Genomic DNA, 72,089 nt, shown 5'->3' with positions numbered 1-72,089 from the left:
ATATGTGATAACAAGAAAGTGGTACCCTTCAAAAAAAAATTACAAGCAGGTGCTGCTTTCAGCATCTTAACAGCATGACTAGTACAGCTGAACAATGCAATCTATAGTTTTATTGTCAACAAATGTAGTGAAATATGTTGGTATGAATCTTCCACTTCTATTCCTCATGTCAGCCAATGCCCCAATTAGATAGGAAATGCTAAGATCGTCTTACAGATCACTGTTTCTGATATTCGTTTCTGTTCCTTTTTGGCTGATGATAGTGTCACACGTCAATTATATGCAATAAAAGGCCATAGTTTCTTGCAAAACTACCAGTAAGGACTAAGGACACCACTTAACAACTACACAATCAGACAATGACATTTCCCCACTAGCAAGCGTTGCTACTGGCTACTGCAACAATAGGCAGAGCAAGTTGAGTAGCTGACAGCCTGACAACCTACCTAAGTTTGTGACAAGTCACTGAGGAAGTTTTGGAGCCGCCAGTAACTAAGAATTCTAACTAACCGAACCAAAACTGATCCAAAGTGAAACCATTCAATATTCACGAATTGGCCTACTCCGAAGGCCAAATAAACCAGAACCAAAGCATTGACTAAGGCAGCCGCTTCAACTTCGGAATCTTAATGGCTCACCTTGTGCTCGTTCTTGTTGACACCGTATCCGCTGCGGTACATCTGGCCGACGAGCACCTGCATGGTGATGTCGCCGGCGCGCGCCTCCTTGAGCGCGTCCTGGAACCACCGCCTCGTGCAGTCCGACACCACCTCCGCGAGAGGCACCCGCTCGTCGGCCTCTAGCCCGCACGCTGCCGCCAAATTCCGCACCTCGGCCCGGCCGGAGCTGGCGGCGGCGGCGGCGGCAGCAGCAGCGGACTTCGTATCCAGCGGGGCTGCCGGCGTCTTGGTTGCCCTCCCGGCGGATGCGGCGGCGGCGGTATCGGATGGGACGCGAAGGCTGCGGGCGTACGAGCGAACCGCGGCGGCGGCGGCGGCAGGTAGGCGCTTGCCCATGCAAAGGTGGGGTTTCTTGGTAGGGGAACGGAGGGGGATTTGACAGGAATGCGGGGGCTTTTGTGCGAAAAGGAGGTGTCCACCTTTGCCAAAGGTGGAAAAGTTGGTGTCGTGGAAGGCAAGAGCTGGAACATGAGTACTGGTGAATTTATACGTTTTATTATTATTATTTTTGCTTTGGATTTCTTGGTTGGAAATGGCGACCGTACGAAGCAATCTGTGTGATCACGACACGTGGGATTTCTGTAATAAAAAAAGCAACCAAAAACTAATATAGTTGAAACAGCATATAATTCTGTGATAGTATATTATTTACCGGCAAAAAAATCTCTATTAGGCCCCCACATAAATAGAATTTGGTTCAAGTAAACAGTGCGTCTTCATGTACAACTAGAGTTGAGCAACAAAGGTCTGTTTGAATGGATTAGGACTAACAATTAGTCATATTAGCTCTTATAAGTGAACTAATAAACTAATAATTAGTCCATAACTAGTGAACTAACAATTAGTCTGCATATTTGGATACTTAAGGACTAAAAATTAGTTAACTAGTTGTTAGTTCTATGAATCCAAATATGACCAAAGTAGACCCTCAAACAAAAGTAGAGAGCTTATTTGAAAATCCTAGAGTTATTCAAACCAAATAAAAGTCACTTGGGTAAGATCATATCAAATCAAATTTATACTTACAATGCTCTTCTCATAACTGTACCATTCCAGCCTGGCCCTATTTAGATGCAAAGTATATTTAGAGTTTTAGAAAATATCATGGTTTTATATTGCTATGAAGTGTCTAGATGCAACAAATTTATGGTTCTAAAAATACTACTATTGCTAAAATTATAGTTCTTTTTTTAGTTTTATAAACTTTGCAGTAGTCAGTAGACCTCTTTTTTTCTAGACTATAGTTTTGCTTGTACGTGGGTTTTAAAACTATAGTTTCTTAATACTACAATATCTTAATACCACAACATCTAAACATGTGTAAGCACCAAAATTGTTCTACCTATAGCAGAAGGGAAACATTTCGTATGTGGAGCCTAGTTGGCTGGATTTCTTGTGGTGAAACAAGCCTGTCTGGTTCAAGTATATGACTTGACACGTGTTTTTCTAGATTTTTTTAACGATTTAATAAAGTGGTAGGCGATGTTATCATTGACAGTGAAATGCCTATGCTGATTTGGTAAATCTTAAGCTCTCAATCTTTCAAGGTACTGATAGGGATAGGAACATACATAATATGTTTAAATGCCTGTGTCTATATTATAATAAACAAGTTCTTTTACCGCTGAGAGCATAACAAAACAAAACAAAAATCTAACCAAACAGTAAAAACAAATAAAAAAATACGAGGACTCAACTATCTATTCTTTTGCATCATTTTAATTACTCAACGCATGAAATTAGCTCCTTAAATCAAAGCTAATTTCAGCTCAAAATTGGTACTTGCAGTTGTAGAGTCAAGTGCACGTGATTTTCATGGTGTCTTCTTATGCAGTAATAACCAGTCTTCCGTTATTAAAAAGAAAAAGAAAAAAAGTCTTGCAATTGCAAGGTACTCGCGATCCCTTTATTTCATTGAAAACGGGAAGATTCTTTTGAAAAGGCAATTTGGAAAGGAACATACAATTCCGATAACAGGAACAGAGCAGTCCACTAGGCTATTATGATCAAGAGGATACTGGATAAACAGCTTCAATTATCCAATGGCTTGACCATGCATCTTTTTAACTACTAAAGCAACGAATGCAAAGTAAAAACAGTTTCGACTCAACAATTTGCTAGACAGATTCAATGTATATATGCACTATAACTACATGAATCAGTTTTTTTTTTCAAACGAAAATAAACAAACCTGTCACGAACCAGGACATAGTAAATTCATGCTTACATCTTTGTGTATAACTCCATCTAAGTTTGCACTATTGTATGTTTGTTCCAAAACTGTAACGTATTATCAATTCCTTCATTTAGTTGAGTAATTCAGTTGTAACCCCGAATTTGTATGCTCAAAAACTGGAGTGAACATCTCCAGAAAGAGAGTTGCTAATGTTATTTTGTAGACCACAGAGATGATGATAATAATTAATACTCCATACGTTCTAAATTATAAAATGTTTTAGCTTTTCTAAATATATTGTTTTTACTATAGGTGTATATATAGACATAATGTATATCTAAGTGCATAGCAAAAATTATATATAGAAAAGTCAAAACACCTTATAATTTGAAATTGAGGGAGTATATTGCAGCATTTGCATCAAGGGCATATACGACATGCTAAGGAAATACGTTTCATTACAAAATCTGGATGTGTATACGTAAAGGAAGTTTCAAAACAAAGAACAGAGTTGACAGGTCCAGCCTGTAGAGCCCATAGTGGACCAAAATGATCCAGGGAGGCCATCATATAGGAGTAATAATGAGTTGTCCAATGAGCACAGATGCTATACGTGGACAAAATTGCTGAATTTGAATTGCTACTCTTTCACAGTGCAATGCAAAAGTACAGGAAACTAAAATACCTTTTCTTTTTCCTCTTAAGTTCTATTTACCCCTAGGTAATACGTGGACAAAATTGCTGAACTTAAATGCTGCAAAGGGAGTCGAGATAATAAAACCGAGAAGAAAGCGTTTCCTCTCCATTCTGTTACCAAACTACAACCTTCAAAATATCTCCTCAGAAAAGACAGAAAATTTCCCTACCAACGAATAGAGCTGCCCAACCTTTTCCTTTTTTCTTTCAAGAATAGACCTGCCCAGCTTTTTTTTTTCAAGAAACCTGCCCAATTTCTCCAATCCAGCACGGTGTAAAACAACAATACGTGCAGGCAGGTGAGGGGTGTAAAACAACAATACATGGAGGCAGGTGAGGGGGATTTAAAATCGGTCGTCCCTATCTGATGACCCGATAAATAGGCTAGTTGAGGCTTCTATGGGCAGTTGGCTCAATCAAATCAAAATATCGCCACGAAAAAAAAAATCACAAGCATGACAACGACTGCATCACAAGCATCCTCCGTTGTGCAGATGACTATACCGTAGCCTTACATGCTCAGGGACAACAATGCATTGCAATAAGAAAATGCTGAAGGACCGGAAACGGCGACCAGAGGGGGGTGAATGGGAGCCTCAAATTTCTTTCGAAATCTTCGATCACTGTCCCAACATCAATCCCCAAAAAGCATACACGAAAGACTTGGTGACCACGACCCTAGAGAAGGGTGGATGCTCCCTCAGAACACAGCGGGTCACCACAGAGCAAACGGAACATAGATCGAAGCACAAACGAGCAAACTCCCAAAAGAAAACAGCACTGCTCCTGCAAATATCGGACATGTCCGGTATTATATCGGACACGTCCGGTATTTTCGGACACGTCCGGTATGATCTCGGACACGTTCGGTATTTTCAGCAGCAAGCTGACCAAGAGAGAAAAATCCAAAGCCCCGTCAAATGGTGTCAAAAAATCATGAAATTTTGACCATAGCTCTTTAGACATCAAGGGAAGGTCTCCACTAAATTTCAGCTCAAAACTCCAAAGTGAGAAATATCGGACACGTCCTAGATCATATCGGACGCGTCCGGTATGAACGAGCAGTTTCTCGGGAAAAAATCAAATCAAGCCATAACTTGATCAAATCAACTCCAAATGATTTGAAACTTTGCACAAGGGTTCACAAGCGAGTAGAAAGGCAACCTCTAAAGGATCATGGCCCGAAACAAACTCTAACTCCGTGAATCGAAGGAATTGAAGAATCCCCCCCCAAAAAATAGGTCAAGAACTTAAATTGCTCGGATCTGCGATCTCGTGAGGAATTAATGGATTTCCTTCAGTGGAAAGCTTCTACTCATGTCATTGATCGATCCAAGGCAACAAGAACGAACCAAAACCATCCCAAAACGAAGAAACGAGAGGGGAAACAAGAAAGGACAAAAAGAGCTCGTGAAGAAAACCAAAATCACATCAAGAACACAACTAAATCATGAATCCCGGAGGGCATACGGTGGTTACGGCCACCGATTCCTTTAAAACCAAGTCACAATTTGAGTTATGGACCTCTCTCATACATGGAAGCAAACTAGAGGAAGAAACCCTAAAGGAGAAAATGAAAACTGGAGGAGGTGAGGGAGATGGGGGCTCCCTCATCCTATTTAACAGGGCTATTACGTATTCCCAGTTTTGCCCTTGGATACAAATGAGTTGAATCGCTAAGCCCAAGGGCGTTGTTGTCCAACCCAGTGTAATCTTGATCCGACGGCCACCGCGCCTTCTCACCGGTAGCTTCGTCTCGACGTGAACTCCCCGATGCCGCCACGTGCCGTCCGTCCCTCCTCAGAACCTCCGCCCGGGTTTTGAGGCCCAAACCCGTAAACCGTCCATCCGATGGTTTTGAGGTCCAAACCATCAAACCGTCCGCGAGTAGCGTACTCCATACGCGTCCCCCGTCATCCGACGCGTGTCACCGCCATCCTCGATCGACTGGCCCGCCAAGTCCTCCTGAGCCTCGCTCGACTCACGCGTCCACCGTCTTGACCCGGTCAACACCGTCACTCTATGTCTTCTTGCACTTGTCGATGTCCCAAGTGTCAGCCACCGCGGCTAGTCACCCGGCCTCTGGGTCCCTCGGTCCAAGCCTCACGTCCATCATTCACCGCTTCTGGTCTGTCGGCACGGCATGTCCTCCTTGACCTTCACCTCGCCGTCGACCACCGCATCCGAGCTCCACACCTGCACAACACAAGCCAAAAGACATGTTGCACACATAGCTTTCGCCATGGTAGGTTAGTCACCACTCAACCCACTTCGTGGATTACATTGACAATCACTCATCACAAAACGAACACACAAGGGTACTTATCAACCTTGTGTTTGTAATCTCCCCCTTGATGAGTGCATTGTCAACACCAATACACGAACAGCTTGAGCAAAAGAAAAAGAAGAAGAAGAGAAAAGAAAGAACTCACCCAAATGACCAAAAGCCAAAGAAAAGCCAAGAACCGGGTCATTTGAAAATGAGCAAAACTTGGTCCCCAAAGACATGGGCAACGGCTCGACGCAACCAAGTAAAACAAAGCTAGCCCTCAAGAAGAGGCAACGGGCTCAACACCACTAGCAAAGCTCGAAAAACCGAAAAACTGCTAGACCCTCCAGAAGAGGCAAAGGCTCAACACATCTAGCAAAACACCTCAAATGCCAAACTGCTAGACCCTCCAGAAGAGGCAAAGGCTCAACACATCTAGCAAAACACCTCAAATGCAACTTCCCCTGAACAAGTGCAATCTCTCTCAAATGAATGCATATCGCTCAACTTTAGGTGACATTGTGAGTGTGGAAACTTCTTCCCCTTGTTGACATATGCACTTATCAAGCTAGAGCCCAAGAATTGCAACTCCCCCTCAACACAAGCTAGGAATGCAGAAATGCGCGAATGCAGAAGCTTCAAGATTATAGCAAGTAGATTGAAAGAATGCTCTAGTGGATGCTGTCATGTATATATAGCAACACATACAAGTGCTAGCAAATGCTCAAGGTGACCAAATGAAACGAAATATAGCATTTAAGCAAGTTTGATCAAGTTTGAGCAATTTTAAAAGAGGGTTCACCACCAAAGGAGCACATAGCAAAAATAGACAGGAGATCGACCTTGTGTTACACATGTATGCAAAGTGAACTACCCCAAACAAAGTTCACACATCATGTCATGAGACAAACTTGTGGTTTGATCAAATTTTAGACACCAATTGAAATTTATCGGAGTTTATGCAGCTTATTACCAAAGTTTGTCAGACAAGTGTGTGCGGGAGGTTATCTGTGCCATCAAAACCTGACTTAGCGACCATGTCAAGCCTATGCCAAAGGCAATCATAAGCTTAAGACAATGATCTCGGTATCCATTACAGAGCTCAAGTTCACCAATGAGTGCAATTTGGAGCTGTCTCGATACTCTGACATAGGATAGTACAGACCCATCCCGATCTTTTCAAATCACTTAGTTTGATTTTCAAGTTTTCGCACAAATTCAAGTTTCTCAAGCAAGTGTGTAACTCAAAGTATGAGCCGTAGCAACTAAGCATATACATGAAGCAAGAAAAAGATCTCGACACATTCTACACATGCTAGTGCCACAAGTAGTGGTGAACACATTTCATGTTTCAACAAGTTTTATTCAAGTTCACAGTTTGGAAAACAAGCTTAGCTCATAACATGTATCAATTGATCAAAAGGAGCCTAAGCCAAAAGCACATCATTGTATATCCATAACATCCCCAACAAGAGCATAGTGTCAATCTAGCTACTATAAGGATGAAGCTCAGGATGCAATATGATACATGATGATATGATATGCAAGAATGATATAAAAACAAAAACAAAGGCTAAACTATAAAGAAAAACGAAACTAGAATACAACAACCAAAATTCCCCTCCTCTAAAAAGGGAAATAAACTCCAAGCTCCCCTCGCAAGCGAGCAAACTAGGCTTGGTCAAGTGGTTTGGTGAAGATATCTGCGAGCTAGTTTTGGGTATCAATGTGGTGCAGATTGATATCACCTTTCTCATAGTGGTCACGCAAGAAGTGAAAGCAAACTTCTATGTGCTTTGTCTTTGAGTGAAGGACTGGGTTTTTGGCTATACTTATGGCACTGGTGCTGTCACAAAACAAAGGCACTCGCCTAAACTCTAACCCAAAGTCTCTTAGAGTAGCTATCATCCAAAGCAACTAGGAACAACAAGCAACAGCAGCAACATACTCAGCTTCTGTGGTGGATTGGGCGACGCTAGACTGCTTGTGAGAAGACCAAGACATAAGAGAAGATCCAAGAAACTGACAAGTCCCTGAAGTGGACTTCCTCTCAACATGACAACCAGCATAATCTGCATCAGAATACCCACAAAGAGAAAGAGAGGAGGAGGCTGAAAACCAAAGACCAAACTCGGGTGTGAAACGAAGGTACCTGAGGATCCGCTTGATGGCTTGACGATGAGACGTGCGCGGCAAAGACTGAAAGCGCGTGCACAAGCAGACTGCGAACTGGATGTCTGGTCTTGTCGCCGTTAGGTACAGCAGGGACCCGATCATGCTTTGGTATTCCTTCTGGTCCACGCCTCCTCCCTCCTTGTCCTCATCCAGGGCCGTCGTGGTTGACATAGGCGTCGAAAGAGGCTTGGCCTCACCCATATCAAATTTCTTGAGTACGTCCTTGGTGTACTTGCCTTGGTGCACGAATGTCCCCTCACGAGTTTGCTTGATTTGCAGCCCAAGGAAGAAAGTCAATTCGCCCATCATGCTCATCTCAAATTCCCTGCTCATAGTATCTGAAAACTTGGCAACAAGAGCATGAGAAGAGCCACCAAAGATTATATCATCCACGTATATCTGAACCAAAAGGATGTCTATGCCTTGCTTGAGGAGGAACAAAGTCTTATCTACGGAACCCATCCTAAAACCCTTATCAAGCAAGAAAGCTTTTAAACGCTCATACCAGGCTCTCGGGGCTTGTTTCAAACCATACAAGGCTTTGTGGAGTTTAAAAACATGGTTAGGATACTTTGGATTTTCAAAGCCAGGGGGTTGCCTCACATAAACCTCTTCCTCTATGTACCCATTCAAGAAGGCACTCTTTACATCCATCTGATACAGCTTGAACCCTTTCGAAGCTGTAAATGCTAAAAGAATCCTAATGGCTTCTAGACGGGCAACAGGAGCAAAGGTTTCTTCATAGTCTATTCCCTCTTTTTGGCAAAAACCCTGAGCCACTAATCTTGCCTTGTTTCTCACCACCACCCCATCCTCACTCTGCTTGTTCTTGTAAACCCACTTTGTACCTATGGGGTGGCACTCTGGTGGAGGTGGAACTAAAACCCACACTTGGTTCCGCTCAAAGTTCTCTAACTCCTCGTGCATAGCATTAACCCAATCGGCATTAGATAGTGCGTGTCCAATATCTCGAGGCTCAAAAGAAGCTATGAAAGCAGAATGAGCGAAATGGGAAATATGATAAGACTTGGAACGCGTTACCCTTTCATCGATGTCGCCGATCATGGTCTGAGGAGGATGGCGTCACTAGATATGTCGAGGTGCACCCAAAGATGAAGTCGCCTCCCCCTCATCCACAGCTGGGGCCTCCTCAGTCGATTGAGGAAGTGGCTCGCACGGACCCCATGAAGTAGAGGTAGAGGGCTCGGGGCCATGAGCCGAAGTGGTCGAAGCTGGCTCGATCAGGGCAGCTAGTTGAGATGGCTTGGGATCATCCCAATCGATGTCATCGTCATCCTCAACGAAAATGCTGTCACCCATCTCTTCATCACCTGCACGTTCAAAGACAGAAATAGAAGAGGGCATGGTTTCATCGAAGGTGACTTCACAAGTCTCCACAACACGGTTAGTCTCAAGATTAAGCGCACGGTACGCATGTGAATGAGAAGCGTAACCGAGGAATATACCGTCCAAAGATCTAGATTCAAACTTGTCAAGATTACCTTGCTTAAGAATGAAGCACCTGCAATCGAAGACTCAAAAATGACTCACCTTGGGTGGACGCCCAAACCACAACTCGTAGGATGTCTTCTTTAAGAAAGCACGAAGAAAAATGCGGTTTGAAACATGGCAGGCGGTGTTGATGGCTTCGGCCCAGTAACGCCTAGGAGTCCTATGCTCATCGAGCATCGTCCTGGCCATTTCAACCAAAGTTCGATTTTTGCGCTCAACAACACCATTCTGCTGAGGGACATAGGGCGAAGAAAACTGATGTTCAAGACCCAAGGAAGCACAGAAGGTGTCAAACTAAGAGTTTTTGAACTCAGTGCCATTATCACTGCGGATAGCTCGTATGGCATTCTTTGGTAACTCAGTTTGCAACCTCAAGATCAAGTCACAAGCATGAGAAAACGCTTCGTCCTTGCCCTTCATGAAAAACACCCAAGAATAACGAGAAAAATCATCCACGATCACAAGAACGTACCACTTCCCTCCCTCTGACCAAACCCGAGCTGGACCAACAGTGTCCATATGGAGTAGCTCACCGGGTCTCGTGGTCATGACCTGAGTCACTGGAGAATGGGAAGCAGCCACCATCTTTCCATGGCGACAGGGATGGCATACCAGATCCTTCTCAAACTTAAGTTTAGGCAATCCTTAGATCATGTCAAGAGAACTCAACCTCACTAGGAGATCGAAGCTCAAGTGACCAAGTCTCCTATGCCACTTCCACAAATCAGAAGAAGATCCGGCAACCAAACAGCGAGAAGAACCGAAAGACTGAGAGAAATCAGCTCTAAAAGCTCGGCCAAAAGGAACGATCTGACAAACTAGATGTCCCTGAGAATCGAGCACATGAGAAAGTCCAGTCTTAAAGCGCACCTCAAACCCATCTTGAAGGAATTGCGAAACGAAGAGCAAATTGAAATGCAGGCTTGAAACCAAAGCAACGTCCTTCAAGATAAAAGACTCATTGACCTAAATGGTCCCATGAGATAGCACCTTACCTTTGCTATTATCCCTAAATGTGATGTACTCCTTGTATTGCATGGGGTCGAGGCTAGAGAACCATTTGGAACTTCCGGTCATGTGGCGTGAACAGCCGAAATCAACAAGCCACATGTTCTCCAGGCCTCCGCTCTACATCAATAGAAAGATAGGGGGTGAGCAAATAGCACAACACTGGGGTTAGTGAAATGAGAAGAATACCAGTGTTGAGTCATTTGCCCTAGAAAAGTGTTAGGAAAAACACCATACATGCCATGTCCCATTGGAGAGAAGCAATCACCACGTAAGGGAAAACGTGGTCCGCTAGGAGTGTGGGACTGAAAGCCACCATCGCGAGGTCCAGAGTCATATAGATCATGACTTGGGCCACGTCGGGCACGACCACCACATGTTCTCACCACCTAAGGCCTAGCACCTTGAGGCATTGCACCTCTAGGCCTAACACTATGCCTCTGAACAGGCGGTACATGTACGCCATGGGGAGGACGGTACATGTTCCGGTTGTTCAACTCGTACTCGCGCCGCTCATCTCTCTTCCTCCTAAAACAAAACTCAGCCAAATGACCATCTCTATGGCAATAGTCACAGTGGTACCTAACCTCTCTCTTGGATGGTGGTTGACTTACTCTCTTGTGGATGTGGTTCACTCTCTAAGGCTTTTTGGCTTTAGGAAGGGGTGCACTAGAGATGTTGGGTAGAGTATCGAGTGAGTTCCGAAAGTGGTTCGGTTTGGGAACCCAAACTTGCTTGGATGGTGGTGCTTTTGGTGGTTCTTCAAACACACCATCTTTGATCATAGGCTTGGTAGACTCTGGTGGAGGGATCTTGATCAATTTGGGAGTGTTGGTGGGTTTCTCACTTGGGTTCAAACCACTATGTTCACCAACCTTGCCATAGACATGCTCACCCTTCCCACCTATAGCAAAGCCTACTCCCGATGAGTCAGTTCCCCATCTGAACTGGCTCACCATCATGCCCAACTGAGGCTCACTGCACGACAGCCAGCTCAAGATGGACCAAAGTTGTGTGTTTTCTTCCTCGGTTCCCATCTTGTCGTGCCTGCAGGACTCAAGCTCCAACACCAAAGCTTCACATCGAACACATGTAGTGGTGGTGCTATCTGAGTTGGCCTTCTCAAACTCAGCAAGTTTGGCAACCTTCTCTGCCAACTCAGATTGCAAGCCTGAGCAGGACTTGCATGCACCGAGCAACCTAGAACGAGACTTCAGCTCATCACATTCATCAAGCAAAACAGCATACTTGGATTGCAAGTCAGAGAGGTTAGACATGTGTATAGCGCACTCATCGCACTCCTCCTCCTCTGACACCACTACACCACTCTTAGCAAGCTCCAACTCCTTCAAAGCAACCTCTAGCTGGTCCTTAAACTCTTTTCTCTCGCAGGCAGCACGCTTAAGCAACTTATCTTGACTCATCAATGTATCATTCATAGTATCAAGCTCAAGCATAAGTGAGTCAAGTGTGGGTGGTACCTCATTTTCGTTGTCGTCGACGTCGACGTCCTTTTTGAGCTTTGCTCCACCGTCAACCGCCATAGTGCAAAACCCACCACGGTTTGCACCGGCAACAAAGCAGAGACCGTTGAGCTTGTCCTCGCGCTTCTTCTCGGACTCATCGTCGGTTGAGGGAGAAGAAGAGTGATCATCATCAGAGTCGTCGTCGAGGTCGCTGAGGGAGGCGAGGAAGGCACGTTCTTGAGCTTTGGCCTTCCTGCGGTACGCCTTCTTGATCGCCTCCTTGTCGAAGCCGCCCTTGGCCTTGTGCTTGCTGGAGGTGTAGTCGTGCTTATCCTTGCTCTTGCCGGAGTCATACTTGTTGGTGAAGGGCTTCTTCTTAGGGCAGTGCATGACAAAGTGGTCTAGATCTCTACATCCATAGCATCCCTCCTTCGGGCCACCACTGCGTCGGTGGTTCAAACGGTTGTTGTGAAACTGAGAGAACCGACTGATGACGAGTGCCAACTCATCATCCCCAAGAGACTCCAGCTGCTCCTCTATGACTGATATCAAGCACGACAAAGAGAAAGAAGCTTGTGAAGGGTTAGTCAATGAACTTGAACCACTACCTGAGACCAAAGCCATGGTTGGTGCAGAAGGATTCTTGAGCTTGGCTTGGGTTTGGTAGTCGATCTCTGTGGACTTGAGCTTGCTAAAAAGCTCGTCGACGGTGAGGGTGTCGTAGTTGGCCGACTCGATGATCACCGACACCTTCACATCCCATACCTTTCGATCAAGGGCATAGAGAAGCTTGAGCGCCCTCTCATGATCACTATAAGGTAGGTTGGCCTTGTTCGCTTTCATTTTGTTGACGATAGTCTGAAAGCGGGAAAACATGGCATCGATGGACTCGCCATCAAACTGAGAGAAATTCTTGTACTCGCGCTTGTACGTCTCGTAGAGTCTGGTCTTGACCTATGCGGTCCCCTCGTGATAGCTCTGAAGCCTCACCCAGATCTCTCGAGCTGTAGTACAATCGGAGACACGCTCGAACTCAGAAAGCGAAAGACTCGAGAAAAGCACACTGCGAGCTTTGCTATTTGCATTGTGCCGATCCTTGTGATCCTAGGTGGTACGGGCCGCAACAGGGAGCACAACGTAAGTAGCATCCTCGCAAATTTCCTAGACGAGCCAATCAATCTCCTGGAGATGCGTAGACATGTGGATCTTCCAATAAGGATAGTTGGACCCATCAAAGTGCGGTGGTTTGCCGGAACCACGCTCTATGTCGCCTTCGTGGATCACGGACCGATTAAGGTGGAATGATCCTTAACCGGCTCCGATACCAATTGAAGGACCGGAAACGGCGACCAGAGGGGGGGGGGTGAATGGGAGCCTCAAATTTCTTTCGAAATCTTCGACCACTGTCCCAACATCAATCCCCAAAAAGCATACATGAAAGACTTGATGACCACGACCCTAGAGAAGGGTGGATGCTCCCTCAGAACACAGCGGGTCATCACAGAGTAAACGGAACATAGATCAAAGCCCAAATGAGCAAACACCCAAAAGAAAACAGCACTGCTCCTACAAATATCGGACACGTCCGGTATTATATCGGACACGTCCGGTATTTTCGGACACGTCCGGTATGATCTCGGACACGTCCGGTATTTTCAGCAGCAAGCTGACCAAAAGAAAAAAAATCCAAAACCCCGTCAAATGGTGTCCAAAAATCATGAAATTTTGACCATAGCTCTTTAGACACCAAGGGAAGGTCTCCACCAAATTTCAGCTCAAAACTCCAAAGTGAGAAATATCGGACACGTCCTAGATCATATCGGACGCGTCCGGTATGAACGAGCAGTTTCTCGGGAAAAAATCAAATCAAGCCATAACTTGATCAAATCAACTCCAAATGACTTGAAACTTTGCACAAGGGTTCACAAGCGAGTAGAAAGGCAACCTCTAAAGGATCATGGCCCGAAACAAACTCTAACTCCGTGAATCGAAGGAATTGAAGAATCCCCCCCAAAAAATAGGTCAAGAACTTAAATTGCTCGGATCTACGATCTCGTGAGGAACTAGTGGATTTCCTTCGGTGGAAAGCTTCTACTCATGTCATTGATCGATCCAAGGCAACAAGAACGAACCAAAATCATCCCAAAACAAAGAAATGAGAGGGGAAACAAGAAGGGACAAAAGGAGCTCGTGAAGAACACCAAAATCACATCAAAAACACAACTAAATCATGAATCCCGGAGGGCATACGGTGGTTACGGCCACCGATTCCTTCAAAACCAAGTCACAATTTGAGTTGTGGACCTCTCTCATACATGGAAGCAAACTAGAGGAAGAAACCCTAAAGGAGAAAATGAAAACTGGAGGAGGTGAGGGAGATGGGGGCTCCCTCATCCTATTTAATAGGGCTATTACACATTCTCAGTTTTGCCCCTGGATACAAATGAGTTGAACCGCTAAGCCAAAGGGCGTTGTTGTCCAACCCAGTGTAATCTTGATCCGACGGCCACCGCGCCTTCTCACCGGTAGCTTCGCCTCGACGCGAACTCTCCGATGCCGCCACGTGCCGTCCGTCCCTCCTCGGAACCTCCGCCCGGGTTTTGAGGCCCAAACCCGTAAACCATCCATCCGATGGTTTTGAGGTCCAAACCATCAAACCGTCCGCGAGTAGCATACTCCATACGCATCCCCCGCCATCCGGCGCGTGTCACCGCCGTCCTCGACCGGCCGGCCCGCCAAGTCCTCCTGAGCCTCGCTCGACTCACGCGTTCGCCGTCTTGACCCGGTCAACACCGTCACTCCATGTCTTCTTGCACTTGTCGATGTCCCAAGTGTCAGCCACCGCGGCTAGTCACCCGACCTCTGGGTCCCTCGGTCCAAGCCTCACGTCCGTCCTTCACCGCTCCCGGTCTGTCGGCACGGCACGTCCTCCTTGACCTTCACCTCGCCGTCGACTACCGCATCCGAGCTCCACACCTGCACAACACAAGCCAAAAGATATGTTGCACACATAGCTTTCGCCATGGTAGGTTAGTCACCACTCAACCCACTTCGTGGATCACATTGACAATCACTCATCACAAAACGAACACACAAGGGTACTTGTCAACCTTATGTTCGCAAATGCAAAATCTCAAAAGGTTATAAAAGCACAACCCAAGCGAATACTAATATAATTGCAATCCATAGGACCATAATAAACCGTGACATCCAACAGACACCAAACTGACGACACCACACGCAGCCAACCACATAGGGTATGCTGCACCACACGACAATTAACAGTTTTACACATCGTGCAAAGAGCTCCTGCTTTGTGCGGGGTCTGGGGAAGGGTGTCAATGACAAGCCTTACCCTCGCTTGTGCAATGCAAGGAGATCACGACTCGAACCTGGGACCTTCCGGTCACATGCGGTAAGACTCTACCGCTTGCACCAGGCCCGCCCTTAATTGAAATATAATATTAAGTGCAGCATGAGCAGCAGTAAAGCGGCGTTGTATCTTCACTCGTCGTCCTCTTCCTCAGACTCGGCGCTCTGGAGCCACTCAACGAAGGGCTTGGCGTTCTTGACGGCCTGGGAGTCCTTTCCAGCTGCAACAGCAGCATTGTACCAGTCCATGATGGTTTCTTCCTCCAGGATATCTCCATCGTACAGGGCTTTCAGGACAACTGGGACCTCCTTCAGTGCCTCAGGGTTGCACTTGCCACCAAAAGCCTCAATGGCCTGAACCAGCAGGGTCTGGGCACCCTCATCTGGCACAGCAGCTGCAAGGTACTTCTTGTTCTTCACAACCTCCTTCGCGAATCCCTTGCCCACACCATCGAAGAGAGCCTCGAGGAGAGCATTCATCACATCCTGGGGAGGAAGGGTTGAGGAGGCCAGCACAGCCTTGAGCTGGGTAGGGGTAGGACCACTTCCCAGGCTAGCCTTGATGTCTCCAACCAGTTTTTCATAGGGACTAGGCTTAGTGACAGCAGGTTTCTCAACAGGTATTTCTTTTGCTGAACCATTAGCAGTGCCATCTTTGTGGGTTGCCTGTTTCTTCTTCTTCTCAGTCTCCTCAGTGGACAGCATCACCATTTCAGCATCACCATTTCAGCAGTTGCTGCACTCAGCTGCTCCTGCATGCGCTGCTTCGCAGCCTCGATAGAAGTGCCAGTCTGCCACTGGACATCATCATCATCCTCTTCCTCATCTGCAGCTGCATGGTCACCATCACGGCTGCGAGTTGGAGAGGTTGAGTGGTCCTCATCAGAGCCAGCTGCAGTAGCCTTCTTCGACAAACCCTTGGCAGTGGACTCCTTGGAAGATGCACCATCCTTCTTCTTCGCATCCTTCTTCAGTTTCTTCTGCTCCTCATCAGCAGCCTCACCTTCCTTCAGGCGTTCCTTCTCAGCTCTCCTCATGGCCTTCTTGTCTTTTCCTCCCTTCTTCTGTTCTGGTGGGTTTTTCAGGATGAAGGTTGTGAGCTTGTCCCTCATGTCAACATCTGAGACAAACCCACAGGCTGCACATTTCAGTGATATCATCTGTGTCTTTGAGATGAGAATCTCAGTCTCAGGATTCCCACATCCATAACACTGGACATACTTCTTGATGAATACCTCAAGGAGACCAGCCAGCTTTGCAGTATCATGAGCCCCATTAACCAAGGAAATCCCCGTCTTCTCATCAAATTTGGACTGTGCACCAAGCTCACAGCCAAAGTACTTGGTAGTGTAGGAAGTTGGCCTGGCAAGTGCTTTTGCTATGTCAACCATGTTCACAATATTTGTCTTGATACCATTACCACGACCTTCTATCTTGGTGATCATTCTGGGCATCTTGTACCTGTAGAAGGCATCATCCCTGTTTGAAGCACCAATGTTTTGCAGCGCCATCTTGGAAAAAGATCTATGAAAACGGTGCTATCAGATGTGACAAAGTCCAGAATCAAGAGTAGCTGCTGATCCTTCGAGAAAACCAAGCCGACTCTGAGCACCAGCAAACGACACCTCAGAACAAGGAAACCAGATGGGCTCTTGATGCATGCAGTGGAACGGAACCTTGTGCCTTTTCCTCGTGGCGCGAGAGTACTCTCCCAGCAATCCCAAATAGAGCAAAGATTGTTCAGACATAAAAGAAGCAGCAACTCCTAAGCCCGCCACTTTGTCAGACTGCAGCAGAACAGTTGCTGCTACCTGGTACAGCATAAACAGAGGATTGAATGTCAGAAAGAGATCATACAGCACCAATGTGTATGGGAACATCCAAGCTGAAAGTTCCATTGTAGGAAGGACAGCATATTACATTGTATGACAGAATAGCTAGTATTATGAACTGAGAGCAATTCAACCACGTATACTCTGATGGGCAACTAAACAAGATTATTACACGATCACCCAGAACAAAACTTTCATGCACCTACCCAAGTAACTTACAAACAAAGAGAATATGATTTGGTTCAAAAGTATACATGGAGATCCCATCATTCATCATATTATTGTGTCAATTAAGAAAATTGTATCTCCTGGATGAATGCAGTTTTAGTTTGATAGCTCACTAGCAAAGGAAACAATGAACTAAAAACAGCTGGGAAATAGTTCCTAACCAAGAATCCAAGTCATTGCATCCCATGTGCAGAAGGAGATGGTGAGTACAGAAAACCACACCAGCATATGAAAGAACAAGTACATAGGTGATCATCATCCTCAACACTACAATTGTCTGGCAAAAGATACATCATCATTGCCAAATATAAAATAAGACAAGCTAAACCCAAACAATAATAAACAACCAAATACCTATCGAAACAAAGCTATAATGCACATATGCCTACCAACATAAACCACAACATAATCAGCTGCATGCAAATCCAAGTGCATAAATATTTTAGGATCCCAAATATTGTCACATATCCAAACAGAGCTAGAACACGTATACACAACAAATCTTACACCCACAGTTGAAAAATTCATTAATCTGGCTTAAACTGAAATCGAACACAACATAGCATATTACATGAACTTAACTTTCAGGATCCCAATTAATACCTATCCAAACAGACCCCCAACGCGAATATACAACAAATCTGCTGTACACGCACAGTAGAAAAATTCATTAATCCAGCCTAAACCAAAATCTGACCACAACCTAATCCGGGTGGTGTGTGTTACCAAGCAAACCCCAATTAAATCCTAGTTATATTTCTCACGGAAACTCAAACCCTAGGTGGTGTTCCGTGTTACCAAACGAACGAATGACCTGTTGTAGATGGAAGCGGTGGAGGTCGCCGGCGAGATGCGCAGCTGATTGGATGGGCTGACGGGGAGCGGGAAGTGGAAGCAGAACAGGGAGGACGGCGGGGTGGGAGAGGGGCTGGCGGCGGCGGCGGCGGCAGCGGCGGTGCGCGGAGCGGGAGCCGAGTTGGTCGAGCGGTGGAGCCAGGGGTTGGGGAGCGTTTTTTCCATTTTTTTTGAATTCCCTGTGTGTCATAAAAAAAAATCACGACGCCATGTGTGCCCCTGAAAAAGTTCAGCGGTCTTCAACGCCACTGCTCCAACTTTTTTGTGCTCTCCATGCCACTACCGTCAGTTTAGGCTCTAACGCCGTTAAACTGCAGGTATGAAAAGTCGAAAATACCCTTAAGTCTAAATATGTCATTAATTTTTTTAGCATCTTAACGACTTCAAATGAAAAAACTCAAAACTAGAAGGTTGTAGATCTCGTCGAGATCTATAATTTTCATATAAAAATTATCTTCATTTAATTCCGCAAAAAAATATGATTTGATATGATTAATATATCTTAGAAAATCATATCTTTTTTATGGAATTAAATGAAAACACCTCCTTCATGGTGTCGTGGAATTAAAAATCATATCTGTTGACTCAGGGAACCAATTAAGTCGGTACCAGCTATCAAGAAGCAGCACCAGCTGGTAATGATGATGTCCAGGCAGTTCAGAGTTTATCTGAGCAAGCTCAAGGTGCTACTATGAATCAGATATAGTATAATCCTAGATCATTAGTGCAACACGTGCAATAGCCGACGGGGCAAGGTCAAAACCAGATAATTAATTTTGGCACATCAGGCCACATATCATCGTCGGCTCAAAAAAAAAGCACCATCAATTTAAAGGATCCGTAGAGATATAGATCCTAATGTCTATAACCAGATACTTCAAGCAACAAACCAGCAGAGGACCCATCAGATAGAGATTCCGTAAGGGTATCATTATGGCACAGATTACAATACACTTCACATGATTCCGAATCTAGGGTACCAAGGTACCTAGAATTTTAATCCATAAACGGGTCAGCAGGTGCAGAGAAATCCAAATTCAAATGTTGAGTTGTTGCTGAGAGTGACCGAGATGATAAAGAATCAGTTTGGTCTAAAGGGTTGACCTTCTCGTACAAACACCCATATCCAGAATGGTACGATTTGGTCGCTCTTTCTACAAATTACAGGCTCCCAGAGTTTGCCAAATTCACTGGCCAAGACAACACAAGCAAAATAAAACATGTCGATCGGTATCTTATACAATTGGATGAGGCATCCATTGAAGAGGCCCATCGATTTTGTTTCTTCTCCCTATCACTGTCAGGGTCAGCCTTCACTTGGTTTTTTATCACTGTCAGTCAACTCCATTGCCAATTGGGCTGACCTAGAGAAGAAATTTCATACATATTTTTATACTAGGACTAGAGAAAAGAAGATTACTGATTTGACAACTATAAGGCAGAGAACTAATGAATCGGGCATCGAGTTTCTTCAGAGGTTCTAAGAGACTATAAATTTGTGCTTCTCGTTAAACTTGGCTGATGATCAGCTAGCTACTTTAGCCGTTCAAAGAATATTGCCAACGTGAAAAGAGAAGCTATTGGGACAAGAGTTTGATAACTTGGGTCAATTGGTTCAACGAGTGACAGCGCTCAATAGCCAATTTTAGAGTATGCGCAGAGATATCCGATTCTAGAAAAGTACCACAATGGCCAAAGCTTATAATCCATATTCAGTCGATGATAGCTATGAAGACGATGAAGAAGAAGAAGAGGTTGCCGCAGCTGAATAAAATTGGGGCAAAAAGACAATAATGGTGTCAAATCCTTGGAGAAGAGGAGTCGAGGAGAGTTATGACTTTGACGTCACAAAATCAGACAAGCTCTTCGATTTCTTGCTTGAGAAGGGACCGATCAAGTTGCCTGATAATCATGTTATGTTGCCCCCTGATCAATTGAAAAATAAGAAGTTCTATAAGTTTCACAATGCTACATCTTATTCTACTAATGAATGCAGAGTTTTCCGGCAGCATATACAGAGGGTTATTCAGTAAGGGAGGCTCAAATTTGATACGTCTCGGAAGATGAAAGTTGATGATAATCCTTTCCTAGGAGATCAAAACATGATCGATGCTATGCTGCTCAAAGGAAAGACTAAGGTCCTGACATCAACCAAATCAAGAGAAATTGGAACAGTCGATCCTGAGATGTAAATATCAGCTGACGAATACAGAGAAATTAAAAGATGTCGCGATGAGTAAAAGAGTCAATATGAGCAGAGAGAAACATCAAAAGATGGGACAACAAAGCTGTGGGTTACATGTCGAACTCTGTTGAATAAATGGCAACGACAGAAGAAAAAAGATTATCAACATTAGTTAGAAGAGTAAGAATACCAGCGTCAACAGAAAAAAGAGAGGTGTGAAAGAAAGCAAGCTGAATCACATTGAAATTGTCCTTTCTTCAGACATTGCTGGAACAAAGGTTTGAAATTGTCTACCAGAAATAACTATCCAGAGTGCAGGGAACAATATTGGGAGTTTAGGCAATCTCAAGCCAACCGCCGGTCTATCCTTGCTCAAGATGCGTATCATCATAATAACATAGATCGACGCTTAAAAATGGAAGCGTTCATGATCAGCTTGGAAAACGAGTTGTTGATAAAAACTAGGCTGATTATGAAGAAGAAAGTAATGAAGAAGGATGTGTTTGGCAAGAAGGCTAATGGTGTCCAGGTGGTTTGACAAGAAGCCAAAAGAAAATGGTACAACGCCTAAGGAATAGACAGTTAGAACAGGCTCAGGCATCCAGTAAACCTCAAGTATGGCATGCTAAGCAACACCGCCGATAGGAGGCAACCATCGGCTAATATTCAAATAGCTTTTCTGTTGCCGTCAGAGTTCAAAGCTCTAGTAGATCAAGAAGTTTACTCAGTTTTTGATGAATCAGAGTATGAGGAGATAGTTGCCAAATTGACAGTTATACAACAGGATATATTTGATAAACCAGCCAAACATCGATACTTAAAGGCTTTATATGTAAAATATTTTGTTGATGGAAAGGTGATGAATAAGATGTTGGTGGATGAAGGTGCTTCTATCAATCTTATGCCTTACACCACTTTTTGTAAACTTGGCAAGGGACCACGAGATCTGATTGAGACTGACATGATGCTTAAGGACTTTAGGGGTAATGCATCTATAACCCAGGGGCAATGAACGTCGAACTAACAATCAAGAGTAAGACTCTGCTCACCATGTTTTTTTGTCATCAATGGAAAAGGGTCATACAGTTTACTCCTTGGTCGTGATTGGATTCATACGAACTATTGTGTGCCATCGACCATGCATTAGTGTTTGATTCAATGGCATGGAGATGATGTCAAGCTGGTTCACACTGATGAGTCTATAAGTATCACAACAGCCGATCTAGTCTTTTGGGAGCTAGAAGACTTTGAGTGTTTTTCTGACAAGTTATGGGAAGAAGGCTTCATCAAGATCAGTAATGAAGGCTAATAGCCGGTCCAAGTAATCGGCTCTGAGAGTTTATTTTAGTGGATAGTCATAGCTTCACGTCGGCCATTGGATTGAGGAAGAATAAGTATTGGTACTGGAAATAGGCTTAGGCCTACGTGTGTGAGCGCTAAGTCGAATCATAAGTGCAATTCAGAGTTGATAGATCTATTAAAGGAAGTTTTGTTTCACTTAATAAGATGTTTGGCCTAGATCAATCGATCGTTTAACCTTTAGTCTGAAAAGTTCTAGTGCAACCTATCAATAGCGATCGATAAAAAATATTTGAAGGGATATTATCCTAGCGTTTGATCAACACTTGATAGCCGATTTGTTTAGTCATTGGCTCTAATAACTGATACTAGAAAGGTATCGCCTTTAGTTCAAAATAAACTTGAAGATGTAAGAGCCGATACGATATGTATTGCCTATAGAGCAAAAGCAAAAACGAAGACATTCATAACATATACAAGGGCATTGCACTGAGACAATCATGGAAGAGCAAGAGATTTTGTTCATTAGTTCACCCTAAGTACAAACTAAGCAAAGACCTTGTTCACCACATCTAGAGTAGATGTGATGTCCACAATGGCCTCAGCTGCATCGATGAATTCTTTGATCAAATCTTCATGCTCCTCAGGGCTGTCGCCCATCGGGAAGCCAGTCTCCATGGCGTGAAGCTCAGGGGCCTCTTGGCAAATGTGCCGTCGCCGAACCGTGTGGGCCGGATTGCTAGGCTGTGGCCTACTAGTCGGTTGTGCCATTGATCGAGCGCACCTGTGGGCCGTCCGCCTACCGCCTGGGCTGCGCGTCGCTTGGGGACTGCTGGGCCGCCGTGCTTTACCGCGCTATTGGGTTGGCCGGTGGCCACTGTCCGTGCGCTGGGTCGGCTTGTGCCACTCGTGCTTGGGCCGCTGCCTACGCGCCTAGGCGGCATTAGGGCTGCTGGACTACTTAGCGGTCGTTGGCCCTTTTCGATTTCTAGAGCAAATTCTGATTTAGCTTATAAGGTAAAACTTGTAAAATCAATATAAAATTGTGTAGTTGTCCAAAAATTATGAAACTAGTTTTGTTGAGTTCCTAAAATCATGATCCACCCAATAGTATATTTTGTTCATATAGTTTGATAATGTTCTTGGAAGCTATATAATTAAATTAAGGTACTTAATATTGTAAAAATATAAACTTGTAGGAATTGTTGTGATAAATTGGTAATAGTGTTGGATCTAAAATTTTTACAGTAGGCTCCTAGCAATATTAGGTACTCACTATAATTTTTGTAGCTCCGAAATAATTAGTTGCTAGATAGATAATGATGCCCTATTTTGAATAATGGTTAAATCAATAGAATGAAATAAAGAAATAACTTGGGTTTGTATAACTAAAATATTTGTTGGGAAGTAACGCCTTATTCGACAATGTGGATACATAGCCTAAGTACGATCATCATTAGAACTAGCTCTTTAACTTGAAAGGCGTAAATCGTAATTTATGAGTTACGATTGCAGATGATTAATTGCGTCTTTGCATTGCATCGCATTGCATATCATAATAGGGACGTCGATGGATCGCGGAGTCATCGGGAGTTGCTGGAATGGTGCTTTTGGTGATCGTGTCGCCATGATGGAAAGCTAACTTCTGATAATGTTTTACCCAGGCAAGCCTCGGTGCATAACCTCTACTTTTCTGTAGTTTAAATTATATTTGTGCATTAAGTTTTAAGGAGTTGAATGAAACCCACTTGCATATATATATATATCTTTATCCTATGAGTCTTACTAGTATGATAGGGTCATGTAAATTGTTATGCTACAGGACTCCGGTAGAAGTCGAGTGATTGCTGTCACTCGCGAGATATAGGAAATATATTACTGTATTATTATCACTTGAAAAATATAAATGGTGGAAAGGAAAAATAGTGACCAGGTAGGGATATGGTTTGGGTATTGGTGGGTGTAAGAGGTTGTATCGCCGTGGACGCGGGGCATGGCTTGGTTACACTGCTTTCCCTGTTTGTGTCGGTTAAGGGCCGGTCGTTGCATAAGACTCTAGGCAAGTCACAGACTTATTATCCTGAGCACATACTTGGGTATGGGCGCTTGGAAGACTTGTTGCTCTCTTGTCATGGATTCGGCTCTTTCTGGACCGACTGTCTTGGTGGTTTTTGATTTAGGAGGTCCTTGCACCGCACTGAGTCCGGGACTCAGGGGCAGGGGCTTGGAGTCCTAGTTTGAACAGGAACCTAGACACCTAGGACAGGAGAGTGATGGGTTAGTCCTGCTTGTGCCTTGGGTACAAGCAGGGCATGTGTTTTCGGGGTACCCAGCTGAGGGCATTGATTCATGAATCGTCGGGCGATCCGATACGGCCTGTTTTGGGGCCTAGCACCGTAGTAAGAACTGGAAGATGAAAGATGGAATGGAAAAGAAAATCTGATTGCTTACCACCTGCTTGAAAGTAGCACAGGTGCTTACATAGAATGGTTGGTTAATGAACTAATGCGGCTGTTAATAAAATCGAATATATGGACGCACGCTTAGTAATGCTTCTTGTAGATACAATAACCCATAAGGCAGATAGCCTTGCATATCCTTGGAGTCTTTTCTTTCCTCCTGTCGGGTAAGTCTTGCTGAGTACAATTGAGTACTCAGGGTTTTATTCCCCCTGTTATAGGTGACAGGTGGATGTTAGAGCTGACTCTTGTGTGTGGATTCCTCCTGGGAGGCTCAGAGAGGATTTTCTTTATGTTGCGATCATAGTTTTTATTTATAACTCTCACCAAATGTTTTTATAAATAGAAGTTTTTATAATCTGTTGTCATAGTTCATCTATCAATGTTTCTTCATGAATAGATATTTATTTTTGCCATAATTCTGATCATATGTTTATATTCCGCTGTTCAATTAAATTGTTCATAAACTTTGAAAAGATGATTACATTTTGTTGTTATACAATCACTATTATACTTAGATGTTGTATTAAAAGTGATATAAGAAATGGTTAAAAATGATGTAAGCTTTATTCTCTTATTTGTGATTCTAATGGAAAAATGTGGATTTTTGGGTTCTCCCTTGGGGTGTGCCCGACGGAACCGAGTAATTCAGTTTTCTCCTTTAGGTGCTTAGTGTCTAATGGAAGACAAGCACTCCTAGGAGACATTAGATTAGGTGGTTCTGCCACAGGATGCCTACATCAAACCCTCTGTAAAACATTTTAAAGAGATGACCAATATCGATATCAATTGTTATGGCCGATGTAGCCTCACCATAGCTCATGCATTGGCAGGTTCTTCCTTCTTCACCTTTATATTTCTCATCAAAGTTGAAAGAAGGGAAACTCAGGCTTCTAAAATCAGGCCTTACAATCTTTTGCATATACAGGTTGAGCCACAGTTGTATCAACCACTAAGGGCCACTAATAGTATGCAGTGGTTCATTCTTCAGTAATTGGGCAACTACCTGGTGTATCAGATGGTAAGCAGCTCCTAATAGATACTTCCTAAGGGGGATATCCTTACCCATTGCTAGATGCTCTGCCATAAGTTTGTGATTGTAAGTTAGACCGCAAGATGACCGACAAAAGATGAATCTTTCTAGCCACATACTCAGAAAGGCCACATATTCTCTCTCGCTAACAACTGATTCATCTCCGATGTGGTTCATAATGTAGCTTGCCCATCCTGTGTAGTCTGATATCTTGGCCAATTTCTTAGAACCAGCACTCAAGTACTCATAAGGCTACATTGATCCACTAGTTCTAAGGATGGTCAACATGAAAACATCGGCTAGAGTGATGGTCATTGGACCATGACAAAAAACAAAAACGTTCAGGGCATTGGACCAGAAATAAGATGCGGAAATCAAGAGTGAATCGTTTCTCTCCATCCCGGACAGCGAGAGTGTCAAACATTGATTCAAATCATGAACCTCCCAATCTCCACCCTTTTCTCAGATACTCTACGAAACTAATCTCTCTATCCCTTAGGCATTTTGGGCTAGTTTCTGAAGGGGGTTTTGATATTCTAGGAGGACAAATCTACTACAGATTGTTTGAAGGAGATTTGGTTGGTTTCTTGATGAACGAAATAATCAGATGGGCCAGGGTCACCCATGGGTCCAAAAAAATAGACATTGAAAGCAACAGCTAATGGAATCAGGATTTTGTTCCTCATTTCCTAGAAATCAGATGAAATAAATTTGAGAAGAGAAGAAATACAGGATAATGACCGATACTTGGAGAATGGAAACTTGGAAACATACCTTAGGAACGTGGTTGTTGGTCGCCATTGAAGCCAGAGTAGATTTGAGTCTGACGAAGATCGCTTGAATAACTGCTTGATAGAATAGAGAATTTGCTAAGGTTTGAGGCCTTGGCGATGATGGCGTTGGATGTTAAGATTGGCTCGAGGGAGGAAGGAAAAGCAAACAGGCCAAGTGAGTTGGAAGAGATACTATTGGAATATTATATAAAACTCAGATTGGAAAGTCAGGATTCATGCATATATCTCGAGATAGAACAGTTGCGGCGTGGTAAATGGATAAATAGGAATTTTAGAATAAAATCACTTTTATCCCAAAATTGGGTGGCATGTGTTTACACCAAAATTTAGGAGAAGAATACGGGAACTCAAAGGCTTCTAAGATTGTGTCAATCAAGGAATCGATTGCATAAGGATCGATATTAGTTGATTCAGACGCAACACTGGAATCGGCTCTCTTGAATGACGTCGTCAAATAATGATGATGAGCGACGGTTGGCGTCAGAAAACTACATATCAGACTCTATAAAAAGGGGAAGATGAGGGTCCAAGTTATCTTAAGATAGGAATGTTTTCTTCTATACCAAATATTATAATGAGTCGTACTCGAGTAGGATTCATGTTTAGGCTCCGGGTATAAATATTGGACCCCGGCTATTATAAAAGACACAATCAATCAAATACAAGTTACTTACTTTTTCGGCTGCGGCCACCCCTTAGGAGTAGGAGTAGAGTAGATATCGATGAGTTCTTCAGTGAGTAGGGCTACATCAGTTCGGCCGACCTTCAGCTTATCTGTAAGTACCGTCATGGCTTATACTTCTATTCATACGGCTACATCGATTCGGTCGACCTCCACTGTGACTCTGGTATAAGCTAGTTATCGACTCTTGTCTAGATCAAGTATGGTTGCATCTATCCAGTCGATCTCCATTGCTCGAACTAGATTAAGGTCAAGTTATCAGCTCTATCTAAGGGTGGCATCCTTTGGATAGATTCATTAAGTTTGAAAGGATCAAGATGCCCAAGAGGGGGGGTGAATTGGGCTAATTCTAAATTTTCTTGCAATAATCAAATCCTATGGTTAGCCCAATTAACCCCTTGTGCCTAGAAAAGTGATTCTATTAATCTAACACACAACAGACTTGCAACCTATGTTCAAAACTTACTCTAGCATGGCAATTCTATGAATATAAGAACAAGTATTGAATTGCTCAAAATAAATGCTCAAAGTAAATGCTCAAAGTAAATAGAGAGAGAGGAATGCGACGATGTTTTACTGAGGTATCAGAGAGTCGCCACTCCCCACTAGTCCTCATTGGAGCACCCACACAAGGGTGTAGCTCCCCCTTGATCCGCGCAAGGATCAAGTGCTCTCTACGGGTTCTTCAACACTCTGTCGCGGCGAATCACCCAAAGCCGCTCACAACTTGAGTTGGGTCACCCATAAGCTCCGCCGGGTGATCACCAAGCTCCCAATCACCACCAAGCCATCTAGGTGATGGCGATCACCAAGAGTAACAAGCACGAACTCTCACTTGACCACGCGAAGCCTAATGAGAAGATGGATACACACTTGGCTACTCTTGATTCACTAATGAGGCTACTCTCTTGGATTCTCAAATCTCAATCACCTCACTAGGACCTTGCTCTTCTTGGCACTCACAAACGTGTTTCTCAGCTGTTGGAATGAGCAAAAGTGACTCCACACACGAGTGGAGCTTCTATTTATAAGGCAACCTAAAAAATGAACCGCTATGAGCTTCTACGGGGTGACCGGACGCTCCGGTCGTACTGACCAGACGCTCCAGTCAGTTCAACCCGTGAACTAGTGAAAATGTGTTGATCGAACGCTGGCAGGGTCTGGTCACCACTGACCGGACGCGTCCGGTTGCATTAAACCCTTACTGGAACCTTACTGGACTCGACCGGACGCTGAACCCTCAGGGTCCGGTAAGTACTGACCGGACGTGTCCGGTCATAGATTCCCTTCTCTGGAACCTTACTGGAGTTGACCAGACGCTACCTTTTAGCGTCCGATCACTTGACCTCTCCAGCGTCCGGACACACCAAACATAGTCTGTTGATCAAATGAACTGACTAGACCCTAAGGCCAACGTCCGGTCGCACCGGGGCTAGCATCCGGTCAGCATTTGACCCTCCATTCACTTCCAACTCTCGATCATATATGAATGAAGTTTGCTCCAAAGGATCTTAGGCATTCATAGGAGCTACCTAGAGCTAGTTTTAATAAGTGTGCACCACACCTAACTCACTAGACTCACCTAGGTCAAGCTACCCATCCATACCCCCCTTAATAGTATGGCCAAAGGAAAAACAAAGTCCTAAACTACTCTAAGTGTCACTCCAACTCTAATCGACACTTAGAACTAGTCATCCTTAACCTTGTCATCCATCCATTGAAAACTGAAATGATTTCCATCGTAGGGGCATGACAACCTTGATTGCCTAATTGATCTCCATTACCATGACCTAACTTACTTGTCTCTGCAAAACACACGTTAATCATAGTAATCTTGTATTGTCATTAATCACCGAAACCCAACTAGGGGCCTAGATGCTTTCAATCTCCCCCCTTTTTGGTAATTGATGATAATACCACCTCGAGTATGTGAAAGAGTGAGGTTTTTGACGGGCTTGGTTCATATAAGCTTTTGTCGATAAGAACAAAAGTGTTAGTCAAGCTTATATGACCTAAGCCAACACAATGTACTCAAAGAATATGAATTAAGCAAGAGTACAAGTACCAAAGCTCATTTGCATCGGAGTATAAAAGCGGAAGCAAAGGCAAATGAGCATAACACAAGTGATATGACATATAAATAATGCAAAGTAGAGAGCACATATATCATTTATCACAATCACGTAGATATCACTATCACATAGATATAATAATATGCATGAAAGTAACACACGGATGCATGAAAGTAATAGTGTATCACACAGATAGAACTCCAAATGTATATAATAAGCTAATAATAGATAACTAGCTCCCCCTAAATGTCGCTCGAATGCATGAAAGTAATAGTGTATCACACAGATAGAACTCCAAATGTATATAATAAGCTAATAATAGATAACTAGCTCCCCCTAAATGTCGCTCCCCCTGAGTCTACATACTCGAACCCTCTCCCCCTTTGGCGTCAAACACTAAAACCTAAGGGTGGTCGGCGGGGCTGCAGCAGATGAGCCAGGCGCTGAAGTACGTGGAGCAAGATGAAACTGAGTGCCATCATCATCTGACCCTAAGCTCTGAACTGACTGACCCTCTGTGGCTGGCAATGTCTCTAAAGCGGTCTAGGTCTAAGCTAGGGCAGATGCTGCCTATGATGCTGCTGGGACGTCTATCGTAGGATCTGACGAGGCGATAGATGAGGGGAGCCTCTGAGTAGTCACAGCGACTGGGGCTGCTATAGAAGGACCAACAGTATGCATATGAGGCGGTGTAGGCATGCCGGTCAACTCGCTGAAAGATGCTCCAAGACTCCTGGAGACTGACGTGTTAGGCACAAATAGTGAGGGTGACTACTTCGATGAGAAGCCCGTGTGATATAGAGTGAACTATGGGGCTACCACTGGTGAGGACAACCACTGGGACACCTGAACTGTAGGTGAAGCAAACTAAGTTGGAGGCTGTTCCTGACTCTGAAGCCCACTGGGCTGTACAGCTGGAGTCGTCGAAGTGGTGGTAGGCTAAGCAAGCTGGGGCGAAGACTGTGGTAGTGGGGCCCCAAGTGCTATCACTACATGCTACATAAATCCCATAAGCTATTGCTGCATGAGTAACTGCTACTAGAGGAGCTACTGCTGTCGCTAGAACTCATCCTAACGAGCTTGAAACTGTGCGAAGTTGGCAGCCATCTCATGTGCCTGTCGTGCCTGATCCTGCTGCATCCGCTCAAGAATAGCAATCAAGGCGGGGTCCATCTACAGTGCAGGTGGAGCTGAGTTAGAACTGCCGGCCTCTACATCATGTCTGCGTGGAGGCATCTGAGGAATCGGCTGATAGTCATTATCTGAACTATCACTAGACTCGGTCATCTCCTGTTGTGCCTCAAGCTGCTCCTCCTTAGTAGCGGTTATGCCTCTGATGATCTCATCCTGCTGAGCTGCTGACTTTGGAACATCTGGACGATGACTAGGCCGAGCGGGTGCCTATGGTGTGCTGTGCCGGATCCTCTATGCCATGTTATATGATGGAAACTCAGTAGTGGCACCTCTATACTCGGCAACCATCTCTGGGGTCCGAACCTGCATAGACTGAAGCATCAGGAAAGTGATCCAATGTGCATATGGAAGCTGTCTACGACCCTTGAAGCCCTCAGCTATAGTATCCTCCATCTCTAATAGAAGGAGATCCCAAATGTCGAACACGGTCTACTGCATTAGGGCATTAAGGAGCCAGAGCTATAGGTGAGTCAGACCCTCTCTGTATCCCAACCTAGGAAGTAGTGTCCTCCTAATAATGGCCTCTAGCACACAAGCTGTAGGAGTTAGGTCACTACGGTTCCTCCTTGACCCCTCACCAAAAGGCTCCTTAAAGCAATGGTGCACAAGATCAGTAGGGGGCACCAACCCTCCATGAGGACACCTAGGAGGCTCCTGCTATCCATAACATACCTCATGCAATTTGACAGGCTGATCCTGTAACCTCAGTATCTCCCGGGCCCTGAAACTCATCACCCTATAATCTCTGTCATTGAATGCAAAGTGAATGAAGTTGTGATGTGGGTCAACGTAGAGCAAAGCATAAAACTGCCGAACCCAAGATAGTACATAAACTCCTGTCTGGCTAATCAGATTTTTGAGCCTCAACAAATATGACAAGTAGGGGCGGATATGCTCTCTGGCTGCTGCCATAATAGACTCGATACTGCAGACTCGCTGAGATCTAAACACTGCCCCACTGTTGAGATAAGCATTGTAGAAATCCTCCTAGAGCAGTGTATAGAAACCCTCTGCTGCTCTCTCATCCCTCCTCGGAGGGAACCACACATCAAACTCAACAAACCTCAGCTAGCGAATCTGTTTGGCTATGGCGGCCCTTAAGTCAAGGTGTACCACTAGAGGCGGACCCTATGGTCTAGATGGTGGGTGTGAACCCCTACGCTGTGTAGCTAGCCTTAGTGGAACTGTAGCACTGGTATGACTAGAGTGGCGTAGCTAGGGTGCCAGCTCGGTCTCCTCGGCCTGCTGGCCCTCCTGAGTCTCCTAAGATGGCTAAGGCTCTATTGGTGGGGGCTACTGCTGTGGCTCCTACTAGGACTCTCCCTGACGCTGAGGCTCCTCAATAGCCAGACAACATCCTGCCATCATGATAGTCCTAGGTGGACTACCATGAAGTCGCTCAATCTCCCTTAGTCTGCCCTGAGCATCGGGTGCCAGATGATCTGCTATGACAACTCCACTGTGGGCACCTCCTCTCTCAACACGCTCTGTGGCCTCAGCGACTGCTGCTGCTCTCGCTGTCTCTATGTTGGGGTACTTGCGCTTCTTGGATGTCACCTGCTTCGTTGCCTTGCCTTTTGATCCTGTAGGCTGGCGAGGCGGGGGCCTCCGATCATCATCTCCTGGACCACCACCAATGTTTTTGGTGCGAGCCATCTGATCTGATAAGAAGATGAACTGCTGCTAACGAAGATCAACTGTCAAACTAACACTCTCGAGGCTTGGCCTCAATCCGTACTCGCGAGCTTGGCTTCGAGTTGTCTGACAACTACCACAAGAACCTCAATGGCACCGACTCGCTGCACGATGGAATAGATGGATATACAAATGAATACAATATATCTAATAGATGCGAAAATCCTAGGAAGCAAGCAATGTAGGTACGAAATTGAGATGATGGGCTTTCTACCTGACGAACCGACGATCTGAGAAAAGAAGAGACGTCACGCGAGGAACCTCAGAACCAGCTAGGGTTAGGATAGATCGAAAGCCCTAAATGTGATATGAAATCAGTGCATTGCAATTTGATCTAGGTCACAGGCAAATCAAATTGGGAGCAAAGGTCTGGCCTTACCAACGAACGAGGAGGCAAGAGCTAGGGCTTGGATGGCGCTTGTTGGAACTGCACGCTAACTAGAGGTGCAGGACTCACTGGCTTGACTCCGACGATGCTGACTCACGAGAGGCGCACGGTGGCTTGGGCGCGTGGCTGCGGTGGCATGGAGCAGGGGTGAGCGTAGGCAGGGGAGGCACGGTGGCATGCGAGGCTGGCGCGAAGTGCTCAGTGGCATGGGCAAGGGAGCTGCTGCGGTGAGCTTGTGGTGGCGCTGGCGGCTGCTCGGGCTAGGGCTAGGCAGCAAAAATAGGGTTAGGTCAGGAGTACGCGACGGCTCAGTTAAAAGAGGACCCCAACGCGATAGATAAGGAAATAGAAGAAGAGTCCTGATGTCGCACGAGATCCACTGACCGGACGCTCCGGTGGTAGCGACCGGACGCTACCACCCAGCGTCCAATCGATTCCAGAGAGGTCCAATTCCTCTGGAATCGAGACCAAACGCGTCTGGTGGTCCATGACCGGACACAGGCAGGGTCCGGTCAGTACAGCCTATTTCTTCTTCAAACGACCGGACGCTGGATCCCTTCCTGATCGAACGCACAAACGCAGCGTCCGGTCACTCCTTCAGCAGCAGTTCACCTCCTGTGAACTGACCGGACGCTGGACAGCAGCGTCCGGTGCAGCATCTGGTGGTCCTTTTCCAGCAAATCTTCAAAGTTCCTTCGCGCTGCCTGTTCCCAATCAAGTCCCAACTTGAATAAGATCCAAATAAACACCAATTGGGACTGATGTGAGTGACCTCTCTTAAATCCTCATATTTTTCAAAATATTTTGCCTTAGGCTATAATTCTTTTTAGGAAAATAGGCAATAAGAGAGCAAATAGAACAAAACGACAAGACAACATCCATGCATATGCAATAATTTGTAAGTAAATCTAGTTGCTTGTCAAGTTTGATCCAAGGTTAAGCTTCTTCACATGCTTTTCGGCGGTTATCTTAACCATGTTAGACAAGCCCTATATGCATTGCCAAAAATTAAATATGTTGTAAATTATAATGAATGCAAGGGACAACACAAGCTTAATTTTTAGTGAAGTTACTAAAATCAAGTACATTGAGCTCATTCCGCAATCTACAAAATGTAGCCTCATCTAGTGGTTTAGTGAAGATATCCGCTAATTGATCTTTGGTTCTTACACCTTCTAGTGATATATCATTTTTAGCAACATGATCTCTTAGAAAGTGATGACGGATATCTATGTGCTTGGTGCGAGAGTGTTGAACCAGATTATTAGCAAGTTTTACCGTACTTTCATTGTCGCACAAAAGAGATACCTTTTCTAGAACTACACCATAGTCTAGCAAAGTTTGTTTCATGTATAATATTTGTGCACAACAAGCACCCGCGGCAATGTATTCCGCTTCGGTGGTGGACAAAGCCACACTATTTTGTTTCTTGGAGAGCCAAGACACAAGAAATCTACCAAGCAAATGGCACCCTCTGGATGTGCTCTTTCTATCCACTTTGCATCCGACATAATCTGAATCGGAATAGCCAACTAATTCAAATATAGTTCCTTTGAGATACCAAAGGCCAATGCTTAGTGTATGCTTAAGATACCTAAAGATTCTTTTTATGGCAATTAAATATGTTTCCTTAGGACTAGCTTTAAATCTAGCACACATAAACACACTAAACATGATGTCAGGCCTAGATGCGGTTAAATATAACAAGCTACCAATCATAGAACGGTAGAGAGTTTGATCAACTGGGTTACCTCCCTCATCTAGGTCGAGATGTCCATTGGTAGGCATTGGTGTCTTGATTGGCTTACATTCATCCATCTTGAATCTCTTGAGAAGATCTTTTATGTATTTCTCTTAAGAGATGAAGATGCCTTCTTTCATTTGCTTAACTTGAAAACTAAGAAAGAATGTAAGCTCACCAATCATGGACATCTCAAACTTCTTCGACATCAATTCACCAAATTCTTTGCATGAGTCTTCATTTGATGATCCAAAGATGATATCATCAATATATACTTGACAAATGAAGATATGCCCATCAAGCTTCTTAGTGAATAGTATGGTGTCGACCTTCCCAATGGTGAAGCCCTTCTTAATGAGGAAGTCCCGAAGGCGCTCATATCAAGCTCTTGGGGCTTGCTTAAGCCCATATAGTGCCTTGGATAACCTATAAACATGATTAGGATATCTAGAGTCTTCAAACCCAAAAGGTTGATCAACATAGACTAGTTCATTAATAAAGCCATTTAAAAATGCACTTTTCACATCCATTTGATATAGTTTCATTTCATGATGTGATGCATATACAAGTAGGATATGGATGGCTTCTAATCTTGCAACCGGTGCAAAGGTCTCTCCAAAATCCAAACCTTCAACTTGAGAGAACCCCTTTGCAACTAGTCTTGCCTTGTTCCTCACAACAACACCTTGATCATCTTGCTTGTTACGGAAGACCCACTTTGTTCTAATGACTCTTGCACCTTTTGGTCGCTCTTCTAGAGTCCAAACTTCATTGCGAGTGAAGTTGTTCAACTCTTCATGCATGGTATTGATCCAATCTGGATCTTTGAGAGCTTTTTCTACCTTGGTAGGCTTATAGCAAGAGACAAAAGAGTGATAAGCAATAAATGAAGCAAGTTTTTGAGATCGAGTCATTACACACTTTGATGGACTTCCTATGATGAGATCTTGTGGATGATCTTATAGGAGAGGTGTATTTCTTCTATTGACCACTTGAGGAGGAGGTTGTGGAGCATCAACATCTTATGCTTGTACCACCATTTACTCATGGGAGATATGAGTATCTTCATTTTCTACTCTCCTATCTTTCTCACCATCTTGTGGCACACTTGATGAAGAAGGTTGATCAATGACTTGTACATCATCTTCATCATCTTTTGGCTTGATGTCTCCCACCGATATATTCTTCATAGCCTCCCTCAATAGTTCATCACCTACATCATCAAGATTCTTATGTGCTCCTTGGGAGCTGTTAGATTCATCAAATTCCATATCATATGTTTCTTCAACCAAGCCGGTGGCATGATTAAATACTCTATATGCTTTGGACTTTGATAAGTAACCAACAAGAAAACCAATATCACAACGTCTTTGGAACTTCCCTAGGTGTTGCCGCTTCTTATAGATGTAGCATTTGCAACCAAACACTCTAAAGAAGGAGACGTCCGGCTTCTTCCCATTGAGCAACTCATAAGGTGTCTTGCCAAGGAACTTTTGAAGGAATATGCGATTGGATGCATAGCATACGGTGTTGATTGCTTCTGCCCATAGAGCTTCGGAGGTGTTGTACTCATCTAGCATTATCCTTGCAAGAGTGATCAAGGTCTGGTTCTTCCTCTCAACTACACCATTTTATTGAGGAGTATAAGTTACGGAGACTTTATGCTTGATCCCAACTTTATCACAATAGGCTTCAATGTTTGTGTTGTCAAATTCTTTGTCATTGTCACTTCTTATCTTCTTGAGCTTTACTTCAAATTCATTTTGAGCTCTCTTGGCAAACTTTTTGAAACAAGATGCAACTTCAGATTTGTCATGAAGGAAGAATACCCATGTATACCTTGAATAGTCATCCACAATCATAAGACAATAGAGATTCCCTCCCAAACTCTTGTATATTGTTGGTCCAAATAAATCTATGTGTAGGAGTTCTAGCACTCTTATGGTTGACATGAAAGCTTTGGTTGGATGAGTATTTGCAACTTGTTTGCCGGCTTGACATGCACTACAAAGCTTATCCTTCTCAAACTTCATATCCTTCAACCCTCTCACCAAATCATTCTTCATAAGCTTCTTGAGTGAGCTCATCCCAACATGAGCAAGTCTTCTATGCCATAGCCACCCAAGTGTTGTTTTGGTGAATAGGCAAGTCTTCAAATTTGCATCTTCGGAGGTGAAGTCCACTAGATATAAGTTGTTGTATCTAAATCTATTGAATATCACTTGATTGTCATCTACCTTGGATACAACAACCTCATTCTCGGTGAACAAGCATCGGAAGCCAAGATCACATAATTGTCCAACGGATAGCAAGTTGAAGCTCAATGAAGCAACATAGAGCATATTGGAGATGAAATGATCATTTGATATTGCCACTTTGCCCAATCCTTTAACCTTGCCCTTTGAGTTATCTCCAAATGTTATTTTCTCTTATCCATCTACCTCTTCATCTAGTGAGGTGAACATATGAGGATCACCAGTCATATGTTGAGTGCAACCACTATCAATAACCCAATGACTTCCATTGGTCTTGTAGTTCACCTACACATAAGAGATTCAAGCTTTAGGAATCTAAACTTATTAAGGGCCCTTCACCTTCTCAATAAGTGACTTAGCCACCTAAATCTTCTTAGGCCTATTCTTATTAGGGGAACCTAAGAACATGACTTTCATCTTTCCATTAGAGTCCTTTCTAAGCATGTAATGAGCATTGAAGACAAAGGGTCTAGCATGCTTGGGCAAGGGTTGTGGCGGTGGAGTTTGACACTCATGAGCAAAGTGGCCTTCTTGTCCACATTCAAAACATCTCTTTGGCTTTGGCTTTGGCTTTGATTGTTGTTGTTGAACTTGAGCCTTCTTCTTCTCTATACTTGCCACATATCCAATGCCACTTCTATCCATCTTCATGATGATGTTCATGAGTAGCTCACTTTGGAAGTGCTTGCCTCTAGCAAACTTGCTCAATCCAATCTTGAGATGCTCTTTCTCCAACTTGAGCTTCTTATTTTCTTCCTTAAGAGCATCATATTTTTTCTCTTCCTTGAGCTTTTTGTTTTCTTCTTTGAGCTTCTCATTCTCAAGAATCAACTCTTTGTCATGATCAAGAGTTTCTAGCACAATGGTGTTGTGGCTTTTCATTTCTTTAAGATCTTTCATGAGCTTCTCATTTGTGTTCTTGAGCTTGACATATTCATCATAGTCATTGCACTCAACCACTTGCTTGCTATTGCCACTAGATCCTTGCTCAATGCTTTCATCAATCAAATCATCACATGATGTAGCTATATCAATCTTAACAACATGGTTAGTAGCATCATGTGGCTCATTTGGTAGGAATTCTTGAGCAATGACAAGAGTATCATGATTGATCTTAAGAGTTATATACTCATCTTTTAGCTTGTTGTGACTAGTGATGAGCTCATTGTGCACCCACTCAAGTTTATCATGTTTATCTTTAAGCTCTTTCTTAGAAGATTTGAGCTCCTTGAGTTTAGATGATATAGCATCATTAGTTTCTCTAAGCTCATCATTAGCCTTTTCTAATGTATCGCACTTAGCTAAGAGTGAATCATTTTTAGCATCAAGCTTTTCATTTGTAGCTCTACTCTTTCTAATGATCTTAGTGTATTTTCTTAGTATTTTGACAAGATCATCATATGTAGGTGAATCATCATCATCGCTATCGCTATCATCATCACTAGCATGCTCATCATCACTACTATCATCATTCTTAGTTACCTTGCGTTCACCCTTGGTCATAAGGCATAGGTGTGTAGAGGATGATGGCGATGGTGGCGGTGAAGATGCAAGATCAATAGCAATGGCGGCCACCTTCTCATTGTCACTATCATCATCGGATGATCCACTTGATGAATCAATGTCCATGAGCCAATCACCGACAATGTAAGCCTTTCTACTCTTCTTCTTCTTGTAGAAGTCCCTCTTTTTGCCATCTCTCTTCTTGTATGGCTTGTTCTTCTTCTTCTCATCTTCATCTTCATTACTTGAGTCATCTTTCTTGCCCTTATTTTTGTTCTTGAACTTGTCTTTCTTGGGCTTTGTGCATTGATGAGCTAGATGGCCAAGTTCGCCACAATTGTAGCAATCCATCTCAGAGATTGGCTTTCTTCTTGAGCTAGTGAAGAACTTCTTCTTCTTGCCATTAAACTTGATGTCACTCTTGTTTAGCTTCTTTAGCATCTTGGCGGTCTTCTTCACCATGAGAACAAGACTTTCTTCATCATCCTCATCACTTGAGCTCTCATACTCAAGTCTTGCTTTGCCCTTATCTTGGCTAGCTTTGAATGCTAAGTCCTTCTCTTTCTTCTTTATAGAGGATAAGCCATCTTGTGGTGTGATGTGCATGTACATCTCATGAGCATTGATCTTTCTCAAGATTTGTGTTGGTGTAGCGGTGGAAAGATCACCTTGATGTAGCACGGTCACAATGTGCCCATATTTGTTAATGGGGAGGACACTCAAGATCTTTCTCACAATGTCGGATGGTGACATTTGAGTAAGTCCAAGCCTATTGACTTTCTCTACAAGAACATTTAAATGAGAATACATCTCATTAGCACTTTCTTTGGGAAGCATCTCAAATGAATTTAGCTTTTTAATTACAAGATGATAGCGTTCCTCACGCTCACTCTTGGTTCCCTCATGAAGCGCACAAACGTCCGACCATAGTGCATGGGCGTCTTTGTGGTTCCTTACACGGTTGAATATATCTTTGCAAAGACCTCTAAAGATGGTGTTGCGAGCCTTTGCATTCCATTTTTCATAGTTAACCTCATCGCCTTGTAAGTTAGTAGCATCCCAAGGTTTTGGGAAGCCTCGAGAGGCGGCTCTAAGAATACCGACGTCTAGAGCTTCTAAGTATGCCTCCATGTAGATTTTCTAATATGGAAAGTCATCTCCCTCAAAGATAGAAGGAGGTCCATCCCCGTGAGACATCTTGCTCTAAGCGATTAAGCTTAAAAATATGAGCATGAGGCTCCGATACCAATTGAAAGGATCAAGATGCCCAAGAGGGGAGGATGAATTAGGCTAATTCTAAATTTTCTTGCAATAATCAAATCCTACGGTTAGCCCAATTAACCCCTTGTGCCTAGAAAAGTGATTCTATTAATCTAACGCACAACAGATTTGCAACCTATGTTCAAAACTTACTCTCGCATGGTAATTCTATGAATGTAAGAACAAGTATTGAATTGCTCAAAGTAAATGCTCAAAGTAAATAGAGAGAGAGGAACGCGGCGATGTTTTGCCGAGGTATCAGAGAGTTGCCACTCCCCACTAGTCCTCATTGGAGCACCCACGCAAGGGTGTAGCTCCCCCTTGATTCGTGCAAGGATCAAGTGCTCTCTATGGGTTGATTCTTCGACACTCCGTCGCGATGAATCACCCAAAGCCGCTCACAACTTGAGTTGGGTCACCCACAAGCTCCGCCGGGTGATCACCAAGCTCCTAATCACCACCAAGCCATCTAGGTGATGGCGATCACCAAGAGTAATAAGCACGAACTCTCACTTGACCACGCGAAGCCTAATGAGAAGATGGATGCACACTTGGCTACTCTTGATTCACTAATGAGGCTACTCTCTTGGATTCTCAAATCTCAATCACCTCACTAGGACCTTGCTCTTCTTAGCACTCACAAACGTGTTTCTCAGCTGTTGGAATGAGCAAAAGTGACTCCACACACGAGTGGAGCTTCTATTTATAAGGCAGCCTGAAAAACGAACCGTTATGAGCTTCTGCGGGGTGACCGGACGCTCTGGTCGTACTGACCAGACGCTCCGGTCAGTTCAACCCGCGAACCAGTGAAAATGTGTTGACCGGACGCTGGCAGGGTCCGATCACCACTGACCGGACGCGTCCGGTCGTATTAAACCCTTACTGGAACCTTACTGGACTCGACCGGACGCTGAACCCTCAGGGTCCGGTCAGTACTGACCGGACGCGTCCGGTCGCATATTCCCTTCTCTAGAACCTTACTGGAGTCGACCGGACGCTGCCTTTCAGCGTTCGGTCACTTGACCTCTCCAGCGTTCGGTCGCACCGAACGTAGTCTGTTGATCAAATGAACTGACCGGATCCTAAGGCCAACGTCCGGTCGCACCGGGGCCAGCATCCGGTCAGCATTTGACCCTCCATTCACTTTCAACTCTCAATCATATGTGAATGAAGTTTGCTCCAAAGGATCTTAGGCATTCATAGGAGCTACCTAGAGTTAGTTTTAACAAGTGTGCACCACACCTAACTCACTAGCCTCACCTAGGTCAAACTACCCGTCCATACCCCCCTTAATAGTACGGCCAAAGGAAAAACAAAGTCCTAAACTACTCTAAGTGTCACTCCAACTCCAATCGACGCTTAGAACTAGTCATCCTTAACCTTGTTGTCCATCCTTTGAAAACCGAAACGATTTTCATCATAGGGGCATGACAACCTTGATTGTCCAATTGATCTCCATTACCATGACCTAACTTACTTGTCTCTGCAAAACACACGTTAGTCATAGTAATCTTGTATTGTCATTAATCACCGAAACCCAACTAGGGGCCTAGATGCTTTCAAAGTTACCGATCTTACTGATGTTTTTCATTGTTATTAGTTTACAGCAATATCAATCCACCCGATCGAGATCGAATTAGATCGGCTTTATATTCTTTTAGTCTGTCGTTCGCTTTGTTACAACATGATATTTCTTACTCTGAACGACGGGTTATGCTTCATCGGCTGTTTTTACTTTGATCTTGATCGTGCATAGTACGTGGTTGAGGCACGAATAATCTTGAAGAAGTTTGCTGGCTAGTTGAATCTGGTTTATAGTTCACCATTATGGTTGTAACGATCCGGTCGATCCGCACTGATGGCACTGTAGATTAGGGGATGCTAGTTAGTAGATATGTTCCTAGTTAGACGTGATCTTAGCTGTTTGCTATGCTTGCATCGGCTAAATAGCCGATCGTCTGTGCGTTAACGCCTACGGTGTGCGTCCATGATTCTGTTAAGCGTGAATAGAGTTGTGTGCTTTGAGGGCTTGATTCGTCGTCTTTTTTACGGCTGCATCGATCCGGTCAAACCCCACTGTTAGGGATAGCGGGTTGAGTCTAAGGAGTCTACGGGTTTATTCGTGTGAAATAGTCGATTGTTCACACGTTGTAGTCCTTTTCACCTGAATCGGCTATTTTAGCCGATTCATCCGAGTCTTCACGTATAGCATGTCTTTCGGAAAGCCTGTCGAAGTACGGATGTGTTTGTGGATTCTTCGGTTTTAGTTTGTTGCTATCATCATAGCTGTCATCGATCCGGTCGAACCTCACTGTTGGTGGTAACAGATTAAATTCAGAGCGTTTGTAGATCCGTTCGTATCAGATAATCGATTCGTTCGTGTGATATATCTTTTCCTGATTAGATTCATCGGCTTAATGGTTTACATTAGCAATATCTATCTAGCTGATGATCTTATTTACATATACGTGTATTGTACCTATCAACATGAAATTAATCGCTACTCATAAGTTTTACAGTCCGTAACAGCCGATTTCTGTGCGGATCGGCTATTTAGTCGCCTTTCACGTCTGGCTGCTCCCGAAGCGGCATACTTAGAACTGTCTGAGCACAGACTGGCATGTTCCACCTTAAATTACTGATAAACTTTCTCCCCTTGTCAATTGTAGGGTCAAATTGACTGGCACGTCTCTGGAGGAGTACGCGGGATCGATCATCCCTGCGTTGAAGCCAGGCGGATCTCCAGCTCTATCGAGCGGACCCTTCCGGCTTGTTCGTGTGCCCGACATTAGATGAATTTCCGTGCCGACACCTAGCACCTTCTGTTACCTGAAACTTACCTCAAGCGGCCATTGTCTGATTCAAAGTTAGAGCATACAGTCAAGTTGCATGCTCTAGCAGCTTTAGATTTGTCCAAAACAACTCAACAATCATGCTTCTTTCTGTACACTCACTGTCGATAAAAGATGCTCGGTAGTCCACCGAGGGATACCCACGATGGTAGATTGATCGGCAGAGGTGTGCGTGATTAGGAACTAGATGGTGACACAAGACACAAAGACAGTGATTTAAACATGTTCAGGCCGTCTGATCGATGTAATACCCTACGTCATGTGTCTTTGTTAGATTGTATTGAATATGAGATGATTTCGAGAGGAGTCTCTGCCCGCCTTATATAGTCTTGGGGGAAGGATTACAAGTCGATTAGATCTAGATCTATTCGGCTATATGATAAGTATTTACAAGGAATATGACATCTATCATATCCGAACAGATCTTTCTCTGTCTTCAAGATTCTTCTGGTTGCCTTGCGGTGCACGCCGATCAGAGCCGAGCACCGTAGGTCTTGATCTTATGGGCTGGACCTCCCCTAATGATGCGGTCCATGTCTTGTCTTATGGATACCGGGGGTCATATCCCCCACACTCACGAGTTACAAAAATCAAACTAGTCCTAGGAGGCGTATACAATCTAACAATCCTCACCAAGCACATGAAATTTTCAGGAGGCGTATCGAAAGATATAATAAACATGTGACGCGCTTCGAAACTCGTTACAGATAGTACAGTAGAGACGCACACTATGTTTGCAGTTGCTAACGCTGCTTCTATCCTGCCCATCCATGGACATCACCTGGTCCAAATCAGCTGTCTTGGCATGGGATCCTGCTCCATTCCATATTTTGCTCCATGCAAGAACAGGGACACAAAGGTCTGGATCGACGCAAGCACTAGTGAAACATCAGCAGCCGAAATGAATTGCTCTGAGGAAGAGCCAGCTACTCACTCCAGCTATCCTCGTCATCGTCATCAGCAACAGCCTGTTTTAAAAGAAATAATTATCGTTTAATCATAGATAATACAGCTATAATCGACCGAAATTGTAGCTAGGAAGAAATGGAATGACTTGTAACCTGGCGAATCGCATGGGCTCTCTCTAGAATGGCCACCACTTGTAAGTTCGTTTTTGGACCACCCATTACATTTGGTCTCTTTGCAATAACAGGCTTCAAGTTGAAAGACTGTGAAACAAGTCAAATTGATTTAAGGCACTTTTAGCTTAATTTGACTGTATTTGCTTTCATTAGAAAAAAAAAAAGAAACCGTTGTAATGATGGTGATGTGGCTTAATCCACCCTACAAGGATTACCTTGTTCTTTATCTGTTCCAAAAGTGTGTTGTTCTCATCTGAAAGCTGACTCGAAGGCTGAACCAAAGTTGGAGCCTTTCTTAGCTATATAAAAGGGTAAAAGAGAAATGGTCAGGTGAGGATATTAAAATCATTTAAAACCAAATATGAAAGAGTCCCACATACCATGCTTCTGTCATGAGAAGTAACAAGAAGTAGAGGATATCTAGGTGGTTTTGGGACTGCATGAGTTGGTGATTTTGACGATTCCTCTTCTAATGCAGAGGAAAACTCCCTTGCCTTGTCATCACAATCATGTTCGTCGTTTTTCTGTTGCGCTGGCAAGTCAGGATTCAGCATACCCTCCTGTTTAATAGCACCATTTGGTCTGTTTTCTTCTGAATCTGCAACTTTGTCACTACCTGCAGCTGAAAATTCCTTTTCCTTATAATCTGCAAAAAAATCAGGCTTCTGGCTGGTCTTTTGTGCTGACAAATCAGAGGTGCACAAGCCATTGCAAACAGAAAGTCCATTGCTTAGTTGGTGTTTTCCTTCTTGTTCTGGTATGAATTTTACATTACCAAACACTGACCATGCCTCTTCCGGAACAACTATAAGCTCACGTAGCTGCAATGTGTGCAGATTTTCACTTTTTACTGAAGCAACTTCTGACAAGCATTCGACTTCTGACTTGGGAAATGGATTAGAATCCTGGCCATCATACTCCTCTCTTTCCTGGTGATGATTTTCTTGACAATCCATGTTATGGATTTGATTTATCTCATGGTCACTAGAAATAGTTGCCTGCACTACTTCATTCTGCAAATTCAAGCCTTTGTGCAGACTCTTTTCCTGAAGAACCCAAGCAGCTTCACTTTCTTGTTGTTTTACTGGAGGTTTTGGCCTTGGTGGTCTTCCGGTCTTTGCAGATAACGGTGATGACCCTGTCTGTAGCTTGTTTGTTCGCCACTGCATTGGTGGAAGAGGTGGAAGCGGTGGCGGCGCATCTTCAGAAGAACCATTTTCTTGTGCATTTCCATTAGTTGGATGAGAAGGAAGGATATTGAATGACTGCTGCATTGCACCATTAAGCATCCAATCGAAGCTTGAGATGACTGACGGTGGAACATCTCTGGAGTCAGGAGCTAGTGGATCTCCAAAAACTTCAGTACTGCTATTTAATGAATTCGATGGTTCCTGATACACAGCTTGGTGAAACTCATGCTTTTCCTCTGTGTTTACAGTTAGTTCTGGAGTTATAGCCGCAGTGGTTGAGCTGCACAGTGGAACTTGCCCATTTTTCCCTACAATTTCATAGCTGCCGAGAATAGGATCTTGTCCAAAAGTAGTTTTTGGATGTAAATAGCACTGTTCACTATCTGGCATGGCATATTCGCTGTTGATTACCGACTCAGTTACCACATTAGGTAGATCAATATCCGTGAATGTTTCTGACAATGTAATATGCTCCACTTCAGGGTTGTCCAAGATCTTACATGCCACTGTATCATCTTCATCTGCGAGAGTGAGTGGAGTTATCTGGCAAGGATCATCCGATTGCTTGGATGAAGCCGGTGAAGAGATCATACCATCTGAAACTAACTGCTCTTCTATATACTCGGCAGTTTCATCATCCAATACATATACATCAGATTTATTGCTTTCCTCAATATCTTCCACATTCACCTGCTCCATGTAAATGCTCAAGTCTTCACACTTATCAGATGCATTTTCAGGAATGACTTCTGTATGGATGTCCTCATTCACTTCCTTGTCAAGATGTTCCTCGAACTCTCTTGAGCATGCTCCAAAATATGGTTGATTACTCCCGTAGATGAATTCTCATCAAGTGCAGTACTTGCACATCCTTCTTCCTCTTGGAAACTGCAAGATGTAATGATGCCTGCCAAGTAGACCATGTTGGAGTCCTGAAATACATTTCCTTCATCAGGGACTGAATCATGTGGACTGTCAGTAGGGTGGAACATCATGCTCCAGCTCATGGTTTACTTCTTCCTGCAGGCATTTTTCTTGAACCCACATCATCAAAAGGTGAATCTGACGGAATTTTGTGCACATCACTCTCCTTAATTTCAACAGAGGGTCATAAATTTCCTGTACTTGACATCACATCCCACACAGTTTGCTTCAAAGTCATATAAGTCTCTATCTTGAGTGCATCATACTTCAGTTCAAGGAGTTGCTTCGCCATGTACCGGAGGGAATCAGAGAAAGGGTCATGCTTCTTGGAGAGGTTTCCTCGGCAGAATGCCAACTTTTGAAGCAATGAGCTCCATGCTACCGACATACTTGGACCTCTTGCTTGCTATTTTCTTGAAGGAAATAGTTGCGATGTTGGAATTCTCCTTGACTTCCTTGGTCTTAGTAATATCTGTGTGCCATTTGATACAACACTGTTGACACTGCCATTCAAGCTCTGTTCTTCAGCAGCTTGCTCTCTTAGTCCAGATTCTGGAGCATTTAAATCTTCGGTGAGCAATTCCTCCAAGGAGCTAGTCCTCTCATGATCCCAAGAAGCTGGTTTTTCTTTGTCAAGCAGTTCCTCTAATGAGCTGGTCCTCTCATGTTCACCAACAACTGGTTTGGTGTCTTGTGTGGAGACAATGGCTTCTTCATACTTGTTACTCATATATCTGTTTGCTGAGGCAACATCTGACTTGTCTTTCTTCTCGAAGCTGCTAGTCCTCGATGCCATGGTGTTTTGAGCATTGGAGAATCTATTGTCTGAATCCATCCGATCGAAGGTACATTGCCCATGGCCCCTGTGTTCCGAATCTGTCTCCACTTCAGAATCCATCGTGGTTAATGCATCCATGTAGATATCAAATTCAGAGTTGTAGCCCTTGCTGCTTCCTGCTGACCGAGCATCTGAAGAACGTGACAGTGCTTCTTCAGAAATTGATCTGTTCTTGCGAACAGTGACCTTGCCTCTTTCCATGTTGACGGACGTGTCTAACATGATGTCTCTCTCTTCAGTGTCTGATTCAGGCGAATCATTCATAGATATATGCACTTTTGAGTGGTCACTTGTCACGAGTTTATCCTCTGATGAAGGCTTTCATACAGATTCTGCATATGTGGTCTGAAGCTTTGAAATACAGATCCATTTAATTGGCGGTACTTCAGTCGTCTGCGGTATGTAGGAACTTCATCCATAGCTTCACCAGATAAATCTGTCTCCAGTCTACAGAGATGGACAAAGTAACGTTTTTAGAATAAGTTAGCAGAACAATAGCATTATTAATACATTTCAAAGAGTGTAAGAGGAAAGGTACTTGGAGAAATTGTCGGCTTCATTTGGGGGTCGGAAAATCTCAGCATTCTGAAGGTTAGGCCTGATCTCCTGCAAGAGTGGGACAAAATCAGTCGAACGAAGTCGTTCTCTCTTTTGGTGGAGCTGATTTTTGTTAAGTGCACGATATAAGAAAAAAAAACGTATAGCAATTGGCAGAAAAAATATTCAATCTATTTATTTCCAGCATTCACTGGGTCTATCCAATTTCCTGGAGGAGAGTTAAGGGTGCTCACTTCAGCTACTGAATATATCCATATGAACTTGTGAGAACTTCGAAGTGTTTATTACCATGGCTTTCAGAGGTCTTCTTTCATTTTGAATTCCTTCCTGCAGCAAGGTAGAACATGCGGAATCCGTCTTGAAAAATGACGGGTCGGTGTATCTCTTCAAGCACGCCCCCTCACCGCCGATATCATACCTGCATGTTGAACAATGCTGCAACCGTTATGATTCAGGTCTTCAGTTGCTACACACTAGAGATAGGTCATCATACTTGTCCAGCATGAAGAGTTTGGGTGGTCCGCGACACTGCTTGATTGAGTCCATGATGAAGCGAGGCGTGTCACCTCTTGTGACAACCCCATGGTCCACCCTTGGATTTGAATGCCAATCGACACCTGCAAAAGGGATTTAATTATGGCTTTTACAAATGAGGGAAAAAAGCAGACTGATCTTGCTTTTTTTTTCCTGAAAATTGAGAAGTAGTGAAGGATAAGCATCAGAAGAGAAATGTGCACTTGATACTGAACCCACCCCTGTTAGAAGCAACATACAGGTAGTCTCTCTGGCAGGAGTCTTTCTCTAGCAGTGGCAGCTCTGCCTCCAGCTGCTGCACTCGGAGCATGAGCCCGTGCCCTCGCGCAGACGTGCTCATCACCTCATCATACAGGCCGTGGAACACCTGTGCAGCAAATCTGCAGCCATACAATAGGGGGGAGTTCAGTTGCATCATGAGCACAATATGAATTTGTGCTGTTCCTCTCTGAAATTCTGGTTTCTGCAAATGCAGCTTGCTGCGATTCATGATGGTCAAACTTTGGTCTTTTGTTGATTTTTTTTCTTTGCTTCAATTTTCAGGTATCAGAAATTAATCAGAGCATTCTTGCATAAATGACGATAAGAAAAGCTTTTCGGTTTTGTTCTTTTCCCCCTTAGAAATGGCAGCTATTTTTCGGTACAGGGTAGCTAGAAGTGCTTGATGACAATTCAGGCCGCGTTTAGTTCGCTGCCGGATTCGGCGCCGCCGGAAAAGGACACTGTAGCTACACTGTAGCGATTTTGTTTTTATTTAGTGATAATTGTTCAATCGTTGACTAATTAGGCTCAAAGCGTTCGTCTCGCAAAGTACAACCAAACTGTGCAATTAGTTTTTGATTTCGTCAACATTTAGTACTACATGCATGTACCGTAAGTTTGATGTGATGGGGAATCTTCTTTTTGCATAGTGCCAAATTCTGGAATTTGAGGCTACCGTAGCATCTTCGTTTTTATTTGGCAAATAGTGTCTAAACATTGATTAATTAGGCTTAAAAACGTTCGTCTCGTAATTTCCCACCAAATTGTGCAATTAGTTTTTCTTTTCGTCTACATTTAATACTCCATGCACGGGCCGCAAACATTCGATGTGACAGATACTGTAGCAACTTTTTGGATTTTGGGGTGGAACTAAACAAGGGCTAAACATGGCCTCACAAGTATAGTACTTATTAGGAACGGAAATATTACGACAGCACAGTGGTCTGTCGTCTGTGCTACTGAGCTAGGACAAGGCCATCAGCAGAGTTATGAGTTAACGACCTGAAAAGTCAAACGTCTAATACATCAATCACCTACCGTTTCTCAAAAAGGAGAAAGGATTCGAAAACCTACCGGTCTGTGTTCGTAACGTAACATAACAAAAGCATTAGGTGATCTACTACGACCGAAAATCAAAGCAAAAGCGATCGGTCCGGGAACCATGACGCAGCAATTTGAAATGCATGACATCAACAGCTCGTCCAGGAAAATGAAGACGCTCGAATCGAATGCAACGGGAGCGGAAACCACCACAGAATTAAGACGAGAACAGCAAAATCCGTATTCAAGGCGGACAAAGGAGAGCAAGACAGGAAGGACGGGAATGGTGCGGCGCACGTACTCGGCGAGGTCGCCGAGCTGGCGGAGGACGCCGACGAGTCCGGCCATGGCGACGCCATCGAGGACGGCCTCCGGGTCGTGCTGGTCGGCCGCGCGGTAGAGGTCGCGGCCGCCCAGCGCGAACTCATTCCGCTGCTTCCGCACCGTGTGCCGCGACAGGGGCATTGCGCCACGCAATCCTCGGGACGGCTCCGCCTCCTCCTCCTCCTCGCTGCTGCTGCTGCCGCCGCTGCCGTGGTAGCTTTTTGCCCGACCAGGCGACCACCAATTCCGGCAGGAGCGCACTGCACGGCCCTGTTACACTTTGGCCGCCGCGCTACGCTAACGAATTAGCCGCCTCAATAGATTGGCGAGGTGGTGGTGCTGCTGTTGCGGCGAGGTTGCATCAGGGCCGGCCTTTTGTTTCTTCTTCCTCCCGCTCGCTGTCTCGTACTTGCAGGCGCGTCAACACAAGACATGAGCAAGCAGAGACAGAGATAGGGAGGGGAGGGAGACTCGGAGAGGGAGGTTAGTTTAGTTTTTGTCCCTTGATTATGTTCGTGCTCCCTCCTCGCTGCCTCCCTGGGCTGGGAGGTCAAGCGGGACCCACTAGGGGTGGGGTGGGGTCTACCGGGGGACTGGGGCGCTTCTTCGTGGATGGTCTGGCGCGGTGCGTGTGAACTGGTTTAAGGAAGCCTGTGATCGCGTGCCCATTTACTGCCGTGCCCGTGCATCGGTTAATGTTCGATTCGCAAGGTAATTCTCGTGATTGATTAACTGATCACTGATTACAGTGAAATGTATCAGGGTGCCGTAGCCTTGGCACCAGTCATTATCGCTTCGTCATTTTGCGACATCATCGTGATCTTTTTTATAGCCTTTCCGCCACCTTTCCATAGGCCTTTCCAATGTCACGGATGAGAAACAGCCAAGAAACTCCTTATGTTTACTCTCTGATGGAAACTGAATGCGTTTTTCTATGTTTTTCCGTAGACACACCTCACTGTTTTTCCATTATATATATTGTATAAGGAACATCCCCCATCATCCACCCGAGAGCAGTTATAGCTACCGACCCCGATCTTTCCATGCACATCATCGCCATGACGTAGTACTGGGCGGCATATATATTTACTTGAAACTCGTACGTACATCGTATGACTTGCGAAAACTCTTTTTACTACCGCGCTACCGTCAGTATCAACGGCGAATTAATCCACATTACCCAGCAAAAGATGCGTCACATGATCCCTTCCCGCGCATTACACGACAAGATCACTATTCACACAGGCCCGGTCCTGGGGCGGGGCGAGAGGGACAGACGTCCCAGGCCCAAGGAGCCGATGGGCCCCTCCCCAGGTATGCAGTTACTAGTACGCAGTAGTATTCTCTACTCTATTCCTGTCAGCCGAGAAACAAACGCAGACGACGCAGCAGCGACGCCGAGAACGACGCGAGACTCTTTGACTGCGGCCTACGGGCGCTCGGTGTCGAGAGTCAGGCAGAAGGAGACAAGCTATCAGATTAGATAACTCCTCTCTTACATGTGGCTCCCACCCTGTTCTCTCGTTTTTTTTATCTACTTTATTTATTTTGTGTTTCCTCGTAGCTGCTTCCCGAAGCATCTGAACAAGGGAATGGAATTAGGAAGTGATAACACAGTGCCCAATCCGCCCAATTATTTCCCACTCATTTCCCTATCCCATTCCTATTGTCCATCCAAACGTCACCTAATCATGTACAGCCGAACGCTAAGGTTAATCAGTGATTCAGATTTCAGACACCCAGACAGACATCATTTGGGAATTGGTATTTGCAAACTGTGATTTAACTAAATATTTAAATATTCAATCTGCTAGGCACTTGACTCCCAAAGATAGTATATAATTATTTAATTTTCGTGAATTTTCTCTTTCTATAATTGTTTAAATTTTGACTAATGGCTTCTCTAAATTTTTTAAGGTAATTTAGTATGTATACGAATTATTTCATATGAATATTGCTTTTGCATTCAGTTAATTGCTTATTAGTAATATTTTGTATATGTGTGTATATATATTAGCAATGAGTAGTAATAATAGTAGTACCATGTTTATATAAAAAGTCCTAAAATTTTAGCTTCGTTCTAGGTCCAGAAAAACTTAGGACCGGCCCTGTATTCACAAGGCTACAAGATTTTGATGCTTGATTGGCCACAACAAAACGGCGCCAGGACCAGCGACAAACCCCAAACCGTCCACCTATTCCAACCAGATGAGACCAGCACAGTAGCATAGCTTACACGGGTGACGGACTGACGGGTGAGCACCAACAACAGAGGAGCACACCCAGAAAAGGGACCGGGCAAAGCTAAAAGCCTAAAACCTACGACTTCGAGGCTACGAGCACACACGTCTACGCCGCAGCCTCCAGCATTGCCGACCGCTCGCGCAACGAACAAACATGCAGATGCATGGCGCACACACGCACATTCATCGACTTCAAAGCTACTCATACACAAACCTAACAGGCTAATTGAGGGCCACGAAGCCAACAGCAACCCCATAATGGCCAAATAGTAGGAACAGAAGGTTGCACGCCTCCCATTCCATTAGAAAAAGGCCGCCACGAAACCTACCATCCCACTACTGAAATACGTGTTCACCATGTTTCAAAAAAAAAAAAAAAAACGTGTTCACCAATCATGCCTGCGACTACTTGGTCGACACCTCTGATTCTGGCAATATACTATGGGCACATCACATACAACTCATTCACCTTGACCAGGGGGGAGATATGGGGGCATGATTTTCTCTTCGCCTTCAAGCGAGAGATACGGCCATGACCCGTCCAGCCTCTACCACTGTAGGCAACAAACAGATAATCAAGACAGCCTATATAGGCACAATACCAGACTTGACAAGAGCAAAAGCAGAGTTAACATAAAGACTGAGGACCAAACCTGATTTAAAAGTGGCAAGAGTTAAACTTCTAAATTAAGCAAGTGCTTTCCAAAAATACATGGCCGGAAAGCAGATACTGTGGCTTGATTTCGGAAAGGCGGAGCCAAAAATCTTACGAGTACAGGGATTCCCGAGGGTCCTCTCATTTTTTGGCATAGGATATAGCCATGGGGTTCTCTGGGGTGATCTTGAAGCCTTGGAGAGCCTGCATCGCGACCATGGACTGGCCGTCGTCCTCGAACTCCACAAAAGCAATGCCTGGTTTGGCTTCGATCATCCGTACTTCCCTGAAGCCAGGGTACTGCTGGAACAGGATCTGGAGCATCATGCTCGTGGTCTGGTCTGGCAAGTTCTGGATGAAGAGGATGTTGTTCGGAGGAGCAGGTGGCTCTTGTGAAACCTTGCCCAGACGAGATGCTTGATAGCCCTGTATACAAGTTGTCAAAGAAAGCTCAAACATTAGTAGGCGCATAAAGAAACTAACACTGAGGTCAATTTTAGAACTTCAGTGATAGACATTTCATTAGTTGAAGTCTTAGATATGAAATTACATTAGGCCTGTTTCAATTCAAATACATTATTATACATAAGGATGCCGATCCATTCAGGAAGGCTATTGGACCAACGGAAGAATATGAAATCTTCCTAACTAATCTCCCATTACATCCACATCATGTAAGATGAAGAGTCATTAACGTGAGCTTGATAGTTGAGTCTTGATGGCTAGATGGGAGAAATCATGACAGCAGATTTTATCAACACATGGGTGAGCTAATGTACCTAAACCAGAATTAAATATGGGAACACAAGAGGTTGTCTTGGATTAGTCTCACTCTCAGAATACTTAACACCTTAGTGAGCAGACAGTAGTCTCTTTTCCGCCATGACCACATAGACCAATAAAACTCAAACAAAACTTTACAGTTGTAGACAAAATTCATAAACTCCCAACGCTGCCTTGAATCTTTCAATGATACCACTGAGATTCGCGTAACAACTGCTACAACTAAATGTTGGTGGTTGAACTCAGTGAGAAGTGGATGGGTCTGGTGCTTTGTACTCTAATTTTTTTCCTAGGAACCCCATCTAACATCACCTATATGCTGATTTTTGGCAACTTTATGTACAGTTCTGAACCTAACAAGTATTGTTTATCCAAATCTAATATATATCTTTAAAATACGACCTAATTGTACCAAATCAGTGGCAGGCCTGTCCTCACCTTCCAGGTGACAGGAGTTAGGGCAAAAAGAATTCTGGAAGTAAAACAGTAAAAGTACTATCTGCTAACTTTATTAAAAAAGGATATTAGCGTTCCACTTTGATTTTCTTTTTTCTTATTAAAGCTAAATAGAATGGCCGAAAGAACAAAAAAAACTACTGCAAATAAAATGACAACCACAACAGTAATTAGCAATTCTTAACTGTCAAGTACAATATAGGCAGAGGTAAATTGCTTATAAAACTACAGTTTCTTGATACCAAAGTTTTCTAAAATTACAACATCCAAATAGGCCACAAGAAATGCTTGAATATAGTCAGATCCTGACATAGTAAGCCTTTATACTTACAATTGGTCCCTAAAAGCAAAGCAATCTAGTGCAAACCCATTCAGATAGGTTGGAAAGACATTTACTATCACTGTCAAAATAATGGTAGTCCTAACCCATGTCACTAGGTCATTCAGACATTTAAAAAAAATTACTGTGCAGTGAAATGCATATGCAGACTTTTTATATTATGAACATAGAACCAAACTAATCACATAACAATAAGCCATAGACCTTCGTGTGTACATGGGCACAAATAAGATGACTCGAACACAATATAAACTTTATTATAGCTAAATGCAGCACTGAAATACATGAGGTCTAACAAAGGACAGGCTAGTGGCCTAGTAGAATAGGCAAAATTCGGTAATGCAATGAAACAACAGTTGTGCTAGTACTGTGACAGCCTTATTAAATAACAAAGCATGAAAGCAGCAGTTAAAAGGAATTAGGGCTTCTAAAGCAGAAGTAAACTTACAGTTCCATTGCTTTGGGCAGCAGAAGCATTGGGGCCAGCTTGTTGTGCCTCTTCTGCTCGTCGTTTTTTCTCAGCAGCTAAAACAGAAACAAGAGGTAAGTTGAAAAACTAGTAAGTGCACATTTTTCAACACTCCAAATGTAAAAATAGAGGATAACAAAATTAATTCCTGAACCCATAACTAAAATAGAGCCATGGCAAAGAAATAAACAAGTTCCATATATGAAGAACTATGACAGAAATAGGATGTAACACTGGACTGCTTCCCATTGACCAACTACTAGCTAGCTGTCCAAACACATGCCCATGAAATAACAGACTCCCGCATACGAAACAGCAGAGGTCATCCTTGAATTAAGAATTCAGGTCCCTAAAATTGCATATGATACTGAAGGCTATTTAGCATAAACTCCTTTAAGTTACATAATCGCACTGATAAGATAGGACCTAAGTTAACTGCTTTTGCAAGTTAGAGACCAAGGGTGCGTTTGGATCTTTTACTGGCTACTGTGTAGCCTAAGCAAGGAATTGGCAATTTGGCATTCAACAAAGCATTTCGATGTACAGCATTTCCATGCCAACTCAAGCAAGCCAAATTGGCTCTCCAGCCCTAACAAGGCTAGCCTTGCCCAGCCATGCAAGGTGAGCAATGCCAGCAAACAAACTAGACGTGCCCCCAAAATGGAGGGCGCTCAAGTTTAGACAGAATAAGATAAGTGGAACAACATGTAAGTTCAAGGACATAAGTCATAGTTCACTATCACAAACAACGAGGAAAGGTTAATTTTATATTTAGTTCAGATATAGAATTACACACATTTAGTAACCTAACATATAAACCAGTATTGTTGATCAGTTATAACATCTGAAACACCAGGCCTTGTCACATAAACCATGATCAGGAATATAATAGCTCAACGATGTAGATGTGTAGTTAGAATTACCTTTCTCCTCTTGCTTCTTCCTTTTCTCCTGAGGAGCATAAGTACCATCTTCTTTTGCAATACAATCTGATTTTGTTTTTGCATATTGTACTCGCTGTACAAGGGAAGAAAAATTAAGAAGTTAGTTCTGAACAATGTTTTCTGATCGTCCGATTAATCGCGATTAATCGTCCTTATCGGTACTTAGCACTTGATTAGGCCCTCCGATTCGATCAGAGCGATAAGAAACCTGATCGTCCGATTAATCGTCGATTAATCGCGATTAATCGTCCGATTAGGTCTCTTTGCCGATCAGCACTTAGGATGACATATATGAATATATAGTATATGGTATATAAATATATAGTATATGGTATATTATATAGTATATTGTATATTATATATGTACCATACATATATATATAGTATATGGTATATGCTCAATGTCTACTGTATAGTATATGGTATATGCTCGATGTCTACTATGGTATATAAATATATATATGAATATATAGTAATGCTCGATGTCTACTATATAAATATATAGTATATGTTATATTATATATATACCATACATATATGATATATACTTATATAGTCCTGCTATATGCTGGACGATTATATGGACGATTAGACCGATCAGAGGTCGATTAATCGTCCTGATCGTCGATTAATCGTCCTGATCGTCCTAATCGGTAGCAGACCGATTAGGAACGATAAGCCGATCAGAAAACATTGGTTCTGAACCCTCATACATGACAGCACATATTATTAAGCATCCAATCCTGATTTCTTAAAATATAATGTGACTAGACGGTAAGATAAATATTTGTTTGACCTTAAAGGTAAAGAAACAAGACGCTTCACCAAGAGCACTAGACAAGGATATGTCCTTCAGTTGTTTAGCGTTTAGATATAAGAGGAAACGAGTGCATACTTCCTATATAAAACAAAAACAAAGATGTGCGCTGATCCAAAAATATAAAGAACGTGTGCCTATCCTATCACTCTATGGAACTCAACATTCAATAAAAGTATTGAGAAAGGTAAGCCTTTTCCGCTTCAACACTGACCAGTTATTATGTGCAACTAGATGTCTCGAAACACATGGATGCTCAACTGAGCAATAAATCGCAGAGCAAATTGCAATACTTAAACTCTTGCAGGCCTACCCTGCACTAAGAGCATCTTCAAGAGACTTTCTAAATTTCACTCTCTAAATCATCATTTGGAGAGTCATTTGCATAAAAATCGCTTTCTATATCTTTTGACTCTACAACAATTTTTCTATATCTCATGTGCACTCTAGAGAGCCATTCTCGTCTTCTATTTTTGGCTAGCGAAAAATCCGGAATAGAAGATAGTTATATTTGGATAACCATTTAGAGAAGCTATTGGAAGGGTAGTTTTTCACCAAAATCTCTATTAATAGCATTTAGTAAGGATATAGTTAATTGGAGTTGCTCTATTGTTTGGCTCAATACTCAAAGTAGGATATTGCTACACTCAACATACAAACAAAATGACCAGGAAAAACAAATCTATGATGCACCTCATGGCATGAAAAGGAAAAACAAAAGATAAAAGACTCGGGAAAATTATCAAATAAAATAAAAGTGGAATACCATTTTTTTGCCGTAGAAATCAAAGTCTTGCAATCCACGGAAAGCATTGGTAGCAGCTGTAATTTCGCTAAACACCACCCATGCTTGCCCCCTCAATTTTTGAGTTTTCAGGGCCACCACATCCAGTATCCTTCCATACTGTGAGCACAGGGCATACAGCGATCTCTTCAACTCTGCGCAGAAGACAACATGCATTTCAGCAATGAACAAAACAATGGTTCATGTTGATCAAACAAAATAGAGATATTGTATTCATTAACACGTTTAGGAGGTTTTGGTCACTGGGCAGTGATATTACTCGGCCACACATATGACTCCCAGTACAATCAACACTACACCCCTGACCTTTTGAGCTGGGTTGTCGCTAGGCCATCACGGCAAATGCGCAATGTTCTTGTTCTGTGGAAGAAGACAAGAATTTAACGAATTTCTCCCGAGTCCGTGGATCAAAACGCACTTAAATGTGCAACTGGGTTTCTGGCATACGGATAGCACGAGTTTTCCCTAATGTCGAAAGCTGACATGGCCCAGGGAGACATAGTTAAAGCATAAAAGGAGCTCAAAACCTATCAATTTCGAACTCTGCTGCAGCCAAAATCCCAAAACATTCAAAATCGCACACTACACACAAGGGAGCTAACCAAACCCTAGAGCGACGCGACGCCGAGCTAATACCCAGATCGGGAACCTAGGGTTTTAGGAGGAATTCGGCGTGTGGAGGCGGACGAGAGCGGTACCTTCTTTCTTGACCTTCTCGTTGAGGTTTTTGAGGTAGATGGTCTGGTTCGGGGGGATGTCGCCGGACAGCATCTCCTCAACCACCTCCGCTGCTGCCGCCGAAGACGAAGAAGACACGCAGAGATTGCTGCGTGTGCTTTCGGTTTCGGGCCGGTAAAATCTTGCCACGCGCGAGAGCGTGTTGGCTCCTTTCTCTGGTCTGATTTCTCTTGTTCCGGGGCCCGCTCCAAGTCGGTGTGGGTGAATAGATGGCCCGAGGCGGTGTATTTGGGCTGGGACACTACGGCTGTCCTGTGTGTGGGTTGTGGGCGGTAACGGTTCTGGGCCGAATAGCGGCCTGGTTTCCGAAACACTTTCTGGGCCAACCCTATTGCTGCGGAGAAGGTTGGGTTACTGAAGCACCCAAACACACCTATACATCGGTGAATTCTTGAGCAAAACTGATGTGCGGTGTCCGAAACTCTTGCGTTTGAATCAGTCCCTTACGTGTTAGTTCGATATGAAGTTTTGACTTTCTTTCAGCTACTACCCCACTACGTATTCATCCTCCAGGCCTCATTTTCTTGGACTTAGTGTTTTGCCAGCCTCATTTTCGTTCCTCTAACTTTTGCCCAAGTCAAAAAGCGAAGAAAATAGCTACAGGTTGTGTGTAAAACCGAGCACCATATGTCGTCCTCCTTAGAGGTTTGAAGTGCTCTCAATCTTGCTTTGATGACGGAAGGCTGGCCTTGGCCCTCAGGACGACTAGCACGAGTCAAACTTTTTACTGCGTACATCATAATTCAAACGGCCACCCCTTAGCAGTGTCTTTACTCTTTAGATTAGAGGCTATCTGCCTGACTGGCCAGGCGTTTGCCAAACAGAGCGAGCAGTTAATTGCTTTGCGACAGCAGCGGAATTTCCTTGAACGGGCGTCCTGGATCCATGTAACGTCTGGATTGTTTTTTCCATTTTCCTCTCCAAGGTCGGAAAGCACGCCACGTAAGCCCGCCTTGAATTTTAGCGCCCAAGTTGCTCTGCTAATCCACTTAAAAAATCGAACAGTGGCCCTGCTTGATCTTGGTAGCTGTCCCGGGCCCGTTAATTTGGAGCCCAAAAATGTGCTGATCGCCATGACAGCGCCACTTCCGCTTACAGGGAAACGACAGCGCATTCAAGTTCAAGTGGGAGTAAAATTTAAACCCGGGGATAAGGCGGTGGCAGTAGTTTTGAGCATTACTACTTGTAGTTGTGCTGGAGTTTTGGCATTGTGCCAGCTGCCAAGTGTTAGTGACCAATGATGCTACCTACTGCTAGAGGAAAGCGAATCCAATTTTTAGCATGTCAATAGTCTTCGAGGCTAGTCGTGAGATCAGATGAGAGGCCGTAGCCAACACTCGTTGAAATTTACCGCTGAGCTTCACATCATCAATCATCAGAGATGGGTGTTGCTCAAACAATGCAAGAGGCCAGTTGCCAAAGCTGCAGCCAGCCCCGCCATGCAGCGTTCCTGGAAGCTGTTGGCTTCGTCGATCCATGCATCAGATCACTCCGTCCTGGAATCCTGGAAATGTTGGATTTTTTTTCTCTCTTTTTGCTCCGGCTCGCATCTCAGGATATCAGCCTGCACTGCAATAATGCAGCCCGGAATAATCATAATCATCCGTGCATACATGGCTACGTTGTTGCACTACTGCCAGCACTATGCAAGCCAATCTCCCTCTCATTTGCATCGCAGCATCCTCTGGTGTCCAAGTTGCATTCCTCTGCCTAATCTCGCTAGCTTGGCATTCTTAAAAAAAAATCGCTAGCTTTAGCTGTCGGGGCCGTTGGTTTTGCGCCCAAGTTCCTCACAACACCTCCCCTGCCGAGACAGCACCATCCACTTCCGCTTCCAGGAAAAGAACAGCGCACGCAACGCAAGCGTCGCCTTTTGCAGCCCCACGAGTGGGTCTAGGCCTGGTTTAGATTACAAATTTTTTCACTCTTTCTCTATCACATCAAATCTTTGAATATATGCATGAAGTATTAAATGTAGATAAAAAAATAACTAATTACACAGTTTGATTGTAAATTACGAGACGAATCTTTTAAGCCTAATTAAGCTATAATTAGACAATAATTATCAAATACAAATAAAAGTGCTACAATGTCAAATACTGATTCCTAGCCTCAATCTAAACAAGCCCTAGTGGGGTTGTAGTAAGCTTATGGAGTACTCCGTATTTATTATAAGCCAGGATAAGCCGGCGGCACTGCTTTTCTGAGCCTCTGATTAGCCAGACAAGACGTTGATTAGAGCCAGTTGCATGCGCTGCTGCCTGCTACTACTAGCGGCACTCAGGCCCGTTTAGATGCGAAAATTTTTGGCTTTTGGCTATTGTAGCATTTTCGTTTGTATTTGGTAAAAATTGTTCAATTATGGACTATTTAGGCTTAAAAGATTCGTCTCGCCAATTACGGGTAAACTATACAATTAGTTATTCTTTTTACCTACATTTAATGCTCTATGCATGTGCAGCAAGATTTGATGTGACGGAAAATCTTGGAAAATTTTGGATTTTGGGTGGTATCTACACAGGGCCTCACTTCTCTGGCACTGGCAGCACACGAACTGGGCATCAGATCAGGCATCTGCTATATCTGACTCTCGGGTACGGAAATGATCAGTGTTGCGTTGGGAAGGAGCTACTCCGTACTAGAGCTACCCACCATGCATATGAGGCCTTGTTTAGTTCCACCCCAAAATCCAAAAAGTTGCTACAGTACCTGTCACATCGAATGTTTACGACCCGTGCATGGAGCATTAAATGTAGACGAAAAGAAAAACTAATTGCACAGTTTGGTGGGAAATTACGAGACGAACGTTTTAAGCCTAATTAGTCAATGTTTGGACACTATTTGCCAAATAAAAACGAAGGTGCTACAGTAGACCCAAAATGCAATGCATGGAAGTTGGTAAGGACGTCGTCAGACGCTGTTCGCACAGAGGCTATAGCCTGACGAACGCGAGCGGGTCCAGTCAACCAACGGATCGGATCGGAGCGAGCGTCGCTGCGGAGTTGCCATCTGCCATCAGCCATCAGAGGAGATGATCGAAATACGGGAATTAATAATCCAAAGTCGATGCACCAAACCGATATTAAGTAACAGAATAATTAGTAATATCAGTGGTCCATCATTAAGTACGTACATTAGAATAAATATAATTAGATTAGTTATACAATATATTTTTATAATAAATTTATTTAAAGACATAAATGCTAATACTATTTAATATAAATTTAGTCAAAGTTAAGCTAGTTTGACTAGCATGTTTCATATAATTTTCTTTTTGGGAGTATTACTGTACGACGATGACTCCACCTTCTAGACCTCGAGGCTGGAGCCTCTGAGTTTCGTTCAGGGCTCTGACCTTTGACCAGACGAGTCAACTCAGCCAGCCGTCGTCGAGGACGTGGCAGTCAGGCAGGTCATAAACTTAGAGCCCAAGCCATGTACTTTTAAAGAGCCGAAAGACAAGCGCCCCTGCTCCCTGCTCCCTGCTCCGAGGCTTCCGAACCCAGCGTCTGGAAGGATGCTCGGAATTGGATTCATCCACGTACATATGCATGCTTGCTCGTTCAAACTTTGCAGTCTGCTAGTGCTGGTAAAAAAGGGAGATCTATTTTTGACTCGACCGAACCAAAGCGAAGAATGAGCGTGCGTCTAAAAACAATTTTATGTCTCATATCGAACCAAATCGAAGAATGGATGTGCGTGTTCAAATCGAAGAATGAATGTGTCGTGTTCGCCTTATGTACTTTTCCTTTTGTTGATCGAGCGTTCTTCTACAGTTCTACCATGCACACGTACGTCTGGCATCTCCGTGTTTAGGTATAGTGCATTGACTGCCTCGATCTATTAAACAACTATGCCCATCATGGCGTTTTTCTAAAGGGGTGTTTGATACCGTGACTAAAATTTAGGAGGTGTCACGTGAAGGTGTCGGGGTGTTCAGATACTAATAAAAAAATAAATTACAGAATCTGTCAGTAAGCCTAATTAATCCGTCACTAGCACATGTTTACTGTAGCACTACATTGTCAAATCATAGACTAATTAAGCTTAAAGGATTCGTCTCACAAATTAGTCTCAAGCTATGCAATTAGTTTTATAATTAGTCTATATTTAATACTTTATACATGTGTCTAAACATCCGATAGGATAACAACTAAAATTTAAGAGGAGAAACCAAACACCTCCTAAGTTTCGGTCCATTTTGATATTTCAGTGTGCCTCACCCACTGCCTATGCAAATCTTTCCAACCGCATTATTGTATCATGTCCAAACAGTACTAGTGCCAGCCAGCCTCGAAGCTAATTATGTGTTTGTTTTTAGATCTCCAAGCTGATTATGCGGGATGATGTGTAGATTAGAGGTTGGTCTAGATGGAATCAAATCTGACCGTACATCATTCAAATGCCGACTTGGGATACAGATCCACCAAGGATCTACTTGTTAATCAGGTCATGACTCACGCGGGTCATTACACCATCTTAGACAAAATTGTGTGGTTTCTGCTCCTATTATTGCTTGTATTAGAGCATCTCCAGAAAACTCTCTATGTCCTTTCTAAATGCTAGGAATAGATATTTTAGTAAAAACTACCCTTCAACAGCTTATCTAAATGGTTATCCAAATATAGCTATCTTCTATTTCAGATTTTTCGCTAGCCAAGAGTAGAAAACGAGAATGACTCTCTAGAGTGCGCATGAGATATAGAAATACTGTTGGAGAGTGAAAAGATATAGAAAACGATTTTTATGCAAGTGACTCTCCAAATGATGATTTAGAGAGTGAGATTTAGAAAGGCTCTTGATGATGCTCTTAGCCGTTACCCATTTTCAGTCCATGGAGCATTCCGTCCATCTACAATTTGCCCATGAATACAGTAGTGCTCCAACGTAGTTATTTAGATGAGGTGCCATCGGTAATTTCAGGTTCGTCCAAATGCAAAAATGTCTAGACATAGCATGCATAAATATAGTATTGTTTCAATTTAGCAATTCTAGAGGAGACTTCCCCGGCTTTTCATTTAATCAGTTGAAAAAGATATTGGAATAGGTTCGCTACCATAAGCATAAGGTACAGTTCAACGAAAAAGAAAATTTAGTGAGAACTATAAAACAGCCATGGGCACCCGTCGTGGATTCACTACACGTGTCTATGCACTTGTACGTATCTAACGCGTTAGAGAGTTATTGTTTTTATTTCTTCTCCTAAATTTAAGCAATAATCACATGCATTTGATATGGGATTCGTCCCCCACCGAGTTTCTTTTTTTCCTTCAACCTAGTTTAATTGTGGCAAACTAGGAAGCAAACCGAGAGGGAGACTTAGAAGAAGTATAATAAGGGACTCTAAGTGGGTTTTATTCTGGGGTGGAGGAGAGAGAATGAAAGAGAAGAGAGGCGAGTTGAAAGTTTACAACCAATTAATGCACAAGCATCAAAAAAAACCCTCTAAAATTTTAGAAAGTGGGCCATATATTAATGGGCAAATATCAGCTTGTTCGTTTCGTCGTAAACGATCGTAGATTATTTACTGCTGGCTGATTTGGTGTGAGAGAAAAATACTATTCCAGCTTATAATCCACGATCGTATACGAGCAAGCGGATAGGCTGTAAATATAGTGGGCTGTAAATTAAAAAAAACTCGGCCTACGGTGGGCAGACAGCCCCCGCAACTTTGTGCTTAAGGAAGAAGACCTTCTCACGCAGGCCGAGAAAACCCCCGAACACCGTGTCCCGCCCTTACACAGGGGCCCGTTACCCTGTGAGTGGGCCGGTCCGTTGCCTGTGCTTTGGGAAACTCGAGACAGGTGAGGGGATTTTTTTTAACTCCGGGCAGGCGAACGAGCGCACCCGTGGGGGCTCGAACCCTGCCCGCGAGAGTACCAGGCGGACGTCCCGACTAACCGGTCAGAGGAGCCGCTGGTAGTGGGCTGTAAATATAGATACACCCAAAGGTTAGTTGTATTATTATCCATCCTCCTACTAGTTCGTGAGCTTAATGTGATGGCACACAAGCAGAAATCATTGCCTTCACAGAATCCTTAATAATAGTTGCAGTTCCACAAATCAACATCGTGGGATGGGGCAAGGAGTGGAGAGCATAACAACAATCATATATAGCGGTAGACGACAAGCAGGAACTATACATTCTATTTGGTTTAGCTTCTCGAAAGTGGTTATGCTGCCAAAAGAAAGGAGAACGCCAACCAAAAGGGTGAAATCTGAAGCTGTTCTTTTAGAACAATATGCTTTCGCATAGTACATTTTTCGCATCACTTTGGACCATGCTTTTAGAGTTTAGCTTTCAGCTTATAAACAGAGACATGTTTTACAACTGTTTCAAGGGAGATGAAAGATATAGAGGGCAGGTTTCATAGTTGTTTCTTTTTCACATCACATAGCTCACATCAACTTTCCCACAACTCAAAGCTTACAACTACAGACCCAGTTGTTGGGAACCAAACATGGTCCACATATAATTTATCTTGCCATTTAATAAGCATGGGATCAACTATATATTGATGATGATCAATTTTTAAAAGTTAGGTGAAATGTTTTATTCTAATTATACAAGGCATCTGTTCCTAATACTTTCAGGCTCAACACCATCACATCCTTCAATCCCTCATGTCCTTTGTCAACACACTAAAGATCGTGATTATTGAGTTTACTAGCAAGGCGTGATTATTGAGTTATAGTAGGAACAATTTTAGACTCCTCCAAAACAGCTATGACACCTTTTTTCTGAAAAACAACTTCCTCTACTAAACCATTTGATAGGGCTCCGCAGGAGCCGCGTTCAGAAAAGAAGCCCTACGCACCCTTCCCACATCCATGCCGCACGCTCCGAGTTGCCAGCTAAAAGACGATCATGGTCAGCAGCTCCGTCATTGTCCAGTTTAAACAGCCGGATCTGTCTGTTGAGTTTTGAGGCGCCCAAGATTCACTGGCCGAAAGCCCTTGTCTCTTGGATGGCCACCTAGCTGGCTGCTGCATGCATCGCTAACAATGCAGGATTGCGTGGCTTTGTTGCATTCAGAACATGGCTAGCTAGTCTCTTGCCTAGCCTAGCCTAGCCTAGCCCCTGATCGGAGCTGGCTGTAAGCGGGATTAGTTTAAGCAAAACGCAGTCATCAAGAGAATAACAGACCCGCCTAACACGCCATGCATAAAACTAACCTCCATATTGGGTCTCCATTTCTCAAGACTCGAGTGAATTTTTTTGGGTGAGAAAATAGTCAAGAGAATACGCTTTTTGGGCGTATATGTAAGTTGAGGTACTCTATACATTATGTGTCCTTTATTGTACACGAGTGATACGAGCTACATAAAGAAGTCCACATGCACACTAATCACTTATCTAATCATATCACTATCTTTTATCACTAGACGTGGATATCTAGCATTCTAGCTGGCTCTTATATATTCACAAGTGTCACTTCTGAGTCCTGGTGAATTGAATCACAAACCTCACTTCTTTTCCCGCATGCAGAAACGCTTGCATTTCTCGTTGAAGAACCCACCATTTGGATCAGCTAGTAGAGATTATAAAAGTTGGCTTTTAAATTACAAAGGTTGGAGTGCAGAAGTCACGATGACGTTTCAACTCGATCTACATCCCTAGATTGCATGAGGGTAGACTGTGAGAATATTAAAAGTAAACTGTAAAAACTACTGCTTGACTGCTTCCACGAGCTGGAGCAAGCCTGTTTGAATCCACCAATCGGCCGAAGTGGTCCAAACATGCACCGAGGCTCTTACTAGAGCAATGACATCAGCCTCACGTCACTACTTTTCCACTCCTAGGCCTTAGTTCCAAAAAAAAAAGTTTTTCAAAAAAGTGCTACAGTAGCCATCACATCGAATCTTGTGATACGCGCATGGAGCATTAAATGTAGACGAAAAAAAATTAATTGCACAATTTGGTTGGAAATCGCGAGACGAACGTTTTGAGCCTAATTAGTCCATGATTAAATACTAATTGCCAAATAAAAATAAAAGTACTACAGTAGCCAAATTCTCAAATTTCACACAACGGCCCTAGCTTTGTGCCCTTGTCGCGATTCCTAGAGAAAATGCATGCGTACAAAGCACAGCTGTATGTACGTGTACGTGAACGTGACAGAGGGATCCTTGTTGCTTTCGGCTACGGCAGGACCAGGATACTACCGCTATATGTCAGCTTGTTCATTAGATCAAAGGGGTTTAGGTGAGGCCAAGATTTGGTCAATTGTTTAAGTCGTCCGCAAGGTGGAACCGGAAGGGCAGAACAAATCAGATCGTTTTTTCCACCTTCCGGTTCGAGCTCCAGCCAGGGCGGAGGGGGCTTCGTGGTTGCTGCTGCGACGAGAGCTGCCTCGTCGGCGCTTTTGACTTTGTTCCGCATCGTTTGCTATGGGCTTTGTTGTTGGTTCGACGACAAGTCCAATCCTGTGTGTATGTGTTATGTGTACGATGGGACAGTTAGGTTTTGGGCTTTGAATTAAGCACTAGTACTAGTGTCCACTGCTGTCAATGTACAGCACCACTTGGATATACGTATAATATGCCGCAATTATATGGCTCTTGTGTTGTGTGGTTGCGTTCTGGCTGGTGTTTTGAATTGCAATGTATCTTTGCATATCACAAAGCGTAGTAACCAAACTGATCGCGTAATCCCCAAGACATGACTCGTGAGCGACCATGCACTATCTATATATATTGAGAAAAAAATGAAAAAAAAATCAACTAGGGCGTGGTACGTCCAAGTCCATCATGCATCATTCATCGCGTGGCTTGGGAACCTAGAACTCCCCACAGGGCGCCTTTGTACCCACCTAAGAATTTGACTTTCGTCGAGAACCATGCCCGATTGGCCGATTCTAGTGTTATATAATATACTCAGAAAGATCGTCAAAGACCAAACAGCTTGGCTCGGCTGGACTCTGGACTCTGAGACAGTGAGTGATCCCACGTACGGCAGACGAAGAAGAAGAAGAGTTCCTAGCTCTCACACAAGCGGGAACCGATCGTTGAACTGTCGGTACCTAACTACCCACCCAGCTGCAGCAGTAGACTCCGCTGGCTGCAGTAATAGTAAGACGTTGGGTGAAATTTGGCTACTGTAGTATTTTTGTTTTTATTTGGTAATTAGTATTTAATCATGGACTAATTAAGCTCAAAATGTTCGTCTCGCGATTTCCAACCAAACTGTGCAATTAGTTTTTTTCATCTACATTTAATGCTCCATGCACGTATCGCAAGATTCGATGTGATGGCTACTATAGCATTTTTGGGAAAAACTTTTTGGAACTAAACAAGGCCTAATGTCAAGTGCCGAGACCTCGTATGATGAACAGAACATGCACCCCCGATCTGCCGGTGTCAGTGGATGGTTTTAGGACGATGTTTCCAATAGTGTCATGTCACTTACAATGGAATGAAACATGGACGAAACCCCCATTCTTAATAGACACTTTTGTTCTATAGTTTGATAGACATTTAATACCAGGAATCATAGAGAGTTTCATCTCTATGAAACTCACTCCTTCTCTCTCGTCTTTAAAACCTTGCCACATCATCAAAAAAGCTTATGCGGCAACTTATGAAATGTCCTAATGGCTAGAGGGTGGGTGAATAGCTTACTAAAAAAATTTCTACAACAACATTTAACAAACTGTTTAGACAATTATGAGACGAAGCAAGTGTTGCACTAGCCTACTAAAATAGCAAGCCACCTACCATAATTCTAGTTTATATAGTTTCTATCCACACAATAGCTATGACACTACACTAAGTTAGTGTGCTCTCAAAAGCTAACTAAAGAGCCACACTAACCAAACTAACAAGCTCTCACAGCTAGCTACACTAAAGAGCTTGACAACTAGTTTACGGTAATGTAATGAGAGTGAGCAAGGAGGTTATACCGTCATGTCGAGGAAGGAGCCAATCAATCACAAGAATAAATAACAATGAAGACCAATCATTTCGGAATCAAATGATGACACAATGATTTTTTACCGAGGTTCACTTGCTTGCCGGCAAGCTAGTCCTCGTTGTGGCGATTCACTCACTTGGAGGTTCACACGCCAAACTCTCAATAGGGTGCCGCACAACCAACACAAGATGAGAATCACACAAGCCACGAGCAATCACTAGAGTACCTTTTGGCTCTCCGCTAGGGAAAGGTCAAGAACCCCTCACAATCACCATGATCGGAGCCCAAGACAATCACCAACCTCCGCTCGACGATCCTCGCTGCTCCAAGCCGTCTAGGTGGCGGCAACCACCAAGAGTAACAAGCGAATCCCGCAGCGAAACACGAACACCAAGTGCCTCTAGATGCAAACACTCAAGCAATGCACTTGGATTCTCTCCCAATCTCATAAAGATGATGAATCAATGATGGAGATGAGTGGGAGGGCTTTGGCTAAGCTCACAAGGTTGCTATGTCAATGTAAATGGTCAAGAGGGTGAGCTTGAGCCGGCCATGGGGCTTAAATAGAAGCCCCCACGAAATAGAACCGTTGTACCCCTTCACCGGGCACAACACGGGGTGACCGTACGCTCCGGTGATATTGACCGGACGCAGGACCCCAACGTCCGGTCGTGCGATGCACGCCACGTGTTCCCTCTGTTCAAATACTGAGCGTCTGATTCCAACGGTTAAGTGATGACCGGACGCGCTGCTGTGAAGTGACCAGACGCTGGACCTCGACGCCCGGTCGTTTCCAGTAAGCATCCAGAAACGATTTTTCACGACCGGACTCACCCAGCGTTCGGTCACTCGGCGTCTCCTCTGTGCACTGCCACATTAGCAGGACCGGATGCAACCCTTCAGCGTCCGGTCAGAGACCGACGCCAGCGTCTTCACTACTTCTTCTGACCGGACGCGCCGGTCTTACCGAGAATAGCGTCCGGTCACTTACAGTGACCTCCATCTTTTCTGTCTAGGGCGCCGGTGGCACCGTCGGACTGTCCGCACTCTACGGGCGGACACTCCGCCGGTGAAGTTTCTAACCCTTGCTCAAATGTACCAACCACCAAGTGTATCACCTTGTGCACATGTATTAGCATACTTTCACAAACATTTTCAAGGGTGTTAGCACTCCACTAGATCCTAAATGCATATGCAATGAGTTAGAGCATCTAGTGGCATTTTGATAACCGCATTCGGATACGAGTTTCACCCCTCTTAATAGTACGGCTATCGAACCTAAATATGATCACACTCTCTAAGTGTCTTGATCACCAAAACAAAATAGCTCCTACCATTTATACATTTGCCTTGAGCCTTTTGTTTTTCTTTCTTCTTTTCAAGTCCAAGCGCTTGATCATGGCATCACCATCATCATGATCTTCATAATTTCTTCATTATTTGGAGTAGTGTCAGCTATCTCATAATCACTTTGATAAACTAGGTTAGCATTTAGGGTTTCATCAATTCACCAAAACCAAACTAGAGCTTTCAACTTATTAAATACAAATAAAACTTTGATGAAACTCCCACTGAGACTGGCCTTGTGCAGGTCTTAGTGGTGAGTTTCATGACATTGTTTCAAAACCGTCATGTCATATACAATAAATAAAACTCAGATGAAACATCATCTCTTAATGCAAAGTTTCAATCTAGAATTTCATAGGTATTTAATTTCATGCCTCGTAGAGAGGGGTAGTCGAACTAAGAGAGTTTCATAAAAAAAAATGTCTATGTTTAACGCAAATGAAATTCGCATGAAAGTCTCGCCTTATCAGGAGTTGACCCGGCCGCGAAGCAATTGTTCTACTCTTGACCGATCAACCCGTCTACTACAGCATTTATTTGTAGTACTGTACGACACTAGAAAAGATGGTTGCTGATCAACAACTCGTCTGCCTCAAGCCTTCACGTCCACACATCCGTCAATCTGAGCTGGTCACGCACGAGGTAAGCAAAGACTCCACGCACAAGTTTCAACCCCGAGTACGCAGATCCACCTGTCCAGGCCCGGTACCAGCCAGCACGAGTCCCCTCTCTCGCGGTTCCGCGGCGCCGGTGCCGAACCTCCCGGCCTCTCCTCCCCCTCCCCACAAGGCCACAAGGCACTGGCACGGTCGACCAGTCCCGCCCAACCAAACTCTCCAGGGAGACGACGGCTCTCGGTCTGTCTGGTCCGCACGTCCACATCTGGAGCCCGTGCCGCCCCACGGAGATGCTTGCGGGGGGGTTCTGGCTCACCGCTCGCGGTCACCGGACGGCTGGACGGGAACAGAAGCCGCTCGGTCACCGACTCACCGTTTCGCGTTCCACACTTCCTCGAACGTGCCGGGTGCTGCCGCGACGGGCGCACGAAAGAGCGACGGAGAACTGTGTGCCGCTCTGTCCAGAGTCCAGTCCACACGTGCCGCCCTCGCCCGCTCCCGGCGCTATAAGTAGCGGCCCGGTCCGCCGAGCAGAGGAGCAGACGCAAACGCACTCGCCTCCCGTGTCTGCGTGAGTTGTGGTCGAGACTCGAGACATATACATGCACGCTAGCCTCGCCTCCTACGCCGCGGCAGCTATGCCGGCGCTCGACCTCCGCCCCGAGATGGCGCACGCGCACCAGCCCGTCATGTCGCCGTCGCACCACGGCTGGGACGGCAATGGCGCCGCAGTCGTGCCCACCCCTATGCCCAAGAGGTACTTACTACTCTGTCTCCATTTCCATGGCACAGTAGCTGCGTGCGTTCGTTTGCTGCCCCCGCCCCCCTGGTTTCTTGGAGTTTGCCGTGGCGGCTAATGCCGGTGGCGACCTGTGTTTGTCGTGCAGGCTGGACGGGAAGGTGGCCATTGTGACGGGCGGCGCGCGCGGCATCGGCGAGGCCATCGTGAGGCTGTTCGTGAAGCACGGGGCCCGGGTGGTGATCGCGGACATCGATGACGCCGCCGGGGAGGCGCTGGCGTCGGCGCTGGGCCCTCAGGTCAGCTTCGTGCGCTGCGACGTGTCCGTGGAGGAGGACGTCAGGCGCGCCGTGGACTGGGCGCTGTCGCGGCACGGGGGGCGGCTCGACGTCTACTGCAACAACGCCGGGGTGCTGGGCCGCCAGACGCGCGCCGCCAAGAGCATCCTGTCCTTCGACGCGGGCGAGTTCGACCGCGTGCTCCGCGTCAACGCGCTGGGCGCCGCGCTCGGGATGAAGCACGCGGCGCTCGCCATGGCGCCGCGCCGCGCCGGGAGCATCGTCTCCGTCGCCAGCGTCGCGGGGGTGCTCGGCGGCCTGGGGCCACACGCCTACACCGCCTCCAAGCACGCCATCGTGGGTCTCACCAAGAACGCGGCCTGCGAGCTCGGCGCGCACGGCATCCGCGTCAACTGCGTGTCGCCCTTCGGCGTCGCCACGCCCATGCTCATCAACGCCTGGCGCCAGGGCCACGACGACGCCGGCGACGCCGACCTCGACCTCGACATCACCGTGCCCAGCGACGAGGAGGTGGAGAAGATGGAGGAGGTGGTCAGGGGGCTGGCCACGCTCAAGGGCCCCACGCTGAGACCCAGGGACATCGCCGAGGCGGTGCTCTTCCTGGCCAGCGACGAGTCAAGATATATCTCCGGCCACAACCTCGTCGTGGACGGCGGCGTCACCACCTCCAGGAACCTGATCGGCTTGTGAATGTGATCCAGGCCATTCCATGGCTACGCACTCTAATTAGAGAAGGAAAAAAGTAGTTTTGTACTTGAAGTGATCGATTTCATTTGGTTGATTGATTCATCAACAAAAGTGTTGGGCGGGCTTGATCATCTGATGAGCATTGCTGCTGTTGCCCTTCATCAGCAATTGCGTTTGCATTTGCCGAGCTGAGCACTGAATTGTCTGATTTCTCCTGGTGGTCCTGCCACGTGAATGAGGAACCATTTGTTGGATGGTTGAATAAGTCACTACCTGTCCGTAGTACCAAGGCCACCGGGGAAGCGGGAATACTGCTCTGCATTCGTGACCAGTAGCTGACAAAGTACGTTGGAAACACCACAAATATTGATGAACAGCAGAATAAGTACGATTGAACTGTACCCATACAAAAGTTTTAAGCCCTGGGGGTGGGGGCTCTGGATAGATTGGATGGAGCTCATGTTGTGGTCCACTTGCGATTGCGAGTGCTTCCGCTGAACTGTCGTCTCGCCCACACAACTTTTGTGATAGCTGTTCTGTTCAATAATAGGAGTACTAGGCATGAAATACTAGCACACTAATTGTATGTTCGCAAGTGGTAATTCAGTGAGTTCATATGAACAGTCTATGAACGAAACACTAGTATAAAATAAGCTCATAGTGTACACAACAAAAAGCAACACAAAAATGTATGTGGGGTAGGCGACTTGGTTTCTGAACTATGAGATCATAACGAAGATGGATCAAAGAAAAAAGCCTGTGCTAGGACAGATTCCAGTGGCAGTTACAGAACTGAGGCCCCATTCGTGTGCTCTTAAATTTGGCTTTGATCTGTTTCTTTTTTCATCTAGAATAGTATTTTTCTCTCATAAATTTCTTCAAATTTCTCTAAAATTCCTTCAAGCGAATGGAGCCTGAAAAGGCAAGAAAAAGAAAACCTTTGTAGCTTAAAGAAAGGGAGATTTTTGGACAGACCCGCAACCGTGTAGGGACCTCGATACGCAATCTGATGTGGTCACTGCATCGGTCATGATCCGGGAAGCGAACTGCTCCCACTAACCGCAATAATGTTCAGTTCAGACGGGCAAAGTCCTGCCTGGCCAGCACAGTTTTTGACGAGACCTATATATGTGCCACACGGCTGTGACCGACGCTGCAGCTGCAGCCGGCAGACCAGGCGTATTCAAGCAAGAACTGGTACTAGTTAGCTTCTTTTGTAACAAAATTTTCCTTTCCACAGGCGAGAGTCGACATACATGAAAAGATACTAGATCAAACTTCTAAAGACCTACTCCTATGCAGCGACGAAGTAAAACATGTGAGGACTTGGAAGAAGTATTTGCCAATCGCAATGCCTTTCCAAAACATCTCAGACCAGCTAACAGCTATGCCGTGCGCAGGTTTTCGCTGAGAGCTGCCATGGCCAGCGACAACAGGGCTCCGAGCATGTGCCCGCCATGTCGTCGCCATCCTGTTTGCTCTCAGCTTAACACTAAACAATAGAGCAATAGGATACAAGGAAGTGTCCTGTGCTATCACATTGGAGGGAGCAAATTGCATAGGTCCGGCGCTCCGGCTCAAGGGACGGAGCATTGGTACGGACTACGGAGACTGTGATGGACGGAGATCGCTTTACAGGCAGCGAGAGAGACAACGCAGCGTTGCTGATCTGCTGGAACTCCGCATCTTTGTTCAGGATTTGTTGGCGTCGAAGGACTCAGGACACATAAGAGACGTTGTGAAGCCTACTAGAGGTTAATAAAGAGCAAACCTTCTATTAGGGATACTCAAATTAAAAAAGTTT

At 44.4% G+C, this 72,089-nt stretch overlaps 3 protein-coding genes and 3 pseudogenes across 3 annotated transcripts in view; 1 reads left to right on the top strand and 5 right to left on the bottom strand.

The window, feature by feature from the left end:
* The window catches only part of LOC136500729 (uncharacterized), a 2,511-nt gene extending 1,398 nt beyond the window's left edge, over window positions 1–1,113 (bottom strand). The window contains exon 1 of the mRNA XM_066496149.1: window positions 639–1,113. Within this exon, the coding sequence (XP_066352246.1) occupies window positions 639–1,016 (378 nt within the window). The 5' untranslated portion in view covers window positions 1,017–1,113. The remainder of the gene's footprint in view (window positions 1–638) is intronic.
* Window positions 1,114–11,094: 9,981 nt separating this feature from the next.
* On the bottom strand, window positions 11,095–14,669 carry LOC136466646 (uncharacterized; annotated as a pseudogene).
* A 765-nt stretch (window positions 14,670–15,434) lies between these two features.
* Window positions 15,435–16,865, bottom strand: LOC136500721 (eukaryotic translation initiation factor 5-like; annotated as a pseudogene).
* Window positions 16,866–41,982: 25,117 nt separating this feature from the next.
* LOC136500710 (protein SCAR2-like) lies at window positions 41,983–48,888 on the bottom strand (annotated as a pseudogene).
* Window positions 48,889–51,304: 2,416 nt separating this feature from the next.
* On the bottom strand, window positions 51,305–56,820 carry LOC136500705 (U2 small nuclear ribonucleoprotein B''-like). Its single transcript, XM_066496122.1, has 5 exons — window positions 56,644–56,820; window positions 55,907–56,079; window positions 54,303–54,396; window positions 53,359–53,435; window positions 51,305–51,757 (listed from the first exon to the last, which is right to left on the bottom strand). The coding sequence occupies exons 1-5, from the start codon at window positions 56,714–56,716 to the stop codon at window positions 51,473–51,475; spliced, it is 702 nt and encodes a 233-aa protein (XP_066352219.1). The 5' UTR covers window positions 56,717–56,820; the 3' UTR covers window positions 51,305–51,472.
* Window positions 56,821–68,787: 11,967 nt separating this feature from the next.
* LOC136500697 (sex determination protein tasselseed-2) lies at window positions 68,788–70,550 on the top strand. The gene is made up of 2 exons (XM_066496112.1): window positions 68,788–69,317; window positions 69,448–70,550. Exons 1-2 carry the CDS (start codon window positions 69,163–69,165, stop codon window positions 70,286–70,288), a joined length of 996 nt encoding a protein of 331 aa, XP_066352209.1. The 5' UTR covers window positions 68,788–69,162; the 3' UTR covers window positions 70,289–70,550.
* Window positions 70,551–72,089: the final 1,539 nt, after the last annotated feature.

Source organism: Miscanthus floridulus, chromosome 1 (assembly GCF_019320115.1).
Source record: "Miscanthus floridulus cultivar M001 chromosome 1, ASM1932011v1, whole genome shotgun sequence".
Taxonomy (NCBI): Eukaryota; Viridiplantae; Streptophyta; class Magnoliopsida; order Poales; family Poaceae; genus Miscanthus; species Miscanthus floridulus.
This window is presented reverse-complemented; position numbering and strand designations above follow the sequence as displayed.

Coding starts and splice junctions, on each gene's coding strand:
- LOC136500697 (XM_066496112.1), top strand. CDS start 69,163: ATGCACGCTAGCCTCGCCTCCTACGCCGCGGCAGCTATGCCGGCGCTC. Junction 69,318..69,447: donor CCCACCCCTATGCCCAAGAG/GTACTTACTACT, acceptor TTTGTCGTGCAG/GCTGGACGGGAAGGTGGCCA.
- LOC136500705 (XM_066496122.1), bottom strand. CDS start 56,716: ATGCTGTCCGGCGACATCCCCCCGAACCAGACCATCTACCTCAAAAAC. Junction 56,080..56,643: donor CGAGAAGGTCAAGAAAGAAG/GTACCGCTCTCG, acceptor TCTTCTGCGCAG/AGTTGAAGAGATCGCTGTAT. Junction 53,436..54,302: donor GAAGAAGCAAGAGGAGAAAG/GTAATTCTAACT, acceptor TTTCTGTTTTAG/CTGCTGAGAAAAAACGACGA.